Here is a 70,482-nt window from a genome sequence, read left to right on the forward strand (position 1 = left end):
AGTGGTGCATCTTAGTCCTGCTCACCTTTACTCGCATCGCTAAAGTCCACCACGGTCCGAAGAACTTGTTGTCAGTCTTATCATCACCAACGTCTCGGGTTGACCCCCGCAATATCATCGGTGTTCTGAGCATTTGGTACGCCATCAAGCACAGCCTCGGTCATCATCACTCCCAGAAGATACTTGCAGCTCAGCGTCATCGAGCAGATTGTCCGCGTCGCTACTGCTACTTGACAATACTTCCATGTACAGGGCTCTTAACATGCTGGCGGTATAGAACCATGATGCTGTAACATCAATACATGGGAGAAACATGGAGCAAACATGGAAGACCTATTTAGTCTGACTATCTATCATCGCCACGAAGGTCATGGATCAAACATACCTGAACGGAAACTCCAGCGAGTACCAAGTGACAGTAATGCAGTGGTTACGAAGTGACATTAGTATACAAGGAGTCAGCTAAAGAGTTAGTTGTCGAACATGCATCGCATGGTAACATCGTATTAGATGTGTCATACCGTTTCGTAGAGAACTCTGGTCGTGCTTCGCAACTGCTTCACGGTGATGTATTGCGCGTGTGAGCGATTCTGGGCGAGCTGCAGGCATTTCATCAGCAAAAGCTGCATCCATATCCAATCAACAAGCATATTTGCACCTCTTCGAGGTTTCTCTACTTCGGAGCCTTTAAAGCGAACACATAGACGATTAGGGGCCAGGAATCAGGCTCTAGGGCGGATGAGACGCCTCTACAGCTCAACACAACATGATTCAGCAGCAGGAAGAGTTAGTTTGCGTCCTGTACGCGTCAATGAAGATGATGGAGCATAATAGATTATGCGTACCTGCGGGCAGACGTGGGGGGGGAGCAGAGGGGCCGCTGTCGGCTGGCGGGGGTCTCGGGGTCTTGCCAGGACGCGCAGGGCAGCAGTGGCGAGCGGTGTGCCTTCTCGTGACGCGTGTCAGACAAATGACTGGCTTTCCCGCCTGTATTTAAAACGAAAAAGTATTTTAAATTACAAACATGGTCAGCCATGGGCCAAATCATATATAAATCATAGTGTAGAAATCTTGGGCTGTAGATTTGCCGCAGTTATAAACAGTTGGACACGTTCTTGTACGCAAAGATGCGCTATTAATAGAAGCGCTACGAATTCAAAGAGTCGGAAGATAGGTTTAAATTCAAAAAAAACTAGACCATAAGTGAAAACCAACGGTTCTTATTGACCAATCAGCGATTAAGTAAGAAATAAACCAATAATTACGAATAAAATAGCTGAAATTAAGATTGTAAGATAAAAATTAACCATACAGCTGTCCGTACCCGAGCGTCACCGCATCGGCAGCGATTACCATCGACATAGGCATTCGCCCATTGACTGCAACATTTCTTGAAACGCGCAGGAGCTCGTAGTCATTGCCACCACCGCTAATCAGCATAGATTTCATGATCTTTTGCAAAGTGACAAAGCACTTGTCAAGCAGGTGCCACCTAAGCTCGTCTGTGGTGTAGCGGGATCAGCAAAATCTGCGAGATTGCTGGATCCAGCTTACCAACAGCGCCCAGACACCGACTAACGGAGGGGGTCCCCCGATGATCCGTGATCTACTGAACTTTCTTCACCTTGTGTACCCGTCGGTAGGGTGGAATCTTGCTCTCTCAGTAACTTCCGAAGAGTTCAAGTGGTGAAGCTTGAGTGTCTTGACGAGACGTGGGGATGGGGTGGAGCAGTAGTGGTAAGAACTTAACTCTGCGTCCGTAGTTGTTTCTGGATCCCAAGCGAATATTCGAGCTTGGTGAGTTCAGGACCTAGATCTGGGATCTGGCCGTAGGGTTGGCTTGCGGGTGTGTTCCTTTGCGTTTTCCTTTGGGTCGTACTTGCCGCCCCCTGTGGCGGGATCTTGAGAGTTGAGAGCCGCTTAGGTATACCCAGCCAAGTAGTAAATCCGGTTAGCTCTTCGGATCTGCATGAGTTCACTAAGTTGTATGATCTGGCCAATGTATTATCCAGTTATCGCTACCAACACTAGATTCGCAATTCCCAACCTTCACTGAGCTCGTACGGTCAATGTAGCTCCGCTTCTCGAGAGCAGGAAGGAACTTGCGTGATACTGTGCAAATTGAGGTCTTATTGGTCGATTTAGTTCCTAGGGGCGAAGTATACACAAAACTTGTCCGGGCCAATGCTCATCTCAGCTACAATTGTCCTGTGAGGCCAAATCCAATCCCCGTCGAAACGCCATACGTAGTTGTTCTCCACTTGATGATCCTGTTACGATTCCGTGCCCACTTGTTCTGTAACGGGGTTACATGGTGTGGAACACACAGGGGTACGAAGTACCCGGAGAGTTAACAAACTCTCAGTACATAAGTTGGAGAGTTAACAAGGTCTCTCAGTACGTTGGCTGAAAGCCACACGTTATGCATTTGATTAGGTCTAACTATGCTAGAGAGTTAAAGAGATACATTTACCCCTAGGCGGCTTGGCCGCAATAATAGTAAATAAAACGCTTCTAGTTTTGAAGCATAAAAGTTAAGGTATTAACTTTGAGCCCTGGTCTTGGGCTGTAAGTTCCTTTGGATAAGGAACTTAGTATTAGTGACTCTTTGAGTCGAACGTCTTCCTCTGACGCTAAAGCTACGGCAGCCCCGCTGCACTTGGTAGCACTTGTAGTCAATCCCGCTCCTGAGTCGGTTGACTATATCCTCTGCGAGGATGGAACACCCCGTGTTCGCGAATTTGCCCCCGGCGCAGCAGGACGCGCTTACTAAGCTTATGTCCTTGCTTGGCCCGGAGGGCGTGGCTCATCTGGCATCGCAAGGTCCAGAGGCGGTCACGGCCAGGCTGGAATCGTTCTCCCGCTACGAGAACGCGCTCTTGGAGCATGTCCAAGAGAAGATGAGCGCCGCAACGGCGGCGGCGTCGATGACGCGTGAAGAGTCTATGAGACTGAAACCGCTCATGGTGAGCGTAAAAACCTTCGAGGGGAAGGATGGAGAGAATCTCCTTCTCTGGACCCGTGAGGTAGAGATGGCCATGGGATCGGCCCTGCTCCAGTCTGAGCATCAGCGCGTGGCGCTGGCTATCTCCAGGCTTGGAGGTCGCGCTCGCGAATGGGCACTAACGTGCGGCACGTCTATTGACGCTGCATTTCCCACTTGGGGTCAGCTGAAGCAACAGCTTTCGCGCGTGTTTGTGCCGCCTAATCAGGCGTACCGCATCCGGTCAAAGTTCCTTGCTACCCGCCGGGGTAAGAAGGATTTATTGGACTATGTCCAATAGTTGAGAACTCTTATCGCCGGAATGGCGTCGGACCCTCTTCCGGAACTGGTCAGCGTGATCGTGTTCATGGAGGGACTTCGTGTGAGCGCAGCTCGAACGGAAGTGCTCCGTGTACACCCTAACTCTTTTGAAGAGGCGGTGGATGTGGCATTGAATGCCGAGCACAACTTCAGGTCGGCGCGACCTGGTTGGAGCGCTGGTAGCGCAAGCTCTTCGAGCGGTACATAGCCGATGGACCTCAGCTATGCTGAAGATGAAGAAGCGGGGCTTCTTGCTGCGGAGCAGCGCGCCGGCATCCGCCGATGCTTTGTGTGCAATAGCACTAAGCACTTGAGGGCCTATTGCCCTCTGCGCAAGAAGCGCGAGGCTCCGGCGAGCCAACCCTCCGGGTCAACGCCGGGAAACGGCAACTCCCAGTAGGCGCGGGGCGGCCTACTGGGGAAGAACTGAGTTCTGTTGTGCCTCGAAGAGGTAGAGGACAACGGGGCTCAGCCCCGAAGAGAGTAGAGCTCTCTTACGAGAAGAGTGTGTGCAAGCCGGGCTTGCTGGTCGTTCAAGCGAGCGTGAAGGGCTTTGCAAAGCCATGGAGAGTCTTGATTGACTCGGGAGCCTCGGGCAACTACGCCCGTCGCTCCACCCTGGAAGGGAGTCAGCTGTATGCTGAGGCACTGGAAGTGCCAACAAGAGATACGATCTCTGTCCGTCTCGCGACGGGGACACTGGTAACTGTGTCGAAGGTCTCTGTCGACCTTGGAGTGAAGTTTGAGAACTTCGATAGCGTGGAACGCTGTTTGGTCTTAGACCTGGATGCGAGGTATGACCTCACCCTTGGCATGGCATGGCTGGAACGTCATGAGCCATGGATCGACTGGAAGTCGAAAACGCTGGGTGCGTCGCACCCTGCTCCTAGTGGAGCTTTGGTGAGTCATGAACCCACCTCTGCTAGGAAGCAGAAGCGCTTTTGGCGCGAGCACGAGGCCGAGGCGGCCGTAGTGCTGGAAACTGGTATGTCCGAAATTGTTAGCAACGAGGTTGCTGTTTGCCCTGAGGGCGTACGTGGTGCGGCACGTTATCCGCTGAGCGGTGCAGGTCAGGTCAATGACCAACTGCTGGGTCCTGGTGAGGACGAGCGCGGAGTAACGCGTAATCCACTGAGTGGTATGAATCTAGTCGATGACCTACCGCTGCGTGACCCGAGGGTCGCGGTCGACTGCGAGTCGAGGCATCATGGGCGTGGCCCAGGAGATGCAGGTGAAGTGACACCTAGTTCACTGTGTGAAGGTCAAGAACCTCTTGGCTTTCAGCCGAGTGTCTTGCGAGACACTGTATCCTCTTCGAGGAGTGATGGTTGCTGCTGCACCCGGTGGTGGTGACGGAGATGTCGCCACACCGCCCTCATCCGGCCGGGCTCGGTCGCGGAGGGAGAGGAGAACTTGAGCAGCCGGCTCATAGGAATGAGCGGTGCTCGCAGCATGAGCAAGAGGTGGTGACGCCTCGAGGTGATGGGGACGGGGACGGGGTCCCAGTGTCCGTCGACGTGCTTTCGACTTAGCGAAGTCTAAGCGCAAACGTCTCTCAAGACGAATATCAGTTTCAGAGAAACTTGCTCGAAGAGCATTGTAGGAGGGGAGCCGTCGAGCTCCCTCCACCCAGCTTCGGAATTGTGCTTCATAAGCACGCTGGGATTCCCCAGGGTTGAGAACAACCAGAATGGTTCGCATGGAGGGAACCGGTTGGCGGTTGAGCTGCATATGCAGGCGCGCCTGATACTCCTGAGGAGTTGTGACTTGTGGAGTCAGATATCGCTCTCGGAGCCGGTGCCGTTGCACTTGCTCATCAGCAGTCGAGGCCGCAGGCCCACACGTGTACGTGTTCAGCGGCTGCTGCGCCGCGAGGCGGGCCGCTTCGGCAGGGTTCCGCGGCTGGAAGCCGTAGTCACGGCGTGACGTTAGAACAAGTGGTCGGACCACAGGTCGGAACGACTGCGAGCGCTGCTCATTGGACAACTGACGGCCTTGGGCCTCGTCCAGGTCATTCGTAATGACGTTGTGATCGTATCGATCTTCCTCGTCATACCGCGACGATAGCGGTGGCGCATCGCGCAGCGAGCGAAACGGATTCGAACGTTCAGAGAACGGATGCGGTGTCCGCAGGTCTCTTCTTGTTTGAGATTGCGCCGTTGAGCGGCTAGACCTCACAGAGGAAGCTGGGGAAGACGCGGCACCAGTGTGCGACCTCGGAGAGGTTGGGTTGGAGTGATCCTCACTACCCATGGGCTCGTCGTAATCGACTTCGCCCTCTTCGAGTTCCGAGAACAGAACATCGTTCCCTCTGGGCGGCGCTCGCGGCTCTGACGAGCTTTGAGCTTTGCTCTCTTCTTGTTGACGGCTCATGGAGCGTTGACCGTGGCGACGGTGATACACTTGGTGGTACTGTGCCACCGAAAGAGACGAAGATGCTCTTGGAGCAGTTGCGGAGCGCAGTTGGGGGTCTGGGACCGACGAGGCAGGGGCGGCGCGACGCGCTGGAGACGTTAAGCCGTGGGCCGGAGTGGAATTGCCAGGCATCAAGGATGCGAACGCGTTTGTGAGCTCGTGGAGCTGCAGAACGCAGAGGTGAGGTCTAGTGACCTCCGTCGTCTTGACAAGACGTGACCTCGCTGAGGAAAGTTCGAGAACGGTATGTTCTCATCTTAGTGAGGGAGAGTGTAACGGGGTTACATGGTGTGGAATACACAGGGGTACGAAGTACCCGGAGAGTTAACAAACTCTCAGTACATAAGTTGGAGAGTTAACAAGGTCTCTCAGTACGTTGGCTGAAAGCCACACGTTATGCATTTGATTAGGTTTAAATATGCTAGATAGTTAAAGAGATACATTTACCCCTAGGCGGCTTGGCCGCAATAATAGTAAATAAAACACTTCTGGTTTTGAAGCATAAAAGCTAAGGTATTAACTTTGAGCCCTGGTCTTGGGCTGTAAGTTCCTTTGGATAAGGAACTTAGTATTAGTGACTCTTTGAGTCGAACGTCTTCCTCTGACGCTAAAGCTACGGCAGCCCCGCTGCATGTTCTCTAGCTCGTGATCTTGCTAATTTCATAGTGAGACCTCATGCTTGGCGGGCGGAGTAGACGCTGAGCTTCCTATGGCCAATATTCACCCCTGTTAGGAAGATCGTCCGAGGCCAAATTCAATCCCCGGGACGACTACAGGTCACTTGCTCTCCACAAAGCAAATTGAGATCTGGTTCATAGCTAAATCTGTACCTGCCTGGATTTCTACGTTCTATGTCTTTTACCTGCTAAATCCCCTATCAGGCTCGGCTGCATGCCCTTTTTATCCTTGGTCCATCACACCAGCTGTATCAGCATCAGATCCACCGGATCTATGGCGTAATCATAATGAGGTCGCCATATTTTGGGTACACTTGTCCCGGATCCAAGTTCCTGTGATTCACCTTACTGCAGGTGTACACTCATCGTGGATCTGAGCCTTCCAATCTTTCATCATCATCTTACGATTGGCTGCGGTCTCCATCACTCCACCAAAGTTCGAGATCCGTTGCATCCACCATCTTCATTTCCTGGATCCAGGTCGCTCGGTGTGGGATCCTCAATCCCGAGGATCCAGAGTTGGGGAAGTAGGATCTGGGACATAAAGCGGCGGATCTTTCCATCTTTTTTGCTGCTAATATCAGATCCGCCAGATGGCGTCCACAGCCCTTCCTTCATAGGATCTCCACTCGATCCACCCACACATGGTATATCCCATATCCCCTAGGTGTTATCGAATGAGGGTGGATCCGAGTCTCCACTTGATGGATCTTGCCTTCCCGTCCGTTACCCATGCCAGATCCATCGTCGATCCATATAGGATATCGCTTTACCTCGGCCCAATTCACTTCGAGCAGCATGGATCCATGCTGGGCAATCCATATCCCCCCTAACCACCGGGTGTTGTCACTAATCTGTGATAATGACTCCTTGTCAAATCTCGTCTCTCATTTCTGAGAAAGCACTTCACCACACATCAAATGCCTCTTTTACTGCCACAATGAGGCCGTAGAGTCGTAGGCGGCCTTGCGATATTGTAGAGCTTGAATAGACGAAAGGTATCTCAAATCCAATACGCTCAGATCTGGTGATCGCGCTGGCTGGCAACGCATCTTATCTTCCAGTCATCAATAGTCCCTGCTTTCTCTAGCTTGGCATCATTTTCGAGAACATGGGGTCCCGCATTATCTTGTTGGACAATAATAATAGAGCCCCTGCGAACTAATAAAAACTTTTAAAGTTTGAAAATATTTTTATAAAAATCAGTCTGGCATCTTGGCTAGGATAGCAGGAAAAAACTTTGTCGACTAGAAATTCCCGGTAAATGGACCGAGTCATTGACATAGTCTTAGTAATAAGTGTACGTTTAGGTCGATAGCAGAGCTACGAAGGGCTTCAACCTTTTTTTACTATAGACCAAATTTCGATTTTACCATCGAAGTACTGCTTTTTGCGAAAATCGTATCGGGGCTGCGCAACTGCAGCCAAAATCATGGTTTTACCGATGTACCTTTTGTTCGGACATGATCGATAGGGAAGTTGCTCATTTGCAGTCATGTAATCCTTCGTGGCACCCTTATAAAAAGGCTAAACCACTTTCATCGACATGCACGGTGTCATACATGTGATGCATTCTATACATCCTGGCACCTTAATATGTCAAAACACAATAGTTTTTTATTTAAGAAAACAGTAAAAATAAAAAAAAGGTTTAATGTTACTATACCTAGCGGCAAGTCAACGTGACTTAACACCCATTGAAGGCGCTTAGTCTTGTGGTTATCCGTAAGTGTAGGCTTTACACGAGAGGAAGTGCGGCGTAGTGTTCCGTCGGCAAGGTGGCGCTGGAGTGTACTTCTTGGTATTCCGGCTGCAGCGGCGAGCGAGCGCTGAGTTTGACGTTGGCACCGAGGTACAGCATGTACCAGCTGCACAACCTCGTCCAACGTCAGATATCTTCCACGTTTTCGGCTGCACCCGCGATGGGGCGGAAATTGCGTCCACTTCGCCACGGATGTACCACACTTTCTTGATGTTGCGGGAGAGGTTAAACTCTCTCATAGCAGCACAGATAGCTCCACGGAGAAGCTTACTGCGGACACTCCGCTCCTCTAGGAATATCACAATGCGAAGACGTGAAGTAGGTGCGATATCCTGCTTCCCGGGTGGTTTTGACATCTCGATTATTGTATTTCGAAAAGTGACTGAGTGCGTATAAGCCTCCGCCAACCATGAAATTAGTGGTCTGTACCTAGCCATATTATTTTAATAATATAAGCCAATGGAATGCTCGTATTCGTTTAGGTGCGATTTATAAAAAAAGAAAACAATCGTCATATTGAGTGGGCCAGAGAAGTATCGGCTACGTGAATCCGATTAATATTTACGGGGCTCTTCAGAAAATACAATTGAAGCGATTGAGCAGTCTGCGTCTAATAAAGCCTTGACAAAGCAATTTACCTTGTGAATGTTGCCTGTGTCGTGCAACCTTGGCCTGAGTGCAATATTCTAGTGCGAATATTGCTTACGACTGATAATACTCCATCCATAACCGAAAGAGCGTCAATAATTGACAAAATTACTTAAAAGGGGAGTCAGAATTGGCTTTTTGCTGACATTTCCTGGCCAAAATGACTACTAGTACCATATTTGGCTGCCGTAGCTCGATTTATCAGCCAGTCTACAGTAGCTACACCGTTCACTCTAAGGGGCTGGTCGCGCTGGCTGGTGCTGGTTCTCGCTAGGGGTAGGTATCAGAACAAGACTGTGACGGGGTCACACAGCACCTTGCACAGAGGAAGTGCTTAAGGGTATTAACTACCCGAGTGAACGTAAGTCCACGTGTTCCCGGCCTCAGTGGGAACGGTTTGCTACTTAGAGGAGTAGATTTAAGACTGATGTATTTATAAGTAAGATAAGCTTGGGTCTCATACAAACTAGAGGTTACCTATAGTGGAGCTAAGTAGTCATGCACTGACTGGCTCCGAGAGCACCTGGTACCGTGTACCAGGTGTCCACAAGAGTGACGGGTCACTCTTTATGTAACATGGGGCACACTGGATTGTACCCCGTTACATCCTCCCGCACTTAACTGAGAATCACCTGATTCTCCAATCACAACTGATTCTCCAATCAGAAGTGAGAGAATTAAAACACCAAAAGGTGAATTCTCACACTGAGCAGCCACGAGACTGGCGCGGCTCTCAGTCACACCCACAGTGACTTGTGCTGCCAAAGCTCACTGGGATTTGCATCCCTATGCTCACAACTGTGTTGGCCGCAAAGCCTACACTCAGAGCTGCATTAGCTCCTGCGCTAGCGCGCGCACAGTGCTTTGGCACAGGGTGCAATAGCATCCGAACGTGTGACATTCGCCCACAGTTCGCACCAGAGGACACGACAGTCCTCGCAAACGCGTCCGGAGCATGGTGTCTCTCGCGAGGGACGACACCGAGAAGGGCAACACCTTCCCCAGCACTAGAGGGAGCTCTCAGCTCACCTCGGGCTCTATAGCTTTGGCTCCAGCAAGGATCCATCCTTGCGGGCAGAGCTTCTGCCACGCTCTCTTCGCGTCTTGGTCACCATACCAACGGCGCGAAGGTGTCCTTCATCGACACCGTGTACCGTGACGGTACACAACCGTGGTGTAGGTGTCTCCCATCGACACCATGTACCGTACGGTACTAACCTTTGGTGCGGTACGCCCACCACAAGGTTGCCATGTTTGGCGGCAACAGCTTCTGCTGTGCTGTCGCCTGAACAGATTCATGGCCAGTGCTCGCATCATGCACGACGCATGTGCAAGCACAGTGTATAGGTCCATGGACCGTACACGAGGGCAGGCTGTGTACAATACGTACCACAGCTACCCATAAGTGCTCCGTGCACTTCATGTGTGTCATGCACGACGAGTTCATTACGTGGAACTCCTGGCAGGTTGCTCGACAGCAGCCAGTGCCGATGCACGGTACGTGCGTTGACTTACAGCGTCCAGAGCGCATCGGGTCGTGGTATGGTGCATATTCTTTGCACCTATACCAGTGTCTGTCACAGACACCATGTACCTTGATGGTACTCGACCGTGGTGGGGCATATCTCACCACCATGCCACTGCGGCGTTGGTGTCTGGCATTGACACCGAGTACTCACGGGTACCAACCCATGGTGAGGCAAGCTGCCGTCGCCACGGTGTCATGCTCGGCGCGGCACCAGTTACGACTGCGTGCCTTGCCTCGACCACCACCTGGTCAGTTGTGTGTGCACTCGTGCACCACACTTGGGTTATGGCTCCACGGCCCATTATACACGGCGCGTTGCGTACATCACGTACCGCAACCGCTTTGTCGGCGGGTGAGACGTTCCGTTCACCCTACTCGACAGGTCGTTCATGACCAAGGGACTTACACTAGGCCCGCGCTTCGCCTCGTGTGTGGTTGCTTGCAACCCCAACACTGCTGATTCGCTCAGCGATTCCGAGGCACCTTGCGCCCGTGGCTTTCTTCGCCACTATGTCTTGTTCGGCTAGAGCTACCGCAGCTCTAGCCCGGCTGTTCGCCTCCAGCCTGCAGTCGATGTACATCGACGCCTGGTTCCGTAAGGAACTTGGTCTTACCTCAAGACCAGGGAGGAAAGGTATTTCCGAACCTCTCCCCCACTTACACTCGAGACTATTGAGTCTCTCGTGGCTTGTGATAGCCACTGGCAGCACGACGGCTACCTGCCTCTTGGAAAGTCAGGGAGGAAAGGTATTTCCGAGCCTCTCCCCCACTTAACCTCGAGACTACTGAGTCTCTCGTGGCTTCTAATAGCCACTGGCAGGCGCAACGGCTCTCCGCCATGTGCACTGCGTCGGTATGGCCGACCGCGTCGGCCGTGTCGACTGAAGGCATTCAGCCTTCGCGTCAGCAGTTTGAGTCTGCGCGACTTGACGTCGAGCGAGTTGCTCATGTCTGGCGAGGCCAAGACAACCTCGCGCCTCGAGCCAATGGCTCTGTGTGCGGCGCTATGTTACTCGCCGTGGGTGTGGAACTCTGTTACCCACACCGGAAGCGCATACAGCGACTTCCTTATCAGTTATGGTCTGAGTGACCTTGCGTGGAACTTTGTTACCCACGCTCGGAGCACCGAATGTCGGTCTCCTTAAGCAGCTTCACTGCTTGCGGAACTTGTTACCCGCAGTGTGGACCTATGTTACCCACCTGGTGAATGCCCTTAGGCACCACCACTGTCGAAGCGCATACGGCGCGACGACCTTCGGTGTTGGGATCGGCTGGTGTGGCAGACCCGCCCACACACCGGACAGAGTTGGTGTCCACCGACCGAGTCAGAGGAGTCCGGGCCCTGGACTCCGAGTCGCTTGAAGCGACGTCGGCCTGAACAAGGTTCAGACCCGACTTGCGGCGGCTGACGTGACGTGGCACTTCGTTACCCACGTCGTGATGTCTCGTTGACGACATCAGAGGCACTCGAGACCTCGTGTGGCACTGTGTTACCCACACAGGAAGCATGGACAATGCCTTCCTCTTCAGTTATAGTCTGGGCGACTGCGTGTGGTACTGTGTTACCCACACAGGAAGCATGGTCATGCCTTCCTCTTCAGTTATAGTCTGGGCGACTGCGTGTGGTACTGTGTTATCCACACAGGAAGCGCATTCAGTGCCTTCCTCTTCAGTTAAGGTCTGGGCGACCGTGTGGTCCTAAGTTACCCACCTGGTTAGCGCTTAAAGACATAACCACTGTCGAAGCCCGTACGGCGCGACGACCTTCGGCGTTGGACGCTGCTGGTGTAGCAGGTCCACACGCCGGGCAAAAGGCCCATGCCCGTGGCATTGCCGCAGCGTAGCATGGTCTTGCTGTACGCAGAGCTGTCGGCGCGTTGACAGCTCCGTGACGCTTCTGCGTCCTGGCGGTCTGTATCAGACGCCCCAGTCATGACGGAGGTGGGAACATGACTCACCAATGCTCCGTCATAGACCTGGACTGGTAGGCCCTTCTCAGCCTTGCCACACCAAAGTCCGGGCTGTGCCTTATGTTCGGCACAGCCATGTTGTTCATGGCGAGAACTGCGAGCGACACCGCGGTGCGCGAGCTCATCGAGCCGAAACGTTCAGGTCCGTTGAGGACCATTGATACTACCGTACCAAAGGCTAGTCCATCAAGGACCAGCCCATGACCGCCACTCTGACATAGAGTGCAGTCGGATGTCGCTATGCCAAGCGACGTTCCAGCGGCGTATCAACGCCCCAGAACTCATCAAACGTTCAAGGGGTACCGTACCCCCGTACACCGAGTGTACTACCAGCAGCCCATCACTGCCCTTCACCGGTTTGAGAGAACCACGTCTCTCTGGGCTAAGTCCCGTGGTGTGCACAACCTGCACACCCATCACAAAGACTTAGCGCTTTTCAGTAGGGCATACCGCCTCTACTGGTGGCCGGGAAGTCTTCGTCCACCTGGCCGTGGCCTGCGCCACCGGACTTGGGGCCCACGGGCCGTCTTCTTCCCGAGGACTAGCGAGGGACACACACGCTGGTAGTGTCCATGTCCGCCGCATCCATAGCAGCGGACCAAGCTCTCGGCTGAGCTTAAGTCCATGGGCTCGGACTCGCTGTACGCACCGGTATCAGCGGGCTGCGTGACAGCAGGAGCAACAGCGTCATTGCTGCGATGCTCCGCCTCCCGAGGAACGCCATTCTCATCGTGGCGATGTTCCTCTTCCCGAAGAGTACCAGCCTTCTTGTGGCTGTACTCTTCTTGGAAGGCGATTCGAATCGCCTCCTCCATAGTTGTCGCTTGCACCTGGAATAGCTGGGTGCGAGCAGGACCGACCTTCAGGCCGTCCATGAAGACTGTTAGCTTAATGTCTTCAGGCAGAGGATTCCCTGCCAGAGATGCCACCAACGTGCGCATCTCTTGCGCGTACTCCTGCAGCTCACGTTTACCTTGCTTACACGCGAGAAAGCGTGAGCGCTGGCGGAACTCGTCGTTCGCCGGTAGGAACGCGGCTCGAAGCTGCTCACACAGCTGAGCCCAGGATGCAAAGCATCCAGGAGATGTCGTCTCCCTGGTGTATGCCCAGTGCTTGGCACGTCCACCAAGGTTGGACAGGGAAAACGCCACCCGAACTGGCTCGTCCGAGATGAGACCCGCCTTCATGGCGATCTCCACCTCACGGACCCAGAAGTGAAGGTTCTCTCCTTCCTTCCCCTCAAACGCGGGGACCTTCAGCCACACCGGCTTAGGCCTGGTTGCCTGGGGAGCGGCCATCGTGGCCTCCAAGCCCCCGCGGACGTGAGCGATGAGACCACGCTCGTAGGTCTCAAACGCGGTCACGCGTTCTTGTTGCTCGGCAGGCGTCGCCGCCGCCAAGCTGCGAAGGACATCTTGTCCAAAGATGCCTCCCATCTTCCGAACAGACTCGTACTGTGAGTCGTTCAAGCGAGGAAACTCGCTTCGGTCCATCTTGGCTCAAACGTTGAGCGCACAGAGGATTCAGGTAGTTCAATCTACCCGCGATGGTGTTGGATTGACTACTAGTGCTACCAAGTGTGACGGGGTCACACAGCACCTTGCACAGAGGAAGTGCTTAAGGGTATTAACTACCCGAGTGAACGTAAGTCCACGTGTTCCCGGCCTCAGTGGGAACGGTTTGCTACTTAGAGGAGTAGATTTAAGACTGATGTATTTATAAGTAAGATAAGCTTGGGTCTCATACAAACTAGAGGTTACCTATAGTGGAGCTAAGTAGTCATGCACTGACTGGCTCCGAGAGCACCTGGTACCGTGTACCAGGTGTCCACAAGAGTGACGGGTCACTCTTTATGTAACATGGGGCACACTGGATTGTACCCCGTTACAAAGACGCTGTCTGGTTTTCAGTGGTTGTCGTCCCTTGTAGAACCGTTGGCAGTGTTCACTTTAGACTTCGCGCGCTCAAGTACACCATGCCCCCTACGCGTCCGGTGAGCGGGTCCGCAGGGATCCATGACATCGTCAGCTACCCCGCGCCAGAAGCAGCCCAGATTAACGGATTGCTCGTCGGTAACAGTGACACATTAGCGGCCAGCGCCACGCTACCCGCTCAAGCGGATGCCAACCTCTCGGGCTCTTTGGGTGGCACCGCGGGGTCGAGTCCTTCTGCGGTCGACCGCGGAGGACCCGTCCCCAAGCGTAGGAAGGGGAATAAATCTAAGAAGTTGCCAGCTTCAAGTGGCAAGAAGCCTTCGGCTATACTTGACTGGACCGAGAGCATGGTGCAGGATCTGATGACGCTGCGTTCTGACACCTACGCGGACCGCTTTAGCAGCGCAAAAAACAATGCAGCCCTCAAGGTAACGTGGCTTCTTCTCGCCACGGGCATGAGTGAGCGGCGGAAGACACCGATCACAGTGTCTGCAAAATGCAAAATGCTGCCATCCACTGCCCAACTAGAACCCGGATACTCAACTCTTTTGCAAGTTCTCAAGTTGTCCCAAAGTAGTAACATTAACCTACCCCTCAGCTGGCGGCAGTCAATCACAGCGCTCTTTACACCTAAACCTAACTTAAGCACCAGACCCAGAACCAGCACCAGCCAGCGCGACCAGCCCCTAATTAACGTTAGTCGTGCTTCGAAATTAATCGTGCATTCGCGCTTTAGTGACGTCACAAATTTGGGATATTTTAGAAGGCTACACAAAAGCTGCGGTTTTGGGCAGATCTCGGCAATTACTTTATTCTAGTAAGCTTGGTTTAAATAAAAACTAGTTGCTTTTAAATAGCGGGCAGTTACATTTCCAAAATTCTGTGCATCAACCTAAACACTATAATTAGTCATGGCATGACTAATTAGAGTGATGGTGTAGATCGATTTGTACTTTTTCAAGGCCTCGATTTAATAAAACGACCTCTATTTTTTACATAGGCTAAGTGAAAAGGACAAAAGCATTGAAATGCCCAATAACAGTAAATCATGTAAAGACAGGACACCTGTGTATCGCAAAATACTTTTTGTGATTTCAGGTGGTCCAAATACACATTTGGGGTTATTTTTTTTGCACCAGCGCTCTTCGTGTCGTTGCCCGCCATGTTCTTCCTGAAGCAGCTTTCGCGCGATCTCCTGCTGCACCCGATGCACTTCGGGCCTAAGTTGCACGATATTATCCGTTTGCGACTAATCGAGGAGGTGGAGGGCACGTCGATGGGCAAATATGGCTACGTCATCACTGTCACAGAGGTGCGGGACGAGGATATCGGCAAGGGCGTGATCCAGGACAACTCGGGCTTCGTGTGCTTTAATATCCGCTACCGCGCCATTCTCTTCCGCCCGTTTAAGAACCAGGTGCTGGACGCCGTCGTGACAGTCGTGAACCAGCTTGGATTCTTCGCCGATGTGGGGCCACTGCAGGTTTTCGTGTCCCGACACGCCATGCCAACGGACCTCAACAACGGCTACGACCACGAGAGCAACGCGTGGATCTCGGACGATCGCGAAGTCGAGATCCGTAAGGGCTGTGGTGTGCGACTCAAGATCATGGGCGTCAGCGTCGACGTCACGGAGATCGTAAGTGGCGAGTATCCGGTGTGAGTGTATTAATTCATATCTGACGAGGATTTCTGGTTGCTACTTGTAGAACGCTATCGGAACCATCAAGGATGATTATTTAGGCCTCATTTCGTCCGACAACTAACCTTCCGGTCGTGATACACTCTTGCCGTCAATAGTGCTTGCCACTTTTGGATAGAAATGACTATTTCTTTTGATGACGATGCATATTTCTATCAGCCGACTAAATGGAGCTGTTCTGACAGTGAGTTCTATAGCTCCAGGAAGTGGGTGGACTTGCGGTGCTCCTTCTCCAGGATCGGCTTGACGTCCTCCAGTGTCACGTCCTCGATCTCAAAGTTGTGCGCTAGCTCTGCGTGTAGCTCGCTCTCGAACTGCTCGCGGTTGGCGCATTCCTCCTTCAGCACGTCCTTTAGCGGACATAGGAACTCAAGGTGACTGCGTTGTTCACGGTACTTAGGCTGACGTGCTGGGTTGGTGAGATACTCCATGTTCTTGGGGTTAAAGTCCCACAAGAACGATGTGTGATGCAGCCATCGACCCTTAGACAAACTCTGTGCGTTGCCACCGAATTTGCGGTCGTTGATCACATAGTCGTCTTCCCGCAGTGAGAATTTCTAAAGCATTAAACGACAAACTCAGTCGATGCATGCCAGGTATACCAGTCAATACACTGTGCATACCAAGTCTTCTTTGCAGATACGCGAGAAAAAAGGCGAGAAGAAGTTCTGCGACCAAGCCATGATCTCGCGCGGGAAAGGTTTAACCTGTGGGAAGTCCTCGTGCTTGCAGATGAACGTGGTGAAGACTGTACTGTGGTCCACAATGACGGTGCCACCTCCACTAAAGCGCTTGAGCACCGGGATACCATCTCTAAGCAGTCACCATCATTCTGTCAGTCTCTTTATGGCCTCATCATTGCAACAGACGCACCGCTTAACGGCGTCTTGGTGCAACAATTGCTCCGGTTTGCCCGAGATGCCCATGACGATGGTGGGCAGAGAGTGTTGGTCATTGTAGATGAACCAGTTGCAATTCGAGTCTGCGCGGAACAGCGCCTCCTCGATCTTGAGCTGCTCCTGGATGGGCGCCCGTAGACGCAGGAAGTTGACGACCGGCTTGCGCGTCTTGGTGGCCATTTTGCTTTTGGTCCGCTCTAATCTTTCGTGATGAGCAAATTTGACCAAATTATCCGGCAATTGGTATCCGGATAATCAAAAACTAATCCTCGGGCTTGGACACGTTGACAAAATGGCGGAGCCGCTGCTACTAGCGGCTCGCGAGCTCGTGCGAGGATCTGTAGCGTCACTTCCTCCTGACTTCGAGGTTGTAGCTTCAGCTGCTTCTACGATGCATCTAGCCGTGTTATTCCGGTCCCGAACGGCGCAAAAATGCGTGCGTTTGGGCGTGTTTAAGACGGACGATGATAACAACGTAGAGGACCCAGAACTCGTCGATATACTGACCGAACCAGGCGATTCTGAAGCTTCTCGTAGCCAAGATAACAACTGGACGCTTGTATGGAGTCCAGACCTTAAATTCCTCGTCGTCAGCGGTCGAATTGCAAGCGCAGAGGGCGAATCCGAAGGCGTTATGTGGATATTCGCTCGTCCTGCATGGCTGGCTTCAACTGAAGCTTCCGATCCTTCTGATGGACCCCCACTGGTACTACGTTTAGAACCAGCCAAGTACCTTACTTCAAAGCATTGGAACCCTGCAACCAGCATCGTGAACGTGTTCTTCCCGACGCAGAACGGGAATAAAGTGTTCGTGCTGTCCGAGGACGGAGTGTGGCTCAGTGTGAGCGTGCAATTGGCCAAATTGGCGCTAAATGCCATGAACCCAGTAACTTCAGAAGATACTACAGACATTTTTACAATAAAAGTGGTGAAGAAGCTCACGGAGTGGCATGCAGGTGTCACAGCCGCGTGTTACGACCCCAAGAGTGCTACACTCGTGGTGAGTGGAGGAGTGCGAGACCCTAGCACTGATTTAGTGGAGAAACAAGCGTCGTCATTGAGTGTCTGGAAAGTTCTGGGTGACAAGGACTCCAAAGACGTCGCAGAATTACTAGACTTTACAATGGTTCTAAAGGGCAAGAAACAGCATTTGGACGACGAGAACGACGAGAGCGAGTCCGACCTTATCTCTGTCATTGCAGAGGAGAGTGATGGTCTTCTTAGCAGCGTCAAGAGCACGCTACTTGCCCCTTTAAAGATGATAGTTGGGGGTGACACCTTAGAGACCCGAGTGATGCGAGGCTCTATCTGTCACCTCGCACTCGCACCCAATGGGAACTACATGAGTATGGTGGATGACCTTGGACGTGTAGCAATCCGACAGATTGATATCTGCGCTGAGGTGCTGACGTGGCAAACGGTAGAAGACGTGGCAGTCAACTCTCCGGACAGCGCAATGAAGCGCGTTGTATGGCTGACATCCGACGTATTGGCACTTTTTCTCACCGACAACAACGTTATCTACTCGAGATTTATCGCTCAGTCGGAGGAAGGAGCTGTGTCGGGATTAACCAGTGACAGCGATAACGACAGTGTGTCTTCTTCGGGGGCTACAGGTCGCCTTATACTCACTCCTACAAGACACTACAGACCTACGATGGGTGCAGTGACTAGCGTTCTGATACTCACTCCTGGGGTTGCTAAGCAGAGCACTGTGTTTACTACGTACGAGCTTGTCATTAGTCAAGATCTTTGGGTGGCGAATCAGATCCAGAACGTAAAAAGTGAGTCATTTATTGAGCTGCTTCTGGACGCACACAAGTTCGAAGACGCTCTTGCGACGGCGCAACTATACGAGCAACACGGGGACTGTATTAACGTCGATGGTATTCACCGTCGTATATGGATGAATTACCGGGAAGAATCTGGTCGACTACACGAAGAAATGGAGCTCCAGAAGATCGTATTTCTATCCACACGACCCCGAGTTCTTAAACGTGGAGAGCGCGACGAGTTCATCGAAGCTTTGGACCATTTACGCGCTGTTTCGGACAAGAAGTGGGTGCTTGAGGAATGTTTGAAGATGGTCGCTGATGACTCAAGTGCCAGTATGAAGAAGATCCTTGATGTTGCGTGGGATGCGTGGGTTAGTGTGAATGGCGGCAATGAGAATGGCACTGAGTTGTCACAGGACAAACTGGATCTCCAACGCTATTTCTATCGCTTAGAAACAATGCGACTGGTTCTGTGTGATGTATCCTCCACGTCAGTAGCAGGTGACCAGCTCTTTGATGGAGCAACGTACGCGCTGTTCAGAGCTTCATCTGTCGTGTCGACAGCGAAGCAGTTTGCTCGAGAGGGGCGTGTCAGTGCACTCTCTATTTTACTCCAACGACATGGGTGGAATCTGCTTCCTCATTGGTTAAATATTCTGGAGCTGCTGCCACCGTCGGTGTCTCCATCGACATACGCGCTGTTACTCCCGATGATTCCTACTCAGGTAGAAGACGACGCACAGTTCTACACACTGCGCAGCTCAGGCGTAGACGGCGTGGCTCCAATACCTCTTCTCTCTGAAAATCGAGTACAGGACTTAACTGACGAAGAGCTGGTCGCGTTTGAGGCGTTCTCCAACATGCAACGTGAAGAGCGCATTGCAGCGTATGGCGAGTGGTTTTCCAGGAGGATCCTCGAGTTGGATGCACGTTTCGGTCAGCTTACATTCGCGTACGAGCTGAGCAACTTATTCGGCACGTGTCTAAGTGGATGGACGTCTCCGGAAGCCAAGAAGCCACTGGAGGAGCTCTGTCTGCATACAGAACGCTTGTATAAGTGCGTGTACCCGTTGCATTTATCAGCTTGCTGCTTGCTCCCATTGAGTGAGTGGGCTGTACTGTCAATGCAAGACCAAGCTATCATCGTCGTGGGCTCGGACGAACGGGAGATCACAGGAGACGTCACGCCGATCATCGATCGTTTAGATGCAGTCTTTGTCTCGCAGCGTAGAGACCACACATATGCTCTGGATGAACTCTTCTCTTGGCTGGCAAAGACTATGGCGTCCAAGTCTTCGCTAGGAACTCTGACGCTTGCAGCTCAGCTGATCCAACGCAGTAACCCGTCTATCAGTTTATCGAGGCGATACATTCAGAGCAACGCTCGACTTATCGAGACTGCGGTCGATGTCGTGTACTCCGTCGACGCCTCCGAGATTGTCGGTGATAAATCGCCCAACGTGGACGAAGAAGTGTACATACAGCGTCATGTCGCTCTAGTGGAGCAACTGTGGGCTATTTTCCAGTCTCTTCCTGTTCGTAAAGAGCACGATCCTCCTGAGATCGCGCAACTACAAGTAGCTGTGGACGAGATGGAAGATCTCATGGTCACGATGGATATACTCAGCAAATACGGCGTCGTGTCGTCACCTAGCAGTCTCAAGTATCGAATGCTAGCAAGCGCAGATACCAGCGTTGGACCTCGTAGTTTGCTCGAGCAAATGTGCGCGTTTGCTTTATCTGACGAATACTCTGATGACGAGGATAAAAGCGATGGAAGTCAGTGGCTAGAGGTATTACAAGATGCTATCAAGCTGAAGGAACATGCGTTCGGTGAGCGACTGAGTCAGGAGATGATTCTGGACGTCATTTTGAAGCATCTGCTAGCTCCTGGTCGCGCCTACATTGATGCTGCGCAGAACCTAGTGAGTCATTGGATCGCTTCGGACGTGGAGGCTGTGGAGCATGTTCTGGATGCCTTGTTCGGGACAATTCGAGCGGCGTTGGACTCTGTTACGGGATACTCGGAGGATGCGAGTGCGAATAAGGTCCATGAAGCGGCATTGGGCTGCATCAACATCGTTAAGCAACTGCTATTGCTGTCCGTGTGGGACGACGGAGACCGCGCAGTTACTGGAGCTAAGCAACACTACGAAGTGTTGTTGGCGGTCGAGACAGATAGAGCGCATGCCTGTGAGTTGCTGGACTTATTGACGTATGGAGCAGTGAAAATGTCGCCGTCGCAGCTTCGAGCGAGTCATTCAGAGGAAGAAGAAGAGAAGGCCCGCGCTCGACTGGATGCTGTGTGCCAAGTATTTGTGAGTAACCCGAGCAATTACAAGCCGTCAGCGCGAGCAAGAGAGTGGCTAACACAGCACCATGGGGATGCTACTGAGACGTGGAGTGGGCCTCTGGCTGCGGTGCTGCATGTGGCCAAGCTACTGCGTGTCGACTCGCACAAGCTCGAGATCTGGATGAAAGGAGCGTACGCCGCGCTGTATTGTATGGACTTTGACGTTGCGTACGACTTGACCATGCAAGTTATCGACGGGATTCCAGACGAGGTGGATGCAGTCACAACCAGCCACAGCAGTGACAAGTTTACGCTGCTGCATTTGGTGTCGTTAGTGCTGGATCTTGTGTCTTCGTCCTCGTTCGGGTCATGGAGTAAGAAGCGCAAACTCTGTGCAGCAGTATTCAGTGCTGCCAACGTCTCGTCGTTCGATCTCTTCGCGCATCACGTAACAGACTTGGTGTTGTCTTGGCTTGAGAAGATCGAAGCGATTCAAGCTTTAATGCTCGAGCTGGGCTTGTCCGACAGTGACCTGGAGCAAGGTCGTCTAGCTGGAGGTAAGGCCATAGGCAGTGCGGAAGCTGTGCTGCTGAATGAGCTTAAGATGGTGGTGGAGCTGCTGCATGAAGAAAAGAACGACCGGCAATTCCTGTTACGCTTGTTACAGCGTGGCTTGCAACTCACTCAGGTGACGCTGAACAGTGATACTGAAGTCGAAACTCCAGCGTCTGTAGCGTCCTTCCTCCAGCAAATGATTCAACTGTGTGTGGAAGAAGCTGTCGAGTTATGTACCAGTGACCATGGAGACTGGCAGCAGTATTTGGAGCTTTGTTGCAGCTACTTAACGCTGTTTAGTGACCTTTGCGCTGACGATGACAGCTTCGAAATATTTTGCACCGATACAGTCCTCTCGTCTGTACCAGACTCCAGTGAATATGCGGTCGTCGTGCGTCGCTTACACCACTTTTTCCTGCTCCAAGCAGCTCGAGCAAAGGACGACACGACGGACAACAGTGTACAAGCTCTGCTAACTCGCAGAAAGCGTCTAGAAACGTTGTCTGCTTCGTATGATGCCGCACGTCGAGCTGTTGGCTCTGGAGACGTTCAAAGTGGAGCGCTAAGTGACGTGACAGCAGAGAACGTGATAGAACCGGAGCTGTTGGTGTCAGACCAGCGCTACACAAAGCTAGCTGAACGATGTCACGAGCGGCTGATCTCGCAGAAAAAGTCCCAGGAGCTGGACCAAATGAGCGCGTTCTTCAACGCCGAGTTGGATCTGGAGCGCTTCTCTCTTGACGACAGCTACAGGAACGACAAGATCATGATGTTGGCCACGAAGAAAGAGCACTTGCTGCTCGCCAGACAGTTCGCGATTAAGTATGGTGTCGACGAGTACGAGTGTGTGTTGGCGTACATCAAACACGCACTGCTCTGTCCGTCCGAGACCAGTCGAGTGGGTCGTCGTGAGCAATTGGACGAGGCCTTCGCTATCGCTCAAGTTGATATCTTGGAGGAAGCGCTGCAGAGACCGATAGTCTTTGGGGACTTTCTACTGAAGAGAGAGACGCTAGGAGAGCCCAGTTTGTACGAGACAATCAATGGAACAGATCACGTTGGCGTGCTACTCGTGCTGCGCATGGTGTTAGAATGCTCCAAGCGACTTTACCAAGCGTCCACGGACTCTTTGTCGTCCTCTCTCTTCCCTTTGAACAAGTCTTCGATCGACCGTATCACGCTGTTGTTCATGTGCTTGAAGAAGCTCAAAGAGATCGGAGACGCGCTGAACAACGGCGTGTTAGTCGACCTCAAGCTCATCGGTGCAGCCTCTACTACCACCGAGCTATTGACAGTGTCACGGACAGATGCGGTAGCCAATAGAAAGGTGGCTGTCGAAGCAGTACGTCCCTTATTCACCGGCAAAACCATCAAGCTCGTCACCAAGATCTTACGCAAGTTACATCGCGTAACACCCAGCGCTATGGTCCTGATCTACATGAACGATTTACTCGCAGGGATCTGGAGAGAACATGGCGCTGGCAACAGTACAGGAGCGTTGTCTGCAGACTTGGCAGTGTACGCGTACGAGTCGTGTGTCCCGTGTCTCTCCGTCCTCTCGAACGAGCACTTAATGCTGTTCCATTACTTGTTCCTGGACGGATCGAGTGGCACATCCCCACCAGACTTAATAGCGCATCTGGACGTTCATGAGGAATTCTACGGACAGTCTTTGAACGGTCTACAACACTTTGGCTCGTTGTTGACAGCTCGGAAACGTGTTGAGCTTGTAGCAGAGACACTGACGCTGTTCCTGACCAAGTACAGTTCGTGGCAAAGTTCGGGGTCGCACTCGAATGTTTCGTCTGCGTCGTCTACGTCGTCATCGTCCTCGATATCGTGGGACCCCACACAGTTCAAGAGGGAGGAGCAGGAACTGCATTACTTGGAGCGTCAACTGGCCGAGAACGTCTGCTTCTTAGTATTAAGTGAAGTCGAGCAGAGTGGCTTGGTAGTCACTGGTGAGACACAGACGTTGCTGTCGAGTTTGAAAGCCTGGTTTGCGATGGACTCTCTGCAACAAGCTGCCAATGAACAAGTGCTTCACAGCACTGTACTATTGGAGCTTTGTCAACGTGTAGCTTCTGTGGAACTCGCAAGTCTCGTCATGGAGTTATGTCTAGTTTTTGGTGGTAGCAAAGCCAGCAGCGAGGTTATAATCGCGCAAGAGTACGAGACTGCAGTGGCCACTTTAGTCCAGCGATGCATGGACAACGAGACAAAGCCGACTGCGTCCTGGGTAGAGCAGTTCGTGTGGACGTGGGTGACAGGATCAAGTGCTCCCAACAGTAACCATATGTCAGAGCTTGGATGCTTCCTTGATGCCACTTGCAGCTCTCGAAATACCAGCTCAAGTGCAGTCTATGAACGTGTTGTCACACTGTTATCACAGTCGCCGTCTACGCTACTGAAGGAGATCGGACTGAGTCGACTTGCATCGATGAAAGACGCAAGTGTCGTAGCCACGGTACGTGACGCAGTGTTGTTTCAATGTGGACAGTTGATCGCGTCTCGAGAAGAGCTCCACAAGTGGACAGAAGCTGCAGTGCTCAGCCACGTACTGACAGCCGCAAGTAGTGGTAATACGGATTGGGACTTCGGCCTTCACGTCAAGGCAGTGTGGTCTGTACTGTTAACCACGTACGAGTTGGACGGACAGGAGGATGCGCTGCGTGTGTTTGAAGTTCCAAGTGTCGACATCTCCACCCACTTCGCTGCAGTGTTTGAAGAACTATTAGCGTTCATTGAGCTGTGCTGTAGTGACGACAACCCCAAGACTGTGACGTTTACAGAGACGGCAACGATGGCGTTAAGTAACCTACTCATACGTCACGATGGCGGCGTCGACGGGACTGCACAACGCAGTGCCTTAGCATGGCAACACGAGCAACAACGTGCAGTTGAAGCGCGTGTTCTTACGCAGTTCCAAGTGGGAACTGCGAGTGAGACGACAGCGTCATCCCATGACGACGCGACGTGTTGGGCAGCGCTCTTCGCACGTGGCGTCTGGGGCGCTCGCGTGTTGACTTGGTACACGACACACGCGTACGCAGAGCTCAATGACCAAGAGGAAGTCACAGAAGCAGTCATCTTAGTGCATTGGGAGGCCCACAACGTCGAGCTGGCACTTCAACTGCTTCTTACGTGTCCTTTCGATGGCCTACGAGCGAGACATATCGATCGTGCGTTGTCCGTCGTCCGTCAATGGCCACATACGTCTCGTAGCTGGTCTAGAGTCATGGAACTCGCTCTACTACGCTACGACGTCGCTGTGTTATTGCAACATGGTCTGCACTCGTCGATTACTGCGTTCGTACTGCAAGATACGAACAGAAAGCCAACACTCTGGACATCTAGCGGCGCCTACGTCGTCTGCGCGTTAGTGACGCAGCGCGAGTTCGCCGCTGCCGGACGACTTACGTGTGCATTGCGACACGCTCATCCGCTGCTTTGGGACGTGGAGAACGCGCGTCTGCTGCTGGCGAACTACCTACGATCTCTGGCTTCGTCGCCAGCGCAGAGTATACAGCGCGAAGTATACGTCCAGACTTCCCGTCGCTTTGTAGACGCATTTCTCTAAAAGAACATAAAGAGAGTTTGTGGGCTTCTTTTGACTGACAAATCTGAGTCTCTCTGAGTTTGTATCGGTTCTCTATACGTTGAGCTTAAGTAGCTCCACTACGTGAGGGTTCCGCCAGTCTTTACTGGGATCTTCCAGATGCTCTTCGAAGTCCACGACATCGTTCTGCACGTTCTGCTTCATTCCTTGCGTCACCGTCTTGGTCGCTCCATCCGCCACCTTGAGTCGGTTCTCTACCTTAGTCCAGCCGCGTTTCACGTCCTTGAGTAAGATCTGGAGTCCCGTCTTGGCCTCGCTATTGAGTTGCTGGCCGTCCAGCTATATATTGCATACAAACGTCGAGTTTAGAGCTACGAAGTGTGAGTTGTGACCGAGACTTAACGCACCACCAAGACGCAAGCTCGCGAGCTGTTCTGCTCCACTTTGTCCGCCACTTTTTCGGCGAAGTGACTGAGTCCGTTGCTGGAATCAGATGGCGAGTACCCGTTTCCGGCGTAGTAGAAGCCCACGATCTGCAGCTTTTGACTCTTTTGGCAATGCGCGTCCACCATGGCACACGCTACTTCCAGCAGCGGCGCTAGAGGAGCCTCGTGGTGGAAAAGTGGCACAGCATCCGAGATGGAGAAGCCTTGGCCTTGTTCTGTTCCCAGCAATAAGCCGCATACGGAGTTCGCCGGCCGCTTGGCTGCGTGCAGCACTAGCTTGACGTAAGTCTGCGTCGACACCGAGTAGTCCATGGATTTTAAGTTTTTGACTTGAGAAATATAAGCTTCGAGGTGGAGGCATATATTTCTGTTGTAGAGGGTTCTGACAACTTTTGTGTTCTTATAATAGATATGGCAGTGACATGAGGGGTTGTAATGACATCGCTTCAGTTTGTGTGGCTCTGGTGTGGCTCATTTCTGATTCCCGTTCTATGCCAAAGTCTGCTGCTCTGAGCGCGCCATTGCTTCATTGCTCTCGATCTACCGGCGCGAACACAACGAGCCATGGCCATGCAGAGCAAAAAAAAGCTCCGTCGCTCTCCCTCGCTCACTTCTTCATCATCAGACTCGTCGGATTCGTCGTCTTCATCGTCGTCTTCATCGTCAGACAGTGACGCGTACACCACGTCAAGTGTCCCGCGCTTCCCACCTGTCCCAGCTCCAGTGTACCCTCCGAAGGTTGAGCGTGTACTACACAGCGCTAAGAAGAAACATCGATCGGGTATTCTATCTACCTGTACGCTTAACATACCGTTCGAGCTACTAACAATCATGTTTTCTGCTAGATATCGACCCTGAGGCTTGGAATCGCGAGGGGTTTGCAGGTTCAGATGTATGTGACTTGCCTCTGGATGAGTCGAATCCAATTAAGCGTGAGCACTGCAGTGAACTGAGTGTCAAAAGGTTCATCGACGAGTACGAGCGTCCAGCGGTGCCTGTGGTGATCGATGGAGTACCTGAAGCTGACGGATGGGGTGCGTTAAAGCACTGGTCCTTAAAGAAACTCAGGAAAAAATACAAGCGCGTGCAATTAAAATGCGGCGAGGATGACCACGGCAAGTCGATTCGAATGAAGTTCAAGTACTTCATGACGTACATTAACAACCAGACGGATGATAGTCCGCTCTACATCTTCGACAGCACGTTTGATGACCATAAAGACACTAAGCCATTACTAGACGACTATAACGTACCCAAGTACTTCCCAGAAGACCTCTTCTCCTTGGTGGGGGAAGACAGACGCCCGCCCTACCGTTGGTTCCTAGTTGGACCTAAGCGTTCCGGAACCACATTGCACTTGGACCCACTAGGCACAAGTGCGTGGAACACTCTGATTGTCGGACGCAAGCGCTGGGTTCTCTTTCCTCCACATTTGCCTAAGACTGTCGTGAATGGCAAGAAATTTATCCGAGGAGATGAAGACGACGAAGCTGTCAATTACTTCATGGACCTACTGCCACGTCTGAAGCGAGCGAATTCACCCAAGACACTGCAGTGTATCGAGTTCATGCAATACCCTGGCGAGACGGTGTTTATACCTGGTGGCTGGTGGCACGCTGTGTTCAATGTGGACGACACAGTGGCAGTTACCCAAAACTTCTGCAGCTCGCAGAACTTTCCCGCCGTGTGGCGTAAAACTCGCAGCGGTCGTAAACGCATGGCCGTTAAGTGGCTGAAGAAACTCGAAACGCACAATCCAGAGCTCGCTGCGTTGGCTACCGAGCTCAACCAGAAGGACAAGTACGTCATGTACAGCAAAGAACGCAGCAGTCACTCGTCGGCTTCGTCTAGCTCGCACAAGAGGAAGAAGAAACATGGCGATCACGACGAACTAGAGTCTTCACACCAAAGTGGGAAGAAGAAAAAGAAATGTTGCTAAGCTTTTAGAAAAGTCACCAGGTTTTGAACGCATGAATAGAAATACAATTTTTGCAACATATAGACGTCAACAAGTAACACACTTACGCACATTTTGTAGCCATGTCGAGTAGCATCCGGACGTTCTGATAACTGAGTCCTACTTTCGTGACGAGACTTAGATCCGGACGCGCTTTCGGGAACCAGAGAAAATCCGGATGATCCGACTGTGATTCTTCTACCCACTCACCACCGAGAATATTGTAGTTGTTGTCCAGTTCAAGCAGATATGTGTATGTCTTGCTGGTCTCATACTTGGACGCATGACCGGAACGTACAAGTCCTCCGTCTTCGAATGTCTCGACCATCCAGGACACACTGGTCTCCACGTACATGATCCGTTGAGCTGCACTGTTGAATGGGTACGTTGATACTTGGAAGAACTGGTTGGCTGCATCACCTGGCGTCATTTCCCGTTGAGTGAGCACCTTGTAGCTGTAAATGGGCTGGTTCCACACCTCCGCACCAGCTGTGACATCCATGACAACGGAAGCGTTGAACCGTCCAATGATGTTGGCAAGAGCGACGTGCATGAAGCCAGGCCCGAGATCGCGACGTGAGGAATCAGTGTACCGCCCATACTCGTCAGTGTCGTCACCACTACCGGTATCCGGGCCGTAGAATCGTGCACCTGTGAAGACTGTTGCGAGGTTCGCTCCATCGTAAACTTCCGACAATAGAGCTTTGATGTCCATAGGCTGAAATGTTACGCCGTTGTAGTCGACAGCACAGTTTGGCTCGGGTTCAAGTAGAGCCGCTGGGGCCCAAGCGTGACAGATGCCGTACCAGGTCGGGATGCAGTAGCCTCGAGCCTCTCCATCACGTCGAGCACAGACGCTGCCATCGCGTCTGCTAGCACAGTCCCAGTTCGTCCAGCACGAGGTTTTAGACGCGGCCATCGACACGACGCCAGTGGACTTGGAGACACTCGTCATTAGATCATCTGGGTCCAGACCAAAGGCGCTGGCGTACTTCTCAGTGGCACTGAGATCGCTAGCGGACTTCCAACGGTAGTTGATACCGTCGAGGTAAATAGCCCAGTAGCTACTAGGCCAAGGCATGACGTAGTACGCTGCATCTGAAGCTAAGTTGTTCACGTTGAGCTCCAAGGGCGTACCAAAGTGTTTTTCCAGTTTTTGAATGTCCGACGTGGTTTCTTCCAATACGCGTTCATGCATACCACCCACTATGGAATTGTTGCCTATTTCGATTATCGAGCTCTTGAACACAGCCGACTGTTTGGTAGAAGACGAGCTTTTGGAAGTTGTCGAGGTGGTGGTACTCGTCTTGCCACCATTCTTTGTTGTAGTTGTGCTCGTGGAAGAACTACTGTTGGAGCTGTGGAACGTGGTGACCTTGTATTCGTGCACCTCGTACGTGAGGACACTCAAATTCGTACCAGGGGCAATGCCACCAAAGGCAGGGCTGGTATGGGAAAGCGACGTCGCACTGGAGACAATGGTCACCGGGTTGTTTGCAAAAGGTGTGCCGGTTGTCCCACGTAGCAACAAACCCGCAAGTATTGCAAATTTGGCAACGAAAGATGTCGAAAGGTACCAAGTTAGCCTCATGATCTTGGGTAACTGCGGTGAGTGATGCAACTTACAAAATGGTAGACGTGAAGCCAGGTACTTGTACTAGTACTTCATCTTGCTACCGATATCCCTTGTGAGGATCGCTATCCTCAGGACACGAACAGGAAGAAGCGGGTCGACAGATGTCAGGTAAACGGTAGCCTTGGTAAAGTCGTCTACGTAGCCCCAGAAGATGTTCAATGTGATCCAAATTCTCTCAATGAGAATACGGTCACTGTGGAAGTTAGGAATAGAGCACGTATCGCTTTTGTGGGCCAGAATGAAATTTGTTGTGGGTGTACTTGCTGATAGCCGCAAAGGTCGGAGTTTACCAGCTAAAAAAATACCTGTTGGATGATCTTATACTTCAAGGGGACCGTCACCTGCAATATCCACTGGCAACAAATGCCTCTCCTTTGCTGAACAACATCTAGTGAGCTCTTGACGTCCATCCATCTACATCTGCAGGCTCGCTTAAGCCTCCGAAGCCGTCTTATATACTCGAAACTCGTGCCCACAGGGGATGAAGGAGCCAGGTGTTGTAGCCAGAATCCACAACCAGAACAGCGTCTCGGAGTCATTATAGGTCATTGGTCCATGCGTTCCCAACGCCGCGTATGTCTAGCGGAGCACTGGTGACATCCTATTAGTTGCCTTGCTCCCAGCCGTTGACATGTTCTGAACTTCGATCACTTTGAGTTTGTATGCTTGACCGATCCATTGGACGGGCAAAAGCGTGGCGTTCCACAGCTGGCCACGTAGTAAAATTCAACATGTCTTCTTCATTGAAGACTCTTCAAGCGTCACAGCGCTTGGGGCCCCAAGTTGGGGGGCATGTAGGCAAGCAGGTGAACTCGTTTGCAACCGCACATCGATCCGCCGACTCGGCGGCGCCGAGGCGGACGGCGCTCAAAACGAAAGCCAAGAACAGCATAATATATACAGAAATGTAAATTCTTATGGAAAGGGATGGGCACCCAAGGCTGTGTGCATGTCGAACACACGAAAATTCAGTGGTTGGACGTCTCTCACTTCCCAACTCGAACGCTTGAGGCCGCATTGCCCAAGCCAAGCTCCAGCAGCTTAGAATACCCCTTTAAGCTCTCAGCCAGAGGTCCGACCTTCTCTTTCATCATGGCTTTCACTCGTTCCATCGCTCTATTCGCCGGCCTGGCGCTGGCTGCCTCGAGTGCTCAGGGAGCGACGATTCTTGGCGGCTACACGCAGAAGAACGCAACAAGTGACGATATCGAACTTCTCACGCAGGCGACAAGCAGCGCCAACATGTACAACAAGAATGTGGACACGAGGATCTGCCTCATTGCTATCGAGAACCTCGAGACGCAAACGGTGGCCGGCACCAACTACAAATTCCAGGTGGCGGGTTGCCCCGTGGAAACGGACGACGAACTTGGAGCCTGTGACGATCGCAACTGCGACTACTCCAGCTACAACATTGTTATCTTCTCTCAGCCGTGGAGTGACACGATCGAAGTGACGTCCATTACGCCTGCAGAGTACCAAGGATAAGCTACTTTATAAATGTCGATGTCTCCGGGCTGAATATTTTGATCAATACTTAACGACGCGCCTTCCATGTCTCTTCAAACGAGGAGTTTGCCAGAGAATGCACAAATGATCTAATCCTCATACTATGGCTACCGTAGTAAGCCTAAGGGGGGGCAACTAAGATTCTTCCTGGTAAAAATTTGCATTTTGAAATGGGCGATCGATACCCCTTATTTGGGGCCCTAATAGGGTTATCACGGCTGAAATGTTTGAATGTTTCAGCAGCCAATTAGCAGTAAATTTAATCTTCACTTAACCCTTTCGTGAACACATATCTTGATGCCTATCCAGAATCTTTGTAAAACGCAGCATTTTGCCGCGTTTTGACGTGGTGATGGGCACCCCTGCGACATCCGAACCTTAACAACGTGACAGCCGCTGTTTCATTTTACGGTAGGTTGCCCCTAGAACGCGGCATTTTGCCACGTTTTGCACAGAAATATCCACGTCGGTGATTGGGCAAAAGAGCGCGCTTGTCAGATTGGTTTAGACTGGCCAATCAGAACCATCATAAAATATAAATTTCCTAACGTCAATTTTCCCATCACATATGGTATCTGAGGATAGACATGTGAATCGCCGAAGTTGGGAGTCCCAACCGAGTCCAAACTTTGGACTCCAAAGGCGCTATTGGATAATGGCACCAACTCCGGTTATCACTTACTAGTATTGATTACCGTAGTGCTGGCGTCGTCATGCTATAATATTGGTAATATAAGTCGTTCATTGATTGCTACAGTGGACGTGCGTCTGCTAGCGTAGGTATGCCGAATCGCTGCAGTCAAAGTGTGTATCACATCTTATTGCCTTCCTTTTGTAATAGGATAGCCGAGTATATATTTTGTTCTAAGTATTGACTGGTCCAACCAAGCATATATCTAGTTTTACGTATTGACTGGTCCAGCCGAGCATATATCTTGTTCTAAGTATTGACTGGTCCAACCGAGCATATATCTTATTTTTTGTAGTGCTAGAAGTTCGAGCTTGCGAAACTGAAGAAACAATTACTGGGAAATATAATACATATTTAATCTTAGGTTTGATAGCCAGTCTATTACTTTTGCTCTTTCATAATTGATACGATGTGAGACATTCGTTAGAGCCGTTCATTTTCTAATTTGTTCCGTGCCTCCCATGCCGGGAAAACGCGCGCTGGCAAACTTATAGCACGCCAGACGAAAGCGACGCCGGACACGAGGCGAAGTTAACGCTCATAGTAGCCATGCTATTCCTTTGGCGTCGACATTAGACTTCCATGGTGTGTGGAGAGAGCTGAAGGCGGCTGGATGGACGTCCAAGCCGCCACGAGGCCTTGACAACAGATACCGGTATGTGCTTCCAGGTTGCACTGCAAACGAAAGAGAGGGCAAGGATTTCTTGCTTGGGGAGGAAGGCGTGTTAAACCACTTCGTGCAACATTGTCGGTACCACAACTGCTCTGTAATGACGTCGATTATGGCTCCTAAGCAATATAGTGACCAACGTTATATGTACAGGTAACCCCCAAGTTGTGCATGAGAGCGAGGGACAGCTGCCCCAGCCAGAAGCAGATACAAGACCATCCACCACAGCTGACCATCAGGTAGGTGATCCTCCTGGTCGGCGACTTGGCAGCGGTATCGCGAGTGGAGAGCATCTCGCTGGTCGTGGTGATGGTGGTCGCGCAGCTCGCGTAGCTGGTCGTGGTGCTGCTGGAGGTGATGTCGTGGATGGTCCCGGTCGTGAGCATAGTGGTGGTTCCGTGCAGGGCCAGCATCTCGCTGGTCGTGGTGATGTTGGTCCCGCCGCTCGCGTAGCTGGTGCTGGTGGAGGTGATGTCGGATGGTCCCGGTCGTGAGCGTAGTGGTGGTTCCGTGCAGGGCCAGCATCTCGCTGGTCGTGGCGACGTTGGTCCCGCCGCTCGCGTAGCTGGTGCTGGTGGAGGTGATGTCGTGGATGGTCCCGGTCGTGAGCATAGTGGTGGTTCCGTGCAGGGCCAGCATCTCGCTGGTCGTGGTGATGCTGGTCCCGCCGCTCGCGTAGCCGGTCGTGGTGCTGGTGAAGGTGATGTCGTGGATGGTCCCGGTCGTGAGCGTAGTGGTGGTTCCGTGCAGAGCCAGCATCTCGCTGGTCGTGGTGATGTTGGTCCCGCCGCTCGCGTAGCTGGTGCTGGTGGAGGTGATGTCGTGGATGGTCCCGGTCGTGAGCGTAGTGGTTGTACGTCAGGCGCAGATTGGTGGCCTGATCATATTCCCGGTCGTGTTGTTAATATCACTCGACGATGTCATGGAGGTGGCATTGGCGAAGATTCGGTTCGCCATCAGCGCCAAAATGCTCGGTCGGTTTGTGTGACACTGACACCACGACAGAGCGCGCTTTGTGCAGATCGAAACGACGGGACCCCATTAGCATCGACTGAATCCGCATCAAGTACTGCATTTCACAATCGCACTCCAACCACACCAAGTATTGAGCATCTCTTGCTGAAGAAGATGGTGGCATTTTCGCAGTCAAAAGAACCGTGGATGCAGAACCACAAAAGCAAAATTTACAGGTGTGTAGGCACCGCCTATATTGTGGGTCGAGTATGTCGACGTATCAAGAAACCAAAGCACGGGGCTATTTTGCAAGTGATGTGGCTTGATACCCAGTTTCAAAATGCTGTGGAAGCGCTCACAATAGCGACTGTACAGCGGGGTATCGATAATTATCAGGCTCTGATGCGCTTGCCTAACAAGCCGGCATGGAGTGATTTGACGGATACGGTAGTGGAGGGGGAGCTCAATCTAGACTTACCACTTGACGAGCTCGAAATTGCGTCTGATGAAGTAGATTACGAGCAATGGAATCCGGATCGGATTTTGCCGGCGAGTCTATCGGAGGTTGAGGCAGTGAAAAGCATGCGCTTTGAGCCCGAAGTGGAAATGAAAATTCCCAGCGACTTGTACACTCACCCAGATGACAGTACTACGACACAATTACTACCCGAAAACAGACATATATTTGCTCACTCGGCCTCTTCGAGTTTTTTCGCATACATCCCACTTTACTTCTGGAAGCAAGTTGTCCTAGAGACCAATCAGTATGCAGCTGCGAAGGGGGTTAGAATCACCAAACCGTTCACCATTGAAGAACTTATGACCTTTCTCGGCATCATGTTTTACATGACCCTTACCGACAAAGGAGAATATTCTAACTATTGGGGGCAACAGACTGAAGATGCGATTTTTGGTGGGGCATCTACCAGTTTGGACACTGTGATGAGTCTGCGTAGATTCAAGTTAATTCGAAGTTGTTTGAGTTTTCGAGTTGAGCCTGGTGGCGCGATCGAACGAGATCCTGCAGCACGAATTCGACCCTTGTTGAATCTACTCAAATGTACCGGTGGAAAATATGTTGAAGTAGGACGTAATCTTGCTCTGGACGAAGCCAGCATTGCTTGTCGGTCTCGCTACGGGCGGCACCTCATTGTCTACAACCCACAAAAACCGGGTAGAAATATAATTTCCGAATGTACGTGGTGTGCTGCTCGACCACATGGATTGCTCTGAATTATCGTCTCCACTGCAGCAGTAGCATAATTGCTGATCGCCTGCAGCATGTAGTAACCCCAGCCGAGATGCAGCAGCTACGCGAGGAGTTAGACGGTGTCCAACAAGTTCGCAAGCATGTAATCGAAGTAGTACGGCCCTACTTTCATTCCCGTCGGATTATTAACATGGACAACTACTATACAAGTGTCCAATTGTTGATGGATCTACGTCTGAAAGGATTGTATGGACGAGGAACAGTGCGCGGGGGGAGCAAGCATTTTCCGAAGCACACTATCCTACAAAAAGAAGAGTCCACACGGGGTGATTATCAAGAGTCTGTTGATGTTAATCATAACGTGCTCGCAGCGTCCTGGTGTGACGGTAGCATTGTGACGATGGTCACGAATGCTGATCCGTCCACAACAACGACGGTAACTCGCCGAATCGGAGCAACAAGTCTCCCGTTCCCGGCTCCAACCTGTATTTTAGAGTACAACCAGCATATGCAAGGTGTTGATCGGTTAGACCAGATACGTGCAAGATTTTCGCTCACTGACGGCCATTACTTTAAACAGTGGCATAAAAAATTAGCGCTGGCACTCGTCGATATCGCACGTGCCAACGCTTATTTGACTCGTCGAATGGCAATTGATACTTCAAAGGATCGAGACCCCCACAGAACGTTCATTACGGAGTTAGTGTCTGAGTTGATTTCGGGAAAATGGAAAGAAGCGCCGAGTGACGGCAAGATGGCTTATGGTAGCAGCATTGCCAGAGAAACGGGAGCAACAGGGTGTGCTACTCCACCAAGTAGTCGCTGCACTGTGGCAAGTGTTTCCAGTCACCAAACACAGTGCGATGTGATGTCTTCTAAGCAACTATTTAAGGACAAGAGCAGAAGAAAACGAAAATGCGTAGTTTGTCGCTATGAGGGCAGGTACCCGACGGAGGAAACCGATCGCTGTCTTACGCACTCAGTGAGCATTTGCAGGGTTGCCCATGGTGACGCCAACACTTCATTCACCTGCCCGCAGAGCACTTGGACATGCTGGGATAAGTCCCACCGCTTCTATCTCCCCAAAGGACTCTTCAGCAAGAATGGGAACATATGCAGGTCTTCAGTGCTGGCCACGCTCAAGGCACAGCATCAATCCGAATGGGGGCACTGCAACACAACATCCTGCTGATGACACAGCGTGCCAGCAATATACGCAAAACCAGCAAAGTGAGTCGAGCCACCAATGTACACCATGCGAACAAATTAAATCGAGCCCCCACGCTAACCGAGCCAACAATGTCCAACAATGTCCAGCAAAGCCCACCTAGCCAGTCAAGTGCTTTGAATCTATACCACCAAAGTCCAGCGAGCCCAGCGATCCAACACAGTAAGGTCGTGAGGCAAATTTTTCTATAATAGTGAAGTATGAGTAAAAAAACACGATTTTCACATTCAGGGTATATATCTTGATTAAAGTATACTAATCATAGCGGTGCTCATTCGGGCTAACAAAGACGCCCCCTCAGGCAGCGACAACCACAGCAACAGCAGCACGGCGCTCACCATCTACCAGCACTCGTTCTTTCGGAAGGACCGCCCTGACCTGCTCGTCCAAATCACGAGAGCTAGCCAGAAAGACGGCATAAATCCACAATTCATCCACGGTTCACTCTTTATTCGCTGATTGCTTACAAATATCTTGTCTCGCATTTCATAAACACACCTTCAATCTGGATTTCGACATCCGGCAACCTATAAGTAAATTTCACCACGCCAGATTGTGTGCCTTGCAAAGATAGCAAGTTATTAGAAATACCACAAAATCACCCGCTGCCGTCGGCGCTCAACATGAAGAACGAGTTGCTGTACGGCGACATGCTGGACGCCACTGCCGTGGTTCCACTTCCGCATGCATTGGGATCCCTTATTCTATACAGCTGGAATCCTAGACGGGCGATGGCTCACAATTCTGCTGCCGCACTTGGTACATGTAGATAGGGATACACTCGGACTTCCAGCTTGCGTGACCGTACGTAGTATGCGTTGGCACCCACCTGGCGCAAAACCTTCTTCGGCAGGATTCGCGATGACGCGGGCAATAGCGAGAGGTAGATATAATCAAACGCGCTCTTTGCATCAAGCTCAGCTCCTCTTCGACAACGAGCCTAGCTGATTCATCAAACAAAAAAACATTCAGAAAAATCACTGACGCGTCCAGGAAAGGTGGTGTAGTCGATAAAGGCGTATCGAGGACATTCCCCTGGAGCAAGAAAACTTTATGCAGTAGTAGAATTCGGGATGCATATGCTCGCAAGCAGGATACACCTCTGCTGACCAACTCCGGTCGTTTTTCGATACCCAAACACTGACGTGCCTTCGACTGTACCGCGAACTGAGCCGCCACATTCCCCAACCCAGCTCCAACATCTAAGAAGACGTCATCATGCCGAATGCTCCCAATCATCTCAATTAGTAATGAAACCGCAGCAGGAAGCACCTCACCTGCGTTCTCATCTGTCCTTCCAGCTTGTTGTCGAACCTCGAACGCCGATACAGTACTGAAAACATCACAGATAGCTCGTTCCGCTTGACTCGGTGCTGGAATATGCAAACGTTTCTCATAAGGAGACGTCGTTCTCACTGTCGAGAAAAAAAGCGTGGGAACCGCGAAATATCCATTCCGTAGGCTCGCTTGAGTGCACGCAGCCGACTCTCAAGGGCTTGGACCGAATACTTGCCCCGCATGGCGCGTGCCACCTCCTTCCATTGAACTCGCTTGCGCTGGGACTCATATTCAAGCGCAAGCACAACAAGCCTTTTGTCTTCTGTATCGGTGAATTTAGTCCGAATAGCAAAACAGGAAGAGAAGTGGAGCCTAGCATGTCACTTGAGTTCATTATGCTAGATATCAACTTGAGTTCATTATTGTGAATATGGATGGCTCTCAAATGCCCTGCCGTCTAGACAGTATGTGAAACGTAATATGCATGTCATTTGCACTTCCTTTCCAACGCAATATTTACACTAAAGTGGACGTAAAAGGTGCACTGTATTGCAATATTTTCCTTTGAAATTCACTAGTCGAGCAAAAACAGCATCTACCCACAGTTATTTGTAGCGCTCATTGGCTAAAACAAAACACGGTTGGAGTTTTGTAGAACGCGGCAAAATGCCGCGTTCGAGGGGTTCTTTTTGTACCTGCTTTTATAAAACACGTCAAACGCGGCAAAATGCCGCGTTTGACCACGAAAGGGTTAATAGCTGTGAGCGTGAGGGCAACAAAGAATGGCTCCAGCTCTCTGATTGGTTGATATTTGAATGGCACGGAGGGCTTGACTCCAAAATCCTCTTCCTTCTGCGCTGACGTTCCAACAGATAAAGCTGCTAATGCGTGCCTACCGACACGCCAGAAGCGTGGCTTGTTGAATACACGGCCGTTAGGCCGGTGGGTTGTCTGACGCAGTAGGTAGTTTAGCGCAAAAGATAGAGTGAGATTCCAACTTATCCCTACTACACTCCCTGTCCCTAGCTCCCAGCGTCACGCTCCCTGAGTACCACAAACGCACCGGACACCCTGACAGATCCCACGATCAAAGTGGCAGGTACCAACGCAAACTTGACGCCACGTGCTTTCCACCGACGTCTTCCTTTCTAACACTTCTCCTCGCCGGTTCCGCCAACCTGTGCGATCCGTTTAACCCATTCCTACTCTCGCTCAGCACAAACCCACCTGCGCTCAAATTGTCAAGCCTTGGCGCTGGCAGTGCCTTCGTGAGGACGTCCGCCGGCATGTATCTGGACTCACGATACTCCGGTCGAAGAATTCCTCTCTTCGTATAGTCTCCAACAAACTTGATACTCACATATATATGCTTAGCCTTCGACGAAGCTCCTTCTCCGTCTAGCTGCTTCAAAGTCGCTTGATTGTCCACTCTGAGGGACATGGGTTCAACCAGGTCACCTTCAGCTCCTTCAATAGTTAACGGACTCCCAGCATATCTCTAGCCATGACCGAGGCAACCGTGTACTCTGCTACCATCGTCGACGACGAGACTCCGTTCTGCTTCCTGCAGACCCAGCTTACAGTCATACCGTTAATCTCCACGATGCCTTCCGTGGCCGACTTTCTGTCACTCTTATCGGCAGCGAAATCTGCGTCGCTATACCCCACCACGCTTACAGGTTTAGAGCTTACACCATCGCCTCTCGTTCTCAAACGCAACTGCTTAGTTCCGCAACGGGGAAATAAATACCTGATGCCGGGACTGGTGGCTACGCGTCTGCACGGCTGCGATTTTGCTCACTTCACGTGTGTGCCAGCGCGATACTATGGCCGCCCACACATTGACCTCTCCCGAAATAACCTCAATGACGTAGTGGGGTCCACACAACCTCATAGCCCACCTTTGAAGGTGATCTCACACTTGCTTTTGAATTCCTCATGAGGCGCAAAGATGTAAATAAGGTTAGCGTAGTCGCAATAGAGACGAAATTCTTTAGAACGTAAGAGCAAATACTCCAGTTCGTGGCAAGCCTTGACAATTGGATAAGCTTCCTTCTCCACAATCGTCCAGCTGAGTTCATTGTGTTTGTGCCGCCCTTGCATAAGATCTGCTCGTGCTCTGCTTAGTGACCAGAAGAGAGCAATTCCACTCAGCGACTTGAATAAACACAACTGAGTAGCCCGAGATACTTGCATCCGTGAACAACAAAAGTTCCGCCTCATCATTTGGTGACGCCATTAGCACAGAATCACGAGCCGGCCTCAGGGTCGCATCATACGCAGTTTGCTCCTGAGTCGTCCACACCATGGCCGCCTGAAGTCCATTACGAGTGCGACCACCAACACGGTTCTTTTTAGCAACTAATTTTTTTTTGAGGGGAGCGACAGTGCGGGCATAGTCGGGGAGTGAGGCTTGCACGCGGAACACATGATTGTAACAGTCAAAAGATGTCTACGGAGCAGTGATGGCCAAAAATACCTTGCAGGTATTGGTACTGTTTGCAATACTGAGAAATACTTTATTGCAAGCGCTCTGGGGTATTGCAATACATATTGCGGCAACGCTGGGAACTGCAGTACATATTTTCCAGCGATTTCGGCGATCCCTTTTAAAGTCGGTTCCCAAAGGTCGCAGTGTTTGCGCGTCAAGTCTTTTGGCGCGAACTCAGAGGCCCATCGAGTGGCCAGCAGCGTTCGCGCCTTCAAAATGGACGCGAATTTGACCCACGGAACGAGTGAATCCGTAAGCCATGAGCCTCGCCAAGAAGGTCAATTCTTCTCGGCGCTCATCCCCTTGCTCGTTAACTCTGGCCATGAGGGAGTCAAGCCTCACTGGAGCAGCCGAGCTTGGCTGACTGGTGGCGCCCGAAGTGGTGTCGCCCGGCAAGCTCGGTGGACCAGGAAGGCGTACGCGAGAAGACCCCGCCGACTCCGCGTCAGACTCATGAGAAATTGTCAGGTCGACCAACCCAGCCTCAGGCCGGTCGCTGACCCCAAGAGTACCGACGGGTCGGGAAATCGACTCAGCTGGCACGCCTTCACCTCGACGAGGAGTTGGAGAAGAAGGATGGTGCCGCGAGTTGTGCTGGAGTAACAAGCGAGGAGTAAGGAGCTGCCAAGGGAGTGACAGCGGAAGCAACAAACGTACCGAAGAAGGTGGTGGAAAGCCGCGAGACGTCATCAGCCGAGTACGGACCAACGGTGGCAGAACCAAATGAAGGATTAAGACACTCACCAGCTCGGCTCGTATCATAACCGGGGCAGTTGTGGTGTAGGAATTTCCAGATTCGACCATACGCCAACCTACTTTAGGTCAAGAATCGGCTCGGTCTGATAACCCAGAGCTTAGGAGCAAAGGAGCACGGTAAGTACTTGGCGATCTGTCCGGATATGCTATCCGGATGGCCGCTGAGCTCAACGGTCGCCGGAACTCAGCTGAAGGGTCGGTAGAGATCCGAAACGACTACATTTCACTAGATATTTGTATAAGAAGCATAGGATTAAATAGGGGGAGCCGAAAGGGCTCCCAGAAGATAACGGAGCAGGATCCCGGGGACAGGGGAACGCAGGGAGCTTGTAGGGGCGAGGCGCCCTACTGGGGAAGAACTAAGTCTTCGTGATGGGTGCGCAGGTGGCGCGTACCACGGGGACTTAGCCCCTGAGAGTCTTCGCACTCTCGAATCGGCGAAGAGCAGCGGCGGGTTGCTCGTAGTACACGGATGTGTACGGGGATACGATCATCCCTTTAGAATCTTGATCGACTCTGGGGCGTCGAAGAATTTCGCACGCCGCCAGACGGTTGCTCGTAACAGCAACAAGCTGTCCGATGCTTTGAGAGAAAGCAAGGGCAACGGGACGGTGTCAGTGCGACTGGCCGACGGGAAGGTCGTCACTGTCCCCAACGTCCAAGTGGATCTGGCCGTCAAGTTTGAAGACTTTGACAGCCTCGAACAGTTCACTGTTCTCGATATGGATCCATATGATATGATCCTGGGCATGCCCTGGCTTGAGAAGCACGAGCCCTGGATCGACTGGCGAGGCAAGGCAATCGGTGCCAGCCGCCCTGCGCAGTCCGACAGAGCATTGGTGAGTCATGTTCCCACCTCTGTCAGGACCCGGGGTGCCCGCAAGGGCTGCCAGGGTACCAAAGCATCCGGCAGGTGCTTGGGAGTCGTCGACGTATATGACGACTCCGAGGATGTTTTGATGGTGGCCGCGCCCAGAAAAGGCGCTGGCCAAGTGGGTAACTTAGGTGCACAGGCGGGTAACTTGGTTCCGCAGACAGCTGCAGCTGTCATGAACACTAAGAACAGCGTGTTCAGAGTGGGTAACAGAGTTCCACTCACGGTCGCCCAGACCTTAACTGAAGAGGAAGACGTCGGATACGCTTCCTGTGTGGGTAACACAGTGCCACACGCGGTCGCCCAGACCTTAACTGAAGAGGAAGGCGTTGAACACGCTTCCTGTGTGGGTAACACAGTGCCACACGCGGTCGCCCAGACCATAACTGAAGAGGAAGACGTTGAACACGCTTCCTGTGTGGGTACCACAGTACCACACGAGACCACGAGTGCCTCGGATGTCGTAGCGACGACATCCCTAAACGCGGGCAGCAAAGCTCCCCGTCACAGCCGCCGTCGGCAACGACGCCGCCGCCACCTCAAGTCGGATCCGAACTTCGTTCCGATCGACGTCGCTTCAAGCGACTCGGAGTCCAGGACCCGGGCTCCCCCGACAAGGCCGGCGGAAGAGTGTTATCACATCTTAGATGGCGAGAGCGGCTTACCTGTCAAGGCATCGGGTGTCCACTTGGAACCGTTGCCAGAGGTTGCAGAGATACTCCACCTCGAAGAAATGACGGCTGAGTCTTTCCTGACCAACCTCAAAGGCTGTAGAGATTGCTGAGATGGTACTCATGAGACCTGAGACCACTTAGGAGGAGTTGAACTCCTCCTCTGTCTTGGACGAGAACGTCCTAGAAGACATGGACAAGCAGCGTCAGGCGCGCTTGGGTTCTGAGATTCTCAAGAACCCCAAGGATCCGGTGTATCCTTTGGTGACGGAGTACGCGACGTGGTGAACAAACACCCACCGACCCAACTCCCACCGGATCGAGGCGTACGGCACGAGATTGATCTCGTGCCCGGCATAAAGTATTGTGTCACGAGGCAATGGCCTCTCCCGCGCGAACAGTGCGAGGTCATTGATGCCTTCTTCGCCGCGAAAGCGAAGGCAGGTATGGTGCGGGAGTCGAAATCCCCGCACTCGACGCCGACTTTCTGCGTTCGTAAGCCGAACGGAAAGTGGCGGTTGGTTCACGCTTATAACAAGCTGAACAACGCAACGGTGCCGGCCCAAACACCAATACCACGAAAGGATGTGTTGTTGAACAACATGGCCGGGAGCGTACTGTACAGTGCGCTGGATTTGGTAGACGGATACTACCAAATCCTGATGCGAAAGAGCGACATTCCGCTCACCGCGGCAAGCACTCCAAGCGGCATGCTTTGGGAGTGGCTCGTCATGCCGCAGGGCTTGTCTAACGCCCCGGCGACGTTCAATCGCCTGGTGACGCAATTGTTCCGCCCTTTGCGTACCTTCGTACAGACGTACTTCGACGACATATTCGTCCATAGCCGTGCCGAGGGAGTCAAGACGGCCATGGAGGTGCATCAAGGACACCTCCGTCGAGTGTTGGACGTAATGCGAGCGAACAAGCTCTACGCTAACATCGACAAGTGCGTTTTCGCGTCACCAGAGATTAAAGTTCTCGGCTGCTTCGTAAGCAACGTGGGCGTTCGGGCTGACCCAGACAAGGTCAAGGCCATAGCAGCATGGCCGACGCCCCGATCCCAGAAGGATCTTTGAAAGTGGTTGGGCTTGGCCAACTACCTTCACAAGTACAGCGCAGGGTACGCGGGCTTCGCTAAGCCCTTGTCGAGCCTCCTTCAGAAGGACGTCGACTGGCGCTGGGAGCAAGAGCACCAGGATGCTTTTGACAGCATCAAGGTCAGTACCCAAGAGGCCCCTGTCCTGGCCCTGCCGGATCAGACGAAGCCGTTTAGCGTCGTCTGCGATGCCTCCGATTACGCCATCGGATGTGCATTGCTGCAGACCGGCACGGCTGGACACGAACGAGTCATCTCGTTTCAGTCCTGGCAGTTCAAAAGCCGCCGAGCGGAGCTATTCTGTCCACGACACGGAGCTCCTGGCAATAAAATATGTCCTTGTGAAGCTTCGTGTTCACCTTCTGGGCTCTCGGCCCTTCGTGATCTACACAGACCACGCATCCTTGAGGACGGTGACTAACTCGCCTCACCTCTCCCAAAGGATGGCGAGGTGGCTGTCCTTCTTCGCGGAATACAACTTCCGCGTCGAATACAAGCCGGGCAAGCTCAACATGCTTGCGGACGCCCTCTCTCGGCGTCCCAACTATGAGTTGGCTCACATCACGCGGGTGACAACGGATCTATATTATCGGATACGCATGGCGTATCGGGACGATGAGGCTGTCGCGCCTATCGTCAAGCTCCTTATGGCCGGAACGAGCGCGAAGTCCGACTGGCTCTCGTCGCGACAGCGCTCACGGCTCCACCGATATGAGTTGAAGGAGGGCCTCCTCTATTACCGGGTGGAGCCAGCTGATCCTCCACGGGTGGTCGTACCCAACGACGAGGTTCTTAAGTTCGACATCCTCGCAGAGGCGCATGACGCGCCCTCCAGCGGCGACTTGGGCCGCGAGAAGACCTTTCTGTCGGTCTCTCAGTCCTTCTGGTGGACTCACATGTACAAGTGGGTCGCTCGGTACGTTAAGACATGCGAAACATGTCAGCGGGTAAACCCGCAGGGCACTCTTCGGCTCCACTACAGAGCCTGCCCGTACCGGCTGACTGTTGGAAGTCGATGAGTCTTGACTTCATCTTTGGGCTTCCCGCCGACGGACACGGCAACACCGGCATTTTGGTGCTCGTGTGTCGGCTGAGCAAGATGGTACATCTTGCTCCAGTTCCCGTCACTGTTACGGGCGAACAAACCGCAAGGTTGTTCGTCGATGGCGTGTTCCGCTATCACGGTCTCCCGGAGACGATTGTCTCGGACCGAGACCCGCGGTTCACTGCCGCGTTTTGGAAACGCTGTTCCCTTTACTGGGAACTCGTCTGCAGATGTCCACTGCGGACCATCCGCAGACAGACGGCCAAACAGAGCGCGTCAATCGAGTGCTCGAGGACACTTTGCGCAGTGTGTGCGCGGCAGCACCACGTACGTGGTCGACGCAGCTACCAGTTGTTGAGTTTGCGCTCAACAACGCGGTGCACGCGTCCACGGGGTTCACGCCGTTCTACTTGAACGGCTTCCGCCACCCCAGAGTGCCTCTCACTCTTCGAGGAGACACTGACTCCTCTATTCTAAGTAAGGGAGAGGCTCGGAAAGCCCTTTCCTCCCAGGTCTCGGATGTGAGACCAGTTTCGCTGCCGAAACAGGTGGAATTCTTTATGGATACCAAGCTGAGCATTGTCAGCAGGGTCCGCGATGCCATGGCAGCGGCCCAAGATAAACAAAAGGAGTACTCAGACAAACATTGAAGAGGAAACTTAAGTATATTTGAGGTTGGGGACTTAGTGTTGCTAGACACGAGGAACCTACCTCTTGACACTGTCAGCTCTGTCGGCAGCAACAAGCTGAAGCACCGCTTCATCGGACCTTTTGCAGTCCTGGCCAGACATGGTGCGTCGTGCACCATCGACCTTCTAAAGTCAATGACGACGCACCCGACGTTCTACGTCGGACGTCTTAAGCGGTACTTTGACCCGCAGGGGGTTGCTGACTCTCAGGCCCCCCTTGACCCAGCTCCTCGAAGCGAGGGCCGGTCACAGTCGTCGACGAGGTCGTCGGAGCAGGCACCCAAGCCTCGGTCGGGACGGCAAGGCTGCGGTCAAGACCGTACGCCGGAGGGGCTCCGTACGAACGGACCCCGGCGCCATACGCCGAGTACGCTGAGTGCGCCGGGTACGCACCATACGCGTACGTCTGGAAGTGTGCCACAGGCGGCTCCGGACGTGGCAACAAAGCCTCGATCCGTCGGATCATGCGAAAGGCCTCGTCCAGATCGGACGAAGAGGCTCGTCGGTTCACCCGCTGATGCAGGCACGCGACCTCACGCTCCAACAGGTCCAGGTGGCCTGCAAGACGAGCGAGCTCGTCCTGATTCCCGGCCAGGTCGGCAGCATCACCGCCAGTCCCAAGGCCAAGTGCAATCTCAAGCCCGAGGAAACGTTGACGGAGGCGGTCAACCTTAGGGCCCTGTGTCGGACCCACAGGAGAAGCACTCGGACGAGAGTGGCGTTCCGGAGGCGCCGAGTACTCGTACTCGTACGAGGGCACCTTCGCCCTTGCTTGACCGGAATGGAGAAGTCCACTTCACGTGGAGCGGATTCTCCAGGAGCAACGGCGTCGCGGTAAGGGACAGCTCCTCGTGAAATGGAGGGGTTATGCCCACTCCGAGAACTCGTGGGAGCCGATTAAACGGCTCCTGATTGACTGCCCGAAGGCTGTCGCAATCTGGGAACAGAAGCGGCGGCAGCTTCATAAGTAGTCCGGGGCTTCTTGCCCGAACGGGCTACGGACGATGAATACCTACCGTACCCGCGCTCATCGTGAGCGCTAGAAGCCGCGCGCTTCAGGATGTCCCTTGGCAGCATGCACTTGCTGATCAAGTGGGCAAACCTCACACGAAGATCACGCTGGTCCAGGATGCGGGACAGCAGCTGATCTTAATGGAGTCCCCGTAACTCCGTGGGTGAGTACTTAAGAGTCTCCACCCATGCCCAGAACCTGTCCTCACAAGAACTCCACGTGGGACAGTTCTCGGGCATCACCCAGGGGTATCCCCAAAGAGGATAGAGACCACCACGGGTCTCGGGCTTCTTACGACAAGTCGTGAAGTCCTTGAGAGGAATGCGGTGTGGCGCGAGAAGCACACACCGAGCAGCCTCCAAGTTGTCAACGAACAACTGTTCTTTCTGAACAAGGGCTCGTTCATAGATGCCCCTAGAAGTATGGCCGCCCACAAGGCCACGAGGAGCGACGAGAAGCTCTAAGAAGAGGTCAGCTCCAGAGCTCTACTTGGGAGGCTAATACCCTCTTGAGTTGATGGCAGCTCCCTGGCTGACGGGTGCCACCACCGAACCCCCACGCACACGCTGGGCAGCTTAAAACTCCTCCTGCTGCTGGTCGAGGTCATTCGAGACCCCCCGGGGCTCAACGATAGCACCCTCCTCTTCCTCTTCTTCCTCCTTCTCCTCCTCTTCATCCGAGGAGTCGAAGATACTCCGATAGGAGCGACGAGTCTCCTTCTCTTCGCGGAGTGGAGACTTAGAGGCTGTACGCTTCTTTGAGGGCTTGGCGCCTTCGGCTTTAGAGGCCTTAGCACGCGCAAGACCCTCGGCAAGCGAGAGACGTTTGCGAGGATTCTCTTCTTCATCGCCACCGGCTTTGGGGGCGCCCTTAGCCTTGGGGGCCGGACTCTCGGAGCGCACAGAAGTCCTGGGACTGTGCGACTGCACGCTGTCATCTTTGTGCTCACTGGGCACTGGACTGTGCCCTCCCACAGAGCCCGCAGGAGCATCATGAGTGCTCTCGGACTCGGCATCGTCCTCACTGCCCGAGTTGAACTCACGTTCTACGAACCGAGGGTTCGGACGATTGTCTGAAGATGAGGGCGACGGACTGCGGCGCTTGTTTGCGCGCTTGTCCACAGCCGCGTCACTTGAGGAACCGATCGCCTCGGAGGCCACCTGAGTAGCCTCCTTGAGTGCAGAGCCTTTGCCGTGAGGCTTAGTGCTCTTGGCTTGCGCCTTACCGGCAGCAGCCTTGGAGCGTGTCTTAGCACCGCTCTTTGCAGTGCCACGAGGCATGATAACGGTCGAATTGGAGACCTAGACGAAGAGCGCACAGGCTGCTGCTCGAGGCTCTAACTGTGAAGTGAGCCTCCGCCGCGCTCGCGCGGCCAAGTCGATGGTTTCGACTTTGAGAATGAGAGTTTGTGACGAACACCTCTTCACTCTGATTGGTCGGTAAACCGAATATAAGTGGGGGAGGATGTAACGGGGCACGTAGCCCTAAGTGTACCCTGGTTACATGAAGTATGACACTTCACACTTCAGGAGTATGACACGTCATACTCCGGGATATTTGGTACAAGGTACCAAGGTCGTTCAAAGCCAGCCATTGGTCAAACGACATTGCATTTGTATAGGTAACTTACAGTTTGTATTAAACCCAAACTTAACCTACCTATAAATATACTCAGTTTATAATCTACCTTATTTAGGTCACTTCGCTCACTTTAATTAAAGAGGGGACCTGTGCACTGCCGTTCACTGAGAGTTTGTAAGCTCTCGGAAGATAGCTTCCTCTAGCGCAAGGTGCTGTGTGACCCCGTCACAGAAACAACCGTTCTTTTTTTAAGTTGTCTAACTTAAGTAACGTACTCCTTAGGGTGGTGTACGATACACATGTTTCAAAAGCCATTCCAAAGCACTACCAGGATAAAGCACATTACAGCATGCTTTAAGCACGGATTTCAAGAACCTTACTGTACAGCTTGCTATACATAAATATTAAACAAACTAAATACTACTAGAAAGCCAATTTAACCACCACGACCTTCGTCTAAAGTAGTCACTAGTGGCAGTAGACATAGAACCAATTGACAACTCGCCAAACAGTGAGCGAACACAAGATACTACTCAGTATCTAGATATCTTTTAGTATGGAGTCATCTTATACTTTAGTAGTAGAATGGTTGCTATGGATTTGACGCTGTACTTTATAGTGTAAAGTGGCTGGCTACTGAAATTGATCACGGCGCGTACATGTATGTAGTCTTCTAGCCAAAGTAGATGCTGCAGATGCAGCGGGGCTGCCTAAGCTTTAGCGTCAGAGGAAGACGTTCGACTCAAAGAGTCACTAATACAAAATTCCTTATCTGAGGGACACTTACAGGCCACGACCAGGGCTCAAAGTTAATACCGTAGCTATATGCTTCAAAACCAAAAGTGTTTTATATACTATTATTGCGGCCAAGTCGCCTCGGGGTAAATGTATCTGCTTAACTATCTAGAATAGCTAAACCTTATCAAATGCATGACGTGTGGCTTTCAGCCAGCGTAGTGAGAGGCCTTGTTCACTCTTCGACTTATGTACTATTAATTTGCTAGCTCTCCGGGTACTCCGTGCCCCTGTGTGTTCCACACCATGTAACCCGCTTTAGCGAAAGCACAGTACACAGAGCTCAAATCTCCCTCTAGAGCCGCTCATTGACTGAGCAGGTACGGTAGTGACGTGTTCGCTCACTACTCGGGGTGTGTAAATGGGGTGACGTACACCCAAGTGCCCCGGTTGCTAGTTCGGCTAGGAAGGGAGTGACTCTGAATAGGACGGGTGACGAGTGCTGCGCTCGCAATCTCTAACAGGTGTTTGTATACGTTAATGCGTTAATATCATAGATAAATGAAGCGTTAATGCGTAGAACATAGCATGGTTGGTATATTTCACGTTTGCAGCAGCAGCGGGACTTTTCCTTGAATAGGTGGGTACTCGGCTTCCACGTGAGTTGCAAATGCTCGTCGACCATAACTACGGATCTGACCGCCACCAACACAGCCGTCACTATTAATTTTGAGGAGGCTGAGATGTTGCCCGTTCGTCGGCATTTCGATTGCACCGCACTACCACAGTAAATAAACGATTTTCTGGCACTGCAAGCGTGACCATGTTCTTATTCACCCTGCCTACCCCATCGGCGCGTAAGCACGACCAGGGACGCCCATTACCGTCAGTAGCCCATCAATTGCCCCAGAAATGCGACAGAACCTAAGACACTTCGGTGTCGTTGCAATCTACCGGAGCTACCCCACGGCGTTCCAGCTCAACAAGGGCCACCCATGATACTCACGGCAAAAGGATACTGCGACATGCTCCACAGGCAGCGAGTACATTGTCAGTAGGCCAGAGCGGTCATCTCACATCGATGGCGCCGACTGCACCTTGGCGCGAGGCTCCGCATCCGCTTCCCACGTCATGTAGATGTCGGCCGATACAGCACCGCGCGCAACGTTGCTATGCCCCGACCATCACGGCAACCCGTTTACAGTATTAGCCTCCAAAGCTAAATTCCGCTCCGGTCTGTGGGACTTAGTACGCCCGCATCCTATTAGCACAGCATTAGGTCTGAGACTTCCGAATACGATCCCGGCACCACTTGACGGCAGGCCCTGTTTAAATAAACCGCCCCGGAGCGTGCAATCCAAATTTGTGGGGTACACATTGCGCTTCATCAGTTCATCGAGCAAGTCCGTGGCCAAACAATCGTAAGGTACTGGCTCAGCAAGCGCATGGTTCCTGCCGTTATTAATTAGGCGTATAAAGGCTACCAGCACCTAGATGCTTTACTTGACATCACGGCTTCTGATGTCCGGGCCCCACTGCGCAGCCCCCTACCAGACCAACGGATGTATCCGACTACCACAGATTAGTGACCTACCGTTAACCTGTGCTGGTAAGGAATGTTCGAAAGAGACAAGACCAGTGGTGCTGCCTCGTGCTAGACCTGGACATTCTTGAGAGGTGCACATCGCCACGTTTGGTGTAGTAGATAGTGACGTGACTGATCCACTCACGACCGGACGACTTATTCACGATCTCCCCTTTTTCAGACGGCCAATTCGTAAACGACCACACGGATGCAGCCAGCATTTTCTCTCCGAGATTCGAACTTGACGACTCAATTGCAGCCGAGTTCATACACCAGCAAGAGATTCACCCGGACACTGAAGTCCATGTGCATACCGGCGGTGTGACGTCGGCCTTTTGCACTGTATACAGACTCTCACTACCGACTTCTTAAGCCGCTCAGACCACCGTTCTTTTGATGGTCGACTCCAACATGCTACCACCTGGGTGAGACCTGCTTGGCCGTTTCTTTTGCGGCTACGCCAACAAGATCGCCATCTGTACCACTGACAGCGGATTCCGGTCTTGTACGTCATGAAAGAGGATGGTAAAGTATTCGTTACCGGTCATGGCTTTTCCGTTGAAGTATCCTCGTACTCTCCCTGCACCGAGCGTCGTCCTTGAGATGGACGCTTCCGACACCGGACGGTGCGTTCTCGAGCCAGCCTCCCGTCTCGTGCTACGTTATGTCTTTATCGCGGAAGAGCGACTCAATATCCGCACCAGTAAAGCCGACGCTACTATTGGCTTCGAGATTAACTACCGGGGGCTTTGGTCTTGTGCGTTTGCAATACATGCTTTACGCTGTGATAACGTACCGGGACTATGCCCGTAGACGTCCGTTTCATGTTGAACAACACGTCTGCCGTGTCATGGCAGAACAAAATGGCGACTAGCAACCACCGAGCGCAAACTATCACTCTTTTGATAGGACTATGAGAGCTCGTATTCGGTCTTCATTGCTCAACAGTCCACGTGGATGGTGCACAGATCGGATCACTGAAGCCGGCTCGCGATATCCAGGTAGCATCGCCATGGCTAGTTTATTTGATCAACGAACAATTGTTTGGAAGCAGGTGGACATCACAACCGGTATTTTAAGACTGGAAAGGGTCTGGCACTCCGTCTCCGAGCACACTCCGTCGCAGCATCGACATACGTCAAGTATAAAGATGCGCTAGTAGTCTGGTACATCCAGACTTCTTGTCGCAGAATTCAGCCAGCATAACTTGGCTACCATTTAAGTTGCAATTCGTTTCTGATTTCGTTCTGCACGACTTCCAATACAGCTACGATTCGAGTAGGTCCATTCGCGGTTCTTTTATCGCGGCCACTCTCCGTACACTCATCATCTTTTTAAAGCCTCTGCGATCAAGTTCCAAGCGATCATTCACAAGTACGCATGGTCATCAAATGCATCAATCGTCTCGACGGCCCCGCCTTACGCAGGTCGCCGGTTTCGCTGCAACTCTTAATACAGTGCCACACTACGCTCGACCTATCAATTCCTCGAGATCAAGCTCTCTGGGGGCTTTATTTTGTATATAGCTTCTTCTTTCTACTCCGACGCTCGGAAATCGCGTCAGCCTGCAAAACGTTCTCACGGTTTACCTTGAAGGTAGAAGATATTGCTGTACTGGGCCACAGTGGATCAGCCACAATCGTCGCCAACAAGGCCGCGTCTGTTCACATACGCCTCAAAGGGGCGAAGCCAAACCGGCGAGGTGAACCTACGCAGAGAGTGCTCGGCCGTTCAGGTCACAAATGGCTATGCCCAGTGTTCAGCGCTATGTGTCTCCTGAAGGCCCATCATACGCTACCACCAGCGAATCCAGTGGCGATGTTCGTCAGCAATAATGGCATAATCAACTGCATCTCAGCGTCTTAAATAGCAAAGACAGTTCGTCAGACCGGCTTGACGCTTGGCTTTGACCCGGCAGCGTTTAGTACCCACTTCTTGCGAGCTGGTGGGGCAACACACATGAACCGCGCGGGAATCGACGCTACTACAATCCAGTTCCACGGACGATGGGCTTCTGATACATTCAAGCAATAGACTCGGTAAGGAATCCGTCGAAGGCCTGGTAAGCAAGATCATTGTCGGATCGAAACAGTTGCGGCGCCTACAGTAAGGGCTTACGGAATCCACGCAGGGGGTGGTCAGATCATCAGTAAGTTGAAGCCAATTTCGTAAGCTCCTTTTGAATGTAGCCTTATGTGTGTTTCACCACGACTGTGTGTATCAAGGAAATTGAGTTTCTCTTCAAGAACTTGCATTCAACACGCTTACGCAAATGGCCTCTTTAAAAGGGGAATTTCCACATTTACCACAATATATCTTATTGTGGTATGAGAGGTTAATGGAAATCGATATGGATTGCGCGTTTAGCTAGCGAATCAGCAATCATCACTTTCCTACACCAACTACCTGTTAATGATCGAGCTCCTACGAACTCTATATATTGAATTGCATCGAAATGTTTATTCCGATCGATGTTGATTGTGGAACGCAGTACTTTTTTTTACAAACTTAACCCTTGGAGACCGAGAGTCCGCCTCAGGGACTCTTTGAATCTGACCAATAAGAGTGCTATATATAGCTATTTCTGCCAATACCGTGCCGTTATTTACAGCAACGTCACAATGTACTTTCTACTAGAGTCACCAGACTTGAGTGTCGGTATGACATAAGTGGGCCAAAAAAGCATATTTGTCCAATCATATGCCTGAGTTAGAGGATGTGGGCCTTACCAAAACAACCTCATATACATGTACTGCGCTACGCAATGTACAGTGCTGCACCCCGTCTTCGCGGGGGTGGACCATATAGGATTTGCAAATAAAAAATGTTTTAGCAAACGAATTATTTTTCATTTAGATTTATGATCATTACATCCGGAAGTTTATCAAGCGCGAAAACGTGGTGCAGTACTTTACATAGTACGGTACAGTATCATTCTTGCGGTAAGATTGGAAAGGTTCACTAAGCCTCTGTTACTACCGACTAAACGTAGTTGAAATGATTTTCAATCAAAAACTCTTTATTTGCACAGCTGTGTAGTAATTTCTGGCAAGGCGTGCTCTCGCCATAAGCCCATTACTCGAAAAGCTGAAGCTTTCGATCACAGCATATGGCACTATGGAGCAAACAAGCACGATACGCTAGAAATAGGTATGAGTAGATATTAATACACGGGTACCGGTAGATGAAGTCATAGATGAATTCGGGTCGGGCAAGATACGCGTTAGCCAGTGGTTAGATGATCTCAGCGCCCCTGGGGCATGAAGACGAAGTGCGAATCGGGGTGGATGAGCCGGACGCGCATGCACTGATGATGAAGATATTAAAGTTCGTGTGTATCGACGATTGACGGCAAGCACAGCATACATGTATTATAATAATCGTTTGGGATAGGCGTAACCTCACATCGTTGTGTCCTCTCATGGCATGATGCAAGCCGACCACGGTTAGTTTTTTGTGGCCACAATTTGCTTCATCGCAGCGATAGCATGTACAAATGTCACGGTTAGTTTTTTTGTGGCCGCAATCTGCTTCATATCGCTCACAGCATGTGGAACGGCGGGAATGATTAAAAGCTTTGCTCTCGCACGACGACATCCAACAGCCCAAGTCTTTATCAACTATAATACATGTAACAGGACTCTTCATTTTCGATTTTCCTTACTTCGGGTCAAGTCTACCAATTCAAGCCCACCTCAGCTATGCCCTCCCTGACTTCTATCGCTTCCGCAGCCTTTGCTTTGGCTCTGCTGTCCGTCTCGAACGCCCAACACGCAACTCAGCAGCAGCAGCAGACCCCCCACCAGTCAAGCAAAGGAGCTGAACCTGACAGCAGCATGCTGCTCGCGGCGTTGAACGACGTGGACTCCTACAAGTCGTCCACGCTCATTTGTCTCTACAAGGTCAACATGCTGGATGTTAAGAAAGACACCTACAACTACAGCGTCACCGGATGCAAGGTGGACCCCGAATTTGTGGGTCGTTGCCCCGACCTGACCACGTTCCCTGGTTGTGGCAGCTACAAGGTCGTCCTCACCTCAAAGTCGAAGAAACCCAAGGTGATGTCGATCAAGTAGGCGTCGAAGTAAGGCGCCGTGAAAGTGGTAGTTGAACCACACTCTTTCGTTGTTTGAGTATGCCTAAACCATTTTAGGCTCCACAGAGCGTAATGCAAAAAATACTAATTCGAGTTTTTAATACTACATGTATTAATACTGTAGTAGCCATCTTCTATAATAGAGTAGACTACCTACAATACATTTTTATGCACATTCTACTTTAATGGAGAAAATTGAGATGTGGCAGAAATATTATTTCTAAAAAAAAACGGCTTTATAAAACTTTTATGAGATTCTTAAGAGTGAGAGGTTGTTGTTCAGTAAGGAATGAAAAGGAATTTATAAATCGCTGGTAATACCGGTTCTGGCATGGTCCCGGTCAACAAAGTCAGTAATACCGGTACAGTATTAGCGAATCGTCGACGACGATTGAGTCAGCAAATAAATCTCCTTTCTTGGAGACAATCCTGGGCTCAACAGCCGAGATATAGGAATTAGCTGTGCTGCAGTCTCCCCAACAGCCCTACAACACAGCGTATGGCACAAGTACCATTGGTACGTGTACAGTATAATACTATAATACACGTGCATCAAAACGTACCGACAATCCTCTTTGGAGTATTATCCCAAAAAGTGATACCCTCTACATGTATTATAGTTTAGGAGGTTGGACTCCATCCAACTTGGAGACTCCAACCCGCAGCAGCGATTGATAGTATCTCAAAAATAATACTACTGTAGTAGCTTTTTTGTTACTCTTACTACTGGTATAAGCGAATATCGATATGCGGATATTGGAGATTTCGTAAATATCAGGAAGTCACTCTAAAATAGGAGTACAAGTACAGTACTGCACCATGTTTTCGCGCCCTCGAACCTATGATAAACTTCCGGATGAAATGATCCTGAATCTAAATTAACAATGACTTGTATGCTAAAATATAATTGTTTTTGGAAGTCCTACATGTATTTGGTCCACCCCCGCGAAAACGGGGTGCAGTACTGTATCTGCAAAGCACCAAACCCCTAATAATTACTATTTTGTGGCACTTAAAACCACTAAATTCATTTGGTTAGTTACGCCCGAAAAGGTCCAGCAACGAAATCTTCTTTTTCCTTCCCCCCTTGCTACCCAATTACACGAGCTCGTCAACGACTATGACATCTTCTGCGTGCTAAGAACTCTTTGATAAACATAAGGTCTTTTGCGTGCAAGCGCGACAGCATCACGGCAAATTCATCGGTGATGGTGTCCTCGTCTTAAGACGGGTGCGGGTATGCATAGAATTGTAGAGCTCCACGCTCCAGATAAGGACTTCGGGCGTGCTCACGCTGTACAGCTTTGCAGCCGTGACATATTCAGCAGTATGCATAAATGCGATGGAGCACTACAAGAGGACCATCGGCGATGGTACTCTTGTCATGGTACAGCTCTACATTCCGCGATACATGTGATTTTATTGATACGGCTAACAAAAATAAATAAAATGTACTGGGATTATAAAAAAAAATTATATTTCTGTTTACTTAATTAAATCTCAGTGAATTTTAATGGGTACAGAAAATATGGACTTTTCCCACTAGTGCGCAAAAAAAACGACGTGCGGCACAAATGATTAGAAGAAAAGGCTAAATCGCAGCAGTCGTTTTGTACCCATATTCCTCACACGTTAAACACAAAAAAGGGTACACTCATCTAATAATCCGCTCATCATATCAGTACAAGGAGGGACAACTAGTAGTTTCAATTAAAGATACAAGCTTCTACGAAAGCCGCAATGCCTGCAACTTCAATCTTCACTTCATTCTTCTCACACGTCCCAGTAGTACAAGCCGCGCATGGATCTACCAGAAACAAGTCGTCGGTATAGTGCAGCGGTGGCGGCAGCCAAATTCGCGGACCAGCGTCTGAAAGCTCGAGCACTCGCATATTACAACGGCATCCTGCTGCGGTTCGCAGAGTTCTGCCGCGCAGAAGGGTTCCCGGACCCTCTTAAACAGCGCTTCTTTCAACTACCAAATGTCATTGCGGCCAACATTAATTAACTCGCGACGAAGGACAAGAGACAATGACCCACCGAGAAGCACCGAGCTGTAATTAGTTGGCACTACACGAAACCAGAGATGCTTGCTGGCGGTCATCCGCATGACGCTGAGTGACCGATAAGGCCGCAGATAGGGCCTTGTGGCACATTGCAACCCGGCCCGATCTGCTGCTATTAAACATATTCTCGCCGGGATTAGCAAGGCAAAGAAACGACATCGAACACTAAAGCGAGCACTTCCAATGTCGTTGGTGATGCTATCAAAGATTATCATTTTCCTCGAATCTGAGTCGACATTTAGCGAGACGGTGAGAGCGCAGTGTTTTGTTGGCTTCTGATGCGATATCATATTCTAGTGCGTCGTTGGAATGACTGCAGGATATGAGCTACATGCAGCACTCTGACGGCGGTGATAAGGATGGACGTGGGAAACCGGATGCTGCAATTGACAGCATGCCTGATACTCTATCATCCGCGGTCGTTAGCGAGCTAAACACGCGCTGTTAGGTGGCTTACGCGACATCGTTAAGAATACAGGGGCAACCCCAACTCGACCCAAGACACGGTACAGCAAGATTGCACAAGTGATCAGACCGCGCAAGTTTGCGACGACGATACAGACACTACGCATTTGGTCTCGGAGTTTCCGGGTGCAAAGTAGTGGAGACTTTACGTTAAACAGTATTGGTCGCCTAATCCAGCGTCTTATCAATATCGAGCGGGCGTTGACATGCTCTCACATGAACGAAAGATTAAGCGCTCACAGATGTTCAAGAATGAAGATCATCGCGCAGTTTATTAAGGCTGAGTTCTATGACGACCTGGATTTATTTAAAAGAACCTTTGCGGTCACATGTGGGGAGAGCTGACGGCTGGCAACATCTTTGCTGACAATTGAAAGAGGAACGACAACAGTCCTCGTCGTCCTTAACCCTTCTAGAACGGTATTCTGTATCCTACAGAATAAGCGTTTTCGCAGTATTTAATATCCAGAAATGTTGGCTGCGCTGTCGAATCTCGCATCTATTATTTTGTATGTGTGCTGATCAGTCGACCGCTCCTAATAGATCTGCGCTGGGTAGATAGCCGGGGATTAGCGTGTTGGCATAGACAGACGAGTATAAGGTTTAAAAATTAAGATGACAGCCCACACAAACGCGTGTCAGCCACTCCATCTTTCCCCCATTCGGAAAGATGAACGGTCCTGGAGAGAAGTCGTTCACGCAGCTGTGGCGTGACCTGTGCAAGGAAGGATGGAAGGCTCGTAAGCCTACCGGTATCGCTAAAGACCACCGCTACGTAAAGCCAGGAATCAAGGGCCGCCTCGATGATTCGCGACGCGGATTAGACTTCTTTAAAGGTGGGAGGATGTGATTGTAGCTAATAATTTTCGTTGTACTAATATCTGCTTTGATCCAGGTGAGAAGGATCTTATGGCGTTTGCTCGTCTCTCAGGCCTCCTGGATCACCAACCTTCCAGCGCATCAGTGGGCTCTATCGTCCGACGACCCATTGGCAAGCAAGCAGCTTATGCAGCCATCGGTGTTGACCCCCCATGCGTTCCATCCCCCACGACAAACCAGGCTTCAGTGGCGCCGGCCACAACTGCGAGTAGAGAATTGGTCGCGACTGTTTCTTTACTGACTTCCCTCGGTTCAGCACCTGATGATACGCATACAGCGGCGGTTATCACGAAAGTAGTTGACGCTCAAGCGACAGAACCATCCGGTATGACAGATGCTACAGAGCAAGGTGATGGAGCAGATGATGTTGTTCAGGATGATACAGAATTGCATCCCAGGGAGAACGCGACAGATGAAGAAGAAGGCAAAACTGAGAGCGAAGATCTGAACGAGACTGAAAACTTCGTTGATTTGGACGTGTTCGACAGCGATAACTTCATGGAGGGTCTCCGAAAGGAGCCCCTGTTTGGCCCGACAGCTGATGACGATGTGAACTTGGTGGATAGCGCTGACTTCTGCGATTCCGATTCAGATGCAGATGATGATGGGATATTGGAAGACAATGAGGTGATTACGTCTTCTCTAGAAGGTACCAACGATGTTGAAGATGTCCCAATGACTGAAGACGTCTCTGAAGCTGAACTGTTGGGGTTTACGGAAGATGCCTTACGTGATATCGCTGGAAATGGAAGGGTGACGTATGACGAAGAGCACAGCGGTAAGCCCGGATAGCACAGAATAAATTAAAACACATATAAACTAAATCTGTACATGACATATTTGCAACAATGTAGATGATTTTCAAGTTGATGCAGCTGCGGACTATTATGACGGGGAATTTGGGCCTACGCGTTCTGCAGTTGCGTACGCAGATTCTCCATTGAAAATGTTCTTTTACTTCTTGCCAAAGGAACTATGGAGTCATATCGCCAAAGAGACGAACAGATACAGAGCCCAGAATATCACCGTCATTGCCACGTCACGTAGGAACAAGTTGCTGGCTCGGCAGGCTAAGGATCCTCGCATCAGTGTTCCTGATTTGGCGGATATTGAAGAAGGGCTGAAGAAGTTCAAGGATATACAGCCCCATGAGATCGTACACGTCGTAGCATTACTCATTGCTCGCGCAATAGCACCGATTCGAGATGGACTTGCCAAACATTGGTCTACCGATGAAGATGGTGCTGTTCCACGAGCAACATTCTCTCGCTTCATGAAGCGTGATCGCTTCGTAGCGATCTTAAAGTTTCTTCACTTCAACAACAATGAACAAGGTGGAGTGCTTGTGGATACGGCCTGGAAAGTTCGACCGCTACTGCAAGCTGTTGAGAAAACGTTTCGCCGTGGATATCGCCTCGGAAAAGTAATCTCTTTTGATGAAGGCATGATGGCTAATCGAAGCAAATACAACCCAATGCGCGTCTTCATGCCAGACAAGCCCTGCAAGTATGGCACCAAATTCTACATGACGTGCTGTGCTGACACCGCGTACTGCTCAAGGTAAGACAAGCTATTTTAAATAGTACCGAACATCCTATTCTGGAGGATACAGATTAACATGGTGTGTACTTATGGTATTCGTATGTGATATAACTTAGAGTGAAAATCTACTGTGGAGCTGACAATCGAAGCAGAAGAAGAGAAAAGCACCAACAGACACACTGGGACTTGGCCCAAAAGCTGTCGTAAGCAATATCTCGAAGGTGTTGATGGACCAGCCGAAGAAGCGACTGATTGTTACCGACAGTTTTTACTCTACCGTATCGCTCAGTCTGAAGCTGCTGGACATGGACTTGTACCACGTCGGGACTACACGTACCGACAGGTTAGGTTGGTGCCCAATTCACTTCACGCAAAAGAAAAGACCACAGCGCATGCCACGTGGAACCTACCGTATTGCCCAAGCGCGAGACCACCCCGAGCTCGTCGCACTGAGCTGGATGGATTCCAAGCCAGTGAACATGCTCGCTATTGGATGTAGAACGCGTCGCACCAGTGTTCTCCGCACGCAGAAGGATGGAACCCACACTCCAGTTCCGTGTCCACAGCTGGTCGTGGACTACGGCCTCGGTATGGGTGGAGTTGATGTCCGCGACCAGCTACGACTTCACCGCTACAGTATTCAAAGTGCATTTCGCTCCGGAAGTATTACAAGCAGCTATTCCTGTGTATCGTAGACATGGCCGTTGTCAACGGTTACATTGTTCACTGCATTACAGTCAAGAAAAGAGGAGAGAAGCCACCTACACACGCAGAATACCTGCGCCGCTTGCATGTACAGCTACTGGCGCTGCGTACAATCAACTTCGAGACGCATCTCAGCGCAGAGGATCTAGTTTCAGGGCCGATCCCCCGCCAACAACACTCGTTAGTGAACACAGACGATTTCTACACAAAGGGAACGCAGCACAAACGAAGACAATACTTGTGCAAAGTGTGCTCCGCGTACTCCGATGCCAATACCAAGTCATTTGAGACCAGCTTCTTCTGCCAGGAATGCAGTGACGCGTTTGGTGGACGGGTGCCGCTTTGCCGTCAAGTACGGCACGTCGAAAGCGGTAACTCGCTAACATGTGCGCAGATTTGGCACGACACTTGGAACGATGGTAAGTGCATTCCGCCAGCTTTAAAAAAGAAGATAAGATTCCGTAAGCGTAAAAGAGATAATGAGACTGAGGAATAAGATAACCGTAAGGGTAATAAGATAAGAACACTTACAAGGCGTATAGCGACTTCGTAGTGGCGCGCGCAGAGAAGAAATTGCCCTGTTCCTCCTCACTAATCCGTTAGTTAGGAACTGGGCAAATTCTTCCACTGCGCGCGGCCCAGGTTTGACGCGCGCTGTTTGGCGCCAAGATGGGTGGCTGAAACATAGAGATGGCCACTTCCAGTGATAGTACCGAAAAGGACGGGTATTGCTTGGTAGGAGGTTTTGACCGAGTTCTGTTCAATCGGGAGCCAATAGAAAATCGCTATTTGATCTGATGGTGGATACATTGTGGGATCTATGCACACATCTGTGGCTTCTTTGCGTTTAATCTGCTCCGTTTATTTACAACAGGCGCGAAATGGCTCAACACGGCATACTTTTCGCAGGTTTTCTGGCATACTTTAATCAAGGTATTTCCTTAAATATTCTGTAGGATACAGAATAAGAGGCAGAAGGGTTAATCGCACAGTCGTCCTTAGTTGTGCTATATATTCAATACAAATTATTACTCTATCCGCTAGTTGTGTATATTCAAGACATGTATGTATCAATATGTCATCACATTATCAAAGGCACCACACTATTTATCATTCATAATCTCATCCGAGTCCGAAAAGCCTTTGAGGTCGCTCGGGTGGTACTCGTCCGCACTGATGTCATCATTCCTGGCCTCGCTTTCCGCAGCTGACGCACTGTCGGACTCCTCGTAATCAAATGCGCTGTCGTCGTTGATATTGCCATTTTCGTCACTTGGTGAATTCAATGCGTAGAACCCCGAAACCGGGAATAGATGCAAGCAAAGTGAGCACTGCATATTCTTGTGCTGGTCTTGCCTAGAAACAGCTCGCTGTACTCCACAAGACAGTGCATATGGAGGGTGTGACGACATTGCGGTCCTTCGAGAGCTATCCCAGTGATAACTGGCGCGTAAATAGCGAATGCTCCTGGTGCAAAATGTAGCCAAACGTTGAGTCGTGCGGTCGTACAAGATCCGTTTTCCTTATCATAAATCTGAAACAGCTCTATTGACTCATTCGTCTTCCAAACATAGACCTACAGTAGACATAATGACACGTTCACACAAACAGGAAACATATTTCTTTTTGAAATATTTAAAACACATTATTTTTCTTCTTAAATTTATTTCTTTAAAAAGCTTTTTAAAAACAGCTTGTGACTATGTGGTTCACATGAAATATGAACATTCCGTCATTTCGTAAAAAAAAGCTCTACGATGATGGCGTGGAGCTGCGGTCTGCTGCTGCTGTGCGTGGTGGGCGTGACGGGAAGGAGTCCAGTGGATGAGGAACTCATTGCAGCCGAGGTGGACGAGACGGTGCGCGCATTTGCGACTGTGGAGAAGCAGCTGAACGCGGCGCAACAAATGTCCGAGCTCTTCTCCTTGGAGCACACGCAGTTGCAGCTGCTCTCCCTGGAAACGCGAGCCAAACTGTCTGTCATACAGGAAGAAGTAGAGAAAGAAATGGAGACGGCAATGCGTGAAGTGAGTCAGGTGCGTCAAGACGCACTGGAGAACGTGACGACGTGGCAGAAGACGCTACAAGGACTTAAAGAAGCCACGCAGAAGAACAAGCAGACGCTACAGAAGATCAGAGAGGAGAAGGAGAATCACACACGAGATATTCAAAGAGAATTGAAGCTGCAACAAGCACAAGAAGCGAAAGTTAAGAGACAGTTGGAAATGTTACAAGAGCTGGAGAGACAGCGAGCGTTAGAGAAGCAACTGGAGCAGCAGGAGGTGAATAGATTGCAGGAATTGGACCAACAAGAGCTTGAGAAGCAGCGAGCTCTACATCAGCTACGAATATTGGAAAAGGAGACGCAACAAAAGCTGCAGAAGGAGCAGAAAATGACGACAACTAGTAGCTCGTACTTAACGCAGAGCGAGAATACTCCGTCCTTGGAGGAAGTTGAGCGTGCGAGCACAGTAAAGAGAGTGCTGACTTGGTACGTATCGACAGAGCGAGCGGTGATGAGTGCAGCGACCTCAGTTTATCGACAGCTGGTGCTGCCTGTGGCGGTGATTCTCGGGTTCTTTCTCTTGTTGACGGTGCTCATTGCTAAGTACAATGCAATACAACACGCGAGACGCAATCGACGAGTCTTGTACTCTGGATATCCGAAAAGTTATCGGCCTAAGACAAAGCAGCAGCCAGAAGAGGATCTTCGACCTCGCGTACGTCGACCACTTCCACGACGTGATCCGAATGGATTATTGGAAAATTGAAAGATTCTTTTTGTGGCTGACGAACGAAAGACTTGATGAACAGTCAAAGAACATTTATTTAAACTATTGCAAGCGCACGAGTTTCTCGAGTAGAAATGAAAAAGAAAAAAAGATTGAAAAGGAGGTAATGTATCTCTGAGCATCTTACAACAAATATTGGAGATGTAAATGTTCAATTCGGTAGAGTAATACACCATTTGATGGAAGGCCAACCCTGCAGCGGTAGTGAAAAAGAAAAAAAATGTGGCGCTCTCACCAAACCACCCCGGTACGTTATCTAAATAAAAAAAATGAGCTCACTTCAACCCGATGATTCCTTCATTCTATTTTAACCCTCCACCGATGTCAAGTAAAACGTAGCGCTATCAGCGTGAGTAATCGACTGGAAATGCTAACCGAACTGATCGCAACTAGCCGAGCGCCGCCGCTACGCGGCGGTAATTTAGGTTTTACTCTAGATTTTTGCCTTCCCGCCTTCGCTTCGCTTTGGCGGGATAATTAGTCCAAATCCTCTGAGTCCCCCATGTGCCTAAATCGACTTCTTTATTTTTATAAATCTGCGTTTCTTTTGCTACAAATTGCTGAGCTCCCAGTAAGCCGTGTAAATATTTCTACCGGTACAAAAGACTGAGACCCTAGCATCATACTTACCATGCTCATAAACGATTACGCTAGTGATCTTGGCAAAGTCTCTTTGTTGTTGTTGGCGATCACTGTACCTTAATCTTCCACCCAGAAGCACCTGCACTTCAGTCTAAAAACGCTGAATAATATATTTAGTTTAGCGTCGTGATCGATTTCACGGGCCGTTTCTGAAACCTAGATTGCAACAATGCAAAGAATATCTGTCCAGCTTGCATCAAATACCCGCTTGTACTGCCTGGTTAAGCTTGTAATAAACTGACTATTAACCACTTCGCATACCAAACTCGCTACTTTGAAAGAAAATTAAAAGTGTAACAGTTTGAATATTTAATAAAAATATTCAGGCTGTAGCATTTTCTTATGCATTGAAGTGTGTTCATTTTGTGCTGATTCAGAATTAGTCATTAGACACTCCAATCTGTGCCTGTTATGGTTATACTGTAGCCTTTGGATATTACGATGCGTCGCACGACGCCTTTTGTTGACGGCGGTATTTTTATTTGATACTTAAACGATGATTCCAGGATGGTTAAACGTAGATTAGGCTCTAAGTTGATTAACGTTTCTTTACGGGCCTACTTATAATAACCATAATTTACACCTTTCATGTTGTGTTGTTATCTTACCGCTGCATGTAAAACCTTATTCTACGCCTTGTCGGCAACGCGTCTGCCTATTAAGAAGTATCAGAATTTTGTTGTCTAAATAAACGCTTAGGAAACAATACAGTAGTAATTGTCATCAGCACATATTACTTCTTTTCCACGTCAATCTAAACTATCTATCTTTGTGGATCTAGTGACAACGTTTATAAGCACAGCTTTGTTCTTACGGCAAGCCCACACGACCGGCTACTGCTGTACATGTAACATGTACGATTTAGCAATACCAGAAACCCACTCAGATAACTTATTATTAATAATGTTAATATCTTTACAATAAAAAAATTGAAATTATCATTTTAGTCAGTGTAACTCGCAGATCCTACTGAGTACAGAGTATTTAGTATACTTGAACCATGTCCTCGGAAACACGCATGCTTACGTGTACGCTAAGCACCCTGCCCTCCGTTTAGTACTCAAATATCAATGCATTATGAAAAAGTATAAAATATTAAAACGATGCCGCCTTCGGATAATGTATTAGCTTTGTGCAAATCCCCATATGTAAACTGGGAAACACATGCATTTATTGATGTCAACTACACGTTCTAGTTTTAACCAATTAAGGCCACCTTCGCTGCGCTCGGCAGCCAGTAGAAATATTTAAATTATTTTATCCAATGATTTGTCCGGAAAAGCGTGACAGGCACGACAATTTAGTGTGACGGACAGACAGGTTGCTGCAGTAGATGTTTAAGACTAGCCGTTCGCCGCCGCTACGCGGCGGAGTGGCATGGTTTGTTGGAGATGAGGTGGCCGCAAATTTAAGTGCTTCTTGGTGTCGCGTGTTTTGAGAGCGTGGTTCACCCCGTAGACCTTGGCATCGTGTATTTAACCACTTGCCTTTCCGTAGTATCATGTGGACCCGTACAATATCGTGATTTGGTACATTTCGGTTATCCGTACTGCAGGTTGTAGTCATGTTCTTCAATGGCCTGCGATCTTATGTGATCTTCCCGGCATCGTGGTTTCCTGCTCACCCGTGGTCCATAATGCTTGGTAATTATGGACCCTCTCTCTTGGGCTCATGCTCTTCAGTAGTATGACCCTCTTTCGTGGATGCTAACTATTTCCTGATCTCAAACGTTTACGGGGGCTGCACTGGTTTCGTGGTTCATAGTCTTTTGTGGTCGTTGGTTTCCCATCCAAGTACTCTACCTGAAGGGTCCTAATCCGTGGTTTGGTGCCTCCACGCAGTCGTGTTGTTCGGTCGCCCGTGTATCGCGCTCTCCTGGTAAGATTCCATCGACCGCGTTACGACGCTATGGAGCAATCGCGGTGTGGTAATGGTGTTTATGGTATTGTGCTCGCGTAGTGCATCTGCGTTGCCCGTGTTATCGTGCTCTACATGGGCTTCGTGCTCCACGGTGTGCAATCGTGGTCACCCCAAGCACCCCCGTGATCTTCGTGGCTGGTCTGCCGTCCGTGCAATCGAGTTTTAATGTGCTACTGTCCTCCGTGGCTCGGGGAGCTGAGCTTCTACGCTGGTATCGTGCTCCGTGGCTCAAAGATCTCCCGTCTATAGCTCCTGTGGCTGTGCTCCCCTATGGCTTAGTGGCACAGTCCATGCTATCGTGTTAGCTTGCGATGTTGCGGTTAGTCTGTCGTCCGTGAGATCGCTAGCTACCGTAGTGTCGTGCTGTCGGACTCGGTGAGCTCCGATTCTACCCTAATATCGGACTCCAATGCTCGGATGATCTTCCGTTTATGGTACATCGCGTACACGTTTGGTCGGTCGACTGTGCTCCGTGTTGTACCGTGGTGCTATGGGAGAATTACTGTCCGTGCACTCTTGCCGCTACGTGCTCTACAGTGGCTTCGAAGTTGCGTGCTCTTCCGTAGCCGTGCATTTCAGCATGCTGGGGTGTCTATGTATTTAGTTCCCTTCCGTGGCCCGTACGCTCCCGTCATATTCTCGTTCTTCTGTTCTTTCCATGGCTGCGTGCACTTCCATCTTTCACGCTACGTAAAACACTTCGTGGTTTGCATCGGCTAAATCTTCTATCATCGTCCATGACGTTCCGTGCTTCGTGTTGCTGTTCTATCCCATCGTTTTTCGTGCTCTTGCTGAGTCGCGTGCCTCCGCGCAAACTTGATCACAAACGCTGTTCCGATTTTGTTTGATGTACACAACATATATTGCTGGAAAGATCACACAATATCTTAAGGTCGTGTGCAAATACAGAGGAAGATGATACTTTTCCCGGGGGCAGTGTGGGGTGCAGGGGGGTGTCGGGTGGGAAGTCATAATAGTCATATTTTAAAGTTTTCACATCCTAAAGTATCAATTATTAATAGTAGTAGTAGAGGTGTGATTTATTATAAACGTTAACATAATAATTATGTGGACTACTACTACAAATAACTGCAAGCAAAAATATGAAATGTCTTAAGAATAGTACTACGCAAAACAGTACTGTAAGTTAAATTATTACAAACCTACTACGAAGCAAATCAAATCATATTTAAACCAATAAGTACTAATGTTTTGATTGAGGCCGAAGTATGAGTCACCGAAGCCTACAAATTTTATCAACAGCACCTACGACGATAGAGAACGTGTGTGCTCATCGGCGCCTTTTAATTCAGCTAACTAACGCGTACACAGGCAGCGCCCTTCGCGTGGCCTTGCATACCGCAGCTGAAAATGAAAGCAAAATGAAATTTGAGCGGTACATTTTAAGTACGATGTGTTGACCACATACAGTGTGTACACCACATAATTCGATTCTAGCCAATCGAGGCCGCCTTCGCTGCGCTCGGCAGCCAGTAGAACGCGCGTATTAGCGTGAGGATTATTAACCCTAGCCCGTTACGGACGGCCTGACGGACGGACAGACACCAGACTCCACTAGGGGGGTAAGATTGTATACCGGTAAGCCAATGGTGCACATTTGCAACCGAGAGCAGCTCATTGACTGAATGACCAGTATCGTCCATGATTGGGTCAGTACTGCACTAAATGCGGCGTTCGATTTGCAAGAAATGTTGTAGGCGTCGAGTGCTTTTCTGGCTGGGTTTCTGTATGGGGGTGCGAAACTGGACATAAGGCTACAGTACAACGTTTCTATCTTTATTTTAATAGAGACAATACTCAATGTTGTTTTCGAGTACATCATTAAGTATAGCAGCTTATACGCTTGTCAAGCATACATTCACACTGGTGGTGCTGCCCTTGCTCCAACGCGTATAAGTAAAAACAAATCCTGGCAATCCCACGCAGCCGCTTGTGCAGTGAAGCCATGAGGCATAGGCCCAGCGTATGGGTCCTATCGAAGAGGGTATTTCGTAACTCGCACTGTAGGTCAGATAAAAAACGGAATGCAGCAAGAGCGCGTCGGTCTCACGTTCTTGCTGCTAAGAAATAAACAATATGATAAGGCTGACTGACTGCAGGGTTTTGCGCCTTGCTCGTCGTGTTGTACAGTGGTCGGGTACTAGCGAGGTCAAACCTTATGCTCACATGTACGCTGTAGTTTTATATTGCCAATAGTCTACGCCATCACTTAGATAAAATTGATGCCCTATAGGAGCAGATTAATTGTGACAACGTCATCACTATTGCTGTATACACCGAATTTACCCCGAAATTACGTCGATACTACCTGAACTCCGCAGCTGGACGGCCTTCGGCTTGTGGGACGATTCACAAAGTTTATTTTTATAATTAAGTACCCGCATTAGCTCTCACCAACTATATTACACTGACGTCACGAGGCAGTGATGGCCAAAAATACATTGCGGGGCATTGTAAAAACATTAAGCGCAAACAATATCTACGGCAACTACCCCCCCTTGTCTATTGCAATACTCGGCGAGTTTGCAGTACTAATGCAGTACTACAGGGCTCCCGATTATGGCATGGTCTTTTCAACTATTTCTTATGAAATCATAAAATTATTTATTTCTTCGATTTCCTGGATGTTATTAAATATTTATTTACATAAGGAATCATCCGACATAATTTATGAGCAAAATCTCTTTACTTTAATGCGATGAGTTGGGACGTATCCGGCATTATGTACCTCTCACAACCAACCATGACTTTTCACTACTGTACTTAAATTCTCACTTCTCTAAGGACACAGCTTGCCCACGTCCTCACTTTTTAATTTGAGCAACTCGAACAAAGCCCCTCGCTAAGCTACTATGGTCCATTCCACCTACTTCTAACCTTGTTGAGAGGTTCTTTAGCGACACCAGGACGACGTACGGGCAAGAGCGCCACAGCTTGCAACCTATTACATTAGAAATGGTGCTGTTCTTACGCCAAAATGGTGAGTATTGGTCAGCTCAGACTGTCGACGAGGTCACTCGCTAATTTTAACATGGTGTTGGTTTGCTTTACATTATGCTCTTATTTATTGTCTGTGCGCAGCACATGACATAATGTATGTGATGTCACTAGTTGCCCAATGCCATTATTTATGGTTAAGGAGGGTTCCCATTAAATAACAATGCCATAATCGGGAGCCCTGCAGTACTAATCCTGCTGCAGAATGAGAGCTGGCTGGTGGTGGAGCGGTCAAATTCGCGCCCATTTTGAAGGCGCGAACGCTGCTGGCCACTCGATGGGCGCGCCAAAAGACTTGACGCGCAAACACTGCGACCTTTGGGAACCGACTTTAAAAGGGATCGCCGAAATCGCTGGAAAATATGTACTGCAGTTCCCAGCGTGGCCGCAATATGTATTGCAATACCCCAGAGCGCTTGCAATAAAGTATTTCTCAGTATTGCAAACAGTACCAATACCTGCAATGTATTTTTGGCCATCACTGTCACGAGGAATACTGACGTCGGAGCTGAACGCCCTCTTATAATTTGACATCCAAGTTGAGCACTGTTTTCGGCTTTAGCCAATCAAATTGGAGTTTAAACCCTGTACAATATTCTTACATTATTTACCAGGAATAGCGGCTAAAAATGAAGGGACCCTTACTGATTAAAAGGGACCAGTGATCGACTCGTTGTACGAGGGCTATGCTTAGATTGTGATAGTGAGTGGTTATCTTCTTAGGGGTAGGGTATCCTATACTTGGTTGCACTAAGTGTTGGGGACGAGGTCCCTCTGTGAAGACGGACCGTCGTGAATAGGTAAAACCTATGTTACGGAATAATTATATGTTAAGTGTGCGGTCTACACTAACGTTGTAGAGACACCATGGAGCCACCAGGACTGCAGGTCGAACTCGAAGAGAGCGCGCATGCGACCCTGGACCGCTGTCGTGAAGCACGACCGGCCAACACGATACGAGCGTATGCACCGAAACAGCGAGAATTTAAGTCATGGTGTGAAAGAAAAGGTTTCCACGAGACTACTCGGTACCAGGTTACTGCAGCCAAAATGCACTTGTTTCTTCAAGAAGAAGTGGTCGATCGACAAGTCCGCACCAAAGGTTCAGCCCGCAAAGTTAGTGTTGCTACAGTAGAAATGTACGTGAATGCAGTCTCAGATTTGTACAGCGATCAGCAAAGCCGAGGGGCGAATTCGCACCCGCATCCTCGCAACCGTCTCATTAAAGGGTTGTTGACGTCGCTGAAGCGGGAAAGCCACGCCAAGAACAAGCGAGAGTATGCGGATCGCGGAGTTGGTTCGCTGTTAGATGGATATTGCACGACGAATGATCTCGTTTCCATTTCTCGTTACTATATGAACCTAAATACTGGCAGTGACTTGCGCAACAGAATGAGCCATTTCCTTTGCCACGCGTGTCTTCTAAGAGGTGAATCTGCGCGTAATTTAGATTTACCAGACTTGTTCAGCGTGATATTGGAACATGAAGGATTTACAGAGTGTCGAGCGTTAGTGATGATCATGGAACAAGGCAAGACAAATCAGTTTGGGCGACGTGAATTTGGGTCTTGTATTAGACATCGCAATGTGGAGGTGTGTCCTGTAGGTGCCCTCGCTCTGTATCTCTTCTGGCGGTGGTCTGTACAAAAGGAAGCGGTTCCAGATTTTTTAGTGCCTGAACGATGGTACGACATTAAGCTACTCAAGTCAAACAAAGACATCACAACTCCAATGACATACCGTGCGCATTACGACGCTACCGTTAAAGCGTTTTCTGCGCTAGGGATGCGCTCGAAGGCCAAGACCCATGCCGCTCGAGGGTCAGGTGCCAGAATGGCTGAACTGGCTGGTGCTACGGAATCACAGATTAGACGATTAGGAAGATGGAATGCATCTGCAATGGAGGGATGCTACCTGAGCTCGACGCCACGCGCAGCTAAATGGCTTGAAAAGGGGGAGGGTACACTGACAAGCTGAGCTTTCTATCTACAGTACATTTACACGCAGTTAGCCGGCAAATGCAACGTGCTTCTTGTTTATCAGCCTTTTAAAACACAGTCAAAATATACTACATGTAGTACAAGTGGAAGAAAAACCGGTCGTTTTACCGTTTATTTGTAGTACATGTATAATACGAGTAGTCGTGTTAAGAAAAGACACAATTATTACTACTCACCTGTTCTACATGTAGTTGCAACAGACCCGCCTTCAATGGAAACTACCACGCGAAGCTATGCGGTCTCTTGCTGGATTCCCTCCGGATAGGCGAACATTTTTCTTGGATCGAGCGGCAATCGATCCCCCAGAATGTCTCCTGCGCGACGTGTTTCCGTTTGTTGAAACCTACATGGCAGCTTACATGCAACAGTCAGCACCACACGTAGCAACCGGAGGGTTTCTGGAGTTGTTACTATACCTTCGGGTGGTGCTTCTTCAAGACGCGGTTCAGCTGCGCGACCTTCACCCCACACACAAGATATGGATGCACCCACCGTTTAACTCGACAGGATTTGACTCATTTGCATTGGAATTTAAAGCAAAAATGCTCACTGAAAAGTCGCCACAGACAACGCATTTACACGAAGTTGTTCCAGACTTGATGGACCACCTAAAGCAGCAGCAGCAGCAAACAATAGCGCACATCGACAACAAGATCAACGAGATCAGTACATCAATTAACCTATAGCGACAGCATTTTCACGACTTACATCGGGGTCTTCAGCGGTCCGTCTTACTGTTGAGTGGGGATCAGCACAATCATCAACTTCTACCCCTGTTGCTGCGTCTCAGCATGCACCATTGCCTCCAACTTACAAGTTAGTGTGATCCATAAAAACAGTGCAACAAGTTTGGCAAGAATGGACGACCGGTATCCATGGAGGTCCAGCGGTACGCGACCTGGAGAAGCGCTACGGCTCAAACTGGCGCAACAGCCCCGCAGAAAAACGTTTCTTCTTTCGTCGTAAGCGAATTATTGATCGTGTTACTCTGGTGGCACAACAACAGCATGTTAGTGAAGCACAGGCAGTGTGCATTCTCGAGGGCCAACGTACACAGTCTCAGCTTACTCTGAACGCGTTGAGTGAGAGTTTAAAAGGCCGGCAGTAATCTGTCAAAGGCACGAATACATACCGTAATTTGTTAAAATAACATTTGTACGCGTCAGCGGGATACCACAAACTCAAACCTTTAACGCCATACATAACTCCCTAATTTACCTTC

At 50.5% G+C, this 70,482-nt stretch overlaps 11 protein-coding genes across 11 annotated transcripts; 7 read left to right on the forward strand and 4 right to left on the reverse strand.

Annotated features, from left to right (window-relative positions):
• Positions 1-15,376: 15,376 nt before the first annotated feature.
• Positions 15,377-16,077, forward strand: PITG_14885 (DNA-directed RNA polymerase II 19 kDa polypeptide; the record flags this gene model as incomplete). Its single annotated transcript, XM_002899021.1, has 2 exons — positions 15,377-15,877; positions 15,948-16,077. The coding sequence occupies 2 exons, from the start codon at positions 15,401-15,403 to the stop codon at positions 16,002-16,004; spliced, it is 534 nt and encodes a 177-aa protein (XP_002899067.1).
• A 54-nt stretch (positions 16,078-16,131) lies between these two features.
• On the reverse strand, positions 16,132-17,019 carry PITG_14886 (uncharacterized protein; the record flags this gene model as incomplete). Its single annotated transcript, XM_002899022.1, has 3 exons — positions 16,132-16,497; positions 16,564-16,753; positions 16,814-17,019. The coding sequence occupies 3 exons, from the start codon at positions 17,017-17,019 to the stop codon at positions 16,132-16,134; spliced, it is 762 nt and encodes a 253-aa protein (XP_002899068.1).
• A 112-nt stretch (positions 17,020-17,131) lies between these two features.
• PITG_14887 (uncharacterized protein) lies at positions 17,132-25,042 on the forward strand (the record flags this gene model as incomplete). The annotated part of the gene is made up of 3 exons (XM_002899023.1): positions 17,132-17,965; positions 18,044-22,048; positions 22,094-25,042. 3 exons carry the CDS (start codon positions 17,132-17,134, stop codon positions 25,040-25,042), a joined length of 7,788 nt encoding a protein of 2,595 aa, XP_002899069.1.
• Positions 25,043-25,080: 38 nt separating this feature from the next.
• PITG_14888 (uncharacterized protein) lies at positions 25,081-25,787 on the reverse strand (the record flags this gene model as incomplete). Its single annotated transcript, XM_002899024.1, has 2 exons — positions 25,081-25,360; positions 25,429-25,787. The coding sequence occupies 2 exons, from the start codon at positions 25,777-25,779 to the stop codon at positions 25,115-25,117; spliced, it is 597 nt and encodes a 198-aa protein (XP_002899070.1).
• Positions 25,788-26,012: 225 nt separating this feature from the next.
• On the forward strand, positions 26,013-27,413 carry PITG_14889 (histone arginine demethylase, putative; the record flags this gene model as incomplete). The annotated part of the gene is made up of 2 exons (XM_002899025.1): positions 26,013-26,248; positions 26,313-27,413. 2 exons carry the CDS (start codon positions 26,032-26,034, stop codon positions 27,404-27,406), a joined length of 1,311 nt encoding a protein of 436 aa, XP_002899071.1.
• Positions 27,414-27,488: 75 nt separating this feature from the next.
• Positions 27,489-29,015, reverse strand: PITG_14890 (glycoprotein elicitor-like protein; the record flags this gene model as incomplete). The annotated part of the gene is made up of 2 exons (XM_002899026.1): positions 27,489-28,600; positions 28,727-29,015. 2 exons carry the CDS (start codon positions 29,013-29,015, stop codon positions 27,489-27,491), a joined length of 1,401 nt encoding a protein of 466 aa, XP_002899072.1.
• Positions 29,016-30,152: 1,137 nt separating this feature from the next.
• PITG_14891 (protease inhibitor EpiC3) lies at positions 30,153-30,548 on the forward strand (the record flags this gene model as incomplete). Its single annotated transcript, XM_002899027.1, has 1 exon — positions 30,153-30,548. The coding sequence occupies one exon, from the start codon at positions 30,153-30,155 to the stop codon at positions 30,546-30,548; it is 396 nt and encodes a 131-aa protein (XP_002899073.1).
• A 5,494-nt stretch (positions 30,549-36,042) lies between these two features.
• On the reverse strand, positions 36,043-36,561 carry PITG_14892 (uncharacterized protein; the record flags this gene model as incomplete). The annotated part of the gene is made up of 1 exon (XM_002899028.1): positions 36,043-36,561. The coding sequence occupies one exon, from the start codon at positions 36,559-36,561 to the stop codon at positions 36,043-36,045; it is 519 nt and encodes a 172-aa protein (XP_002899074.1).
• Positions 36,562-52,561: 16,000 nt separating this feature from the next.
• On the forward strand, positions 52,562-53,211 carry PITG_14893 (uncharacterized protein; the record flags this gene model as incomplete). Its single annotated transcript, XM_002899029.1, has 2 exons — positions 52,562-52,580; positions 52,868-53,211. The coding sequence occupies 2 exons, from the start codon at positions 52,562-52,564 to the stop codon at positions 53,209-53,211; spliced, it is 363 nt and encodes a 120-aa protein (XP_002899075.1).
• Positions 53,212-55,032: 1,821 nt separating this feature from the next.
• Positions 55,033-55,899, forward strand: PITG_14894 (uncharacterized protein; the record flags this gene model as incomplete). The annotated part of the gene is made up of 2 exons (XM_002899030.1): positions 55,033-55,145; positions 55,776-55,899. The coding sequence occupies 2 exons, from the start codon at positions 55,033-55,035 to the stop codon at positions 55,897-55,899; spliced, it is 237 nt and encodes a 78-aa protein (XP_002899076.1).
• A 4,746-nt stretch (positions 55,900-60,645) lies between these two features.
• PITG_14898 (uncharacterized protein) lies at positions 60,646-62,475 on the forward strand (the record flags this gene model as incomplete). Its single annotated transcript, XM_002899031.1, has 4 exons — positions 60,646-61,379; positions 61,415-61,452; positions 62,074-62,096; positions 62,440-62,475. 4 exons carry the CDS (start codon positions 60,646-60,648, stop codon positions 62,473-62,475), a joined length of 831 nt encoding a protein of 276 aa, XP_002899077.1.
• Positions 62,476-70,482: the final 8,007 nt, after the last annotated feature.

The sequence above is a fragment of the Phytophthora infestans genome, genomic scaffold (genome assembly GCF_000142945.1).
Source record: "Phytophthora infestans T30-4 supercont1.33 genomic scaffold, whole genome shotgun sequence".
Lineage (NCBI taxonomy): Eukaryota > Oomycota > Peronosporomycetes > Peronosporales > Peronosporaceae > Phytophthora > Phytophthora infestans.